Source organism: Ornithodoros turicata, unplaced genomic scaffold, assembly GCF_037126465.1.
Source record: "Ornithodoros turicata isolate Travis unplaced genomic scaffold, ASM3712646v1 Chromosome24, whole genome shotgun sequence".
Classification (NCBI taxonomy): Eukaryota; Metazoa; Arthropoda; class Arachnida; order Ixodida; family Argasidae; genus Ornithodoros; species Ornithodoros turicata.
Window position 1 is genome coordinate 1,361,488 of NW_026999345.1, and position 72,089 is coordinate 1,433,576.

A 72,089-nucleotide genomic window follows, 5' to 3' on the forward strand; every position below is an offset into this window, starting at 1 on the left:
CCATTCCACTGGGTAACAGACCGCCGCAACACGGTCCCGCTAAAGGCGACAGGCACATCGGGCCCTCTCTTATCCCTCCAGATAGCCGCAGTAGCCCCCTCCTGCACTCACGGTTGGGTCGCCGCAGGAGGGAGACCCCCACGTATAGCTGTGCGTGGCTTTCCCGTGTCTGGGGAAAGGGGGATCCTGGCGGTTGAGTGGACCCGGAGGTTGTTTAGGACCCTTCCGGGCCCCTCCGGGAAAGCAACACACCGCTTTGGCCCCTGCTTCCCATAGTCGGGTGGTCCTGGAAGGCCCGGCCAGGATTATTCAGCTAGTCGCCATCTCACCTTTCATTGCTTTTTCTTTCTCCACTCCCTTCACTATCTTCTTTTTCCTCTCTTCACCTTCTTTGGCGGCAAGGGTCAACCTTGGGCAGTTCTTTCAATCTCCGTTGATGCTGCACTTGGGTATAGTGCAGAAGGATGTGTTAGTGTGCAGAGCACGTTCCCTTGGTTGGGGTCGGTGGTGGCCGACACACCTACTGCACTGAATGGAAAACCAAAATATATGGATAACGAAAACTAAAAAAAACCTGATCGGCACCTGAAAAGGAGCCGCACCGAAAGGCTTACGCAGAATTTTCTTGACCATACCCCAGGTCCCTGGTTCCCCAAGTTTCTTGTCATTCAGTCAAATGAAGGCGGAAAATCACTGACAAAAATCTCCCCTTTTGCCGTGGCAAAGGAGCTGGAAAAAGTCATAGGAAAATCATATAAGGCAAAAAAACTGAACACTGGGGACATCCAGGTTGAAGTTCAGAACCAACGACAAAGCACTGCATTGCAAACATTGAAAAACATTGGGGATGTTGCTGTAACTGTTACCACACATCGTACACTGAACATGACGAAGGGCGTGATCTCGGAGGACGAGCTGATCGAATGTACAGAGGCTGAGATTCAAGAGGGTTTGAGTGAGCAAGGCGTAATATGCGCAAAACGAATCACGATCAGAAGGGACGGCAAGGAAATTGCCACAAAACACATTATTCTGTCCTTCAAACTGCACACGATACCCACTAACATAAAGGCAGGTTACCTGAGTTGTAATGTCAGACCCTACGTGCCAAATCCGAGGCGTTGTTTCAAATGCCAGCGTTTTGGGCACAGCTCACTTGCATGTCGCGGACATCTGACATGCCCAAAGTGCGCTGGCAAAGACCACACAGGAGAGTCTTGCAGTAATGAATACCGTTGTGCTAACTGCCAAGGTAACCATCCAGTATACTCAAGATCATGCCCACGCTGGAAAGATGAGAAAGAAGTAATCAGAATCAAAACAGAGCAGAATATTTCCTATAAAGCGGCTAGAACGCAACACGAATTTCAAAAGAAAGGCAGTTTCTCCGAAGTGGTGCGCAGGGGAGTGGCACCACAGAGGAAATCCGTGGAGACTCAAACCTGCTCGCAGGTTATTGAGCCTCCACCCCACGCTCCCCACGAGGAAGCTGGGGGCACTCAGGTGTCTCCAGCTGCGACGGAGGTCAGCCGTCCAACTGGCCAAAAAGAAGCAGCCACGGCTCTTTCTAAAGCCGATGGTCTGCAGTCGATTTGGGACGGAGGCGTGACAACCCCCACCCAAAAAAGCACTCAGAGCATGGAGGTTGATGATGACGACAGAATGTCGCAAAAGTCATCATCAAGCCTCCCTGAAATGCATCCAAGAGAAAAACGAGAAAAAGGCAGAGGAAGAGGAGTAAAGACAGGTGAACCACAGAAGCCACCCCCGCGAAGGGTCCAACCGCCTAAATGAAACAAGTGTTACTTAGTCGGCATAACCAAGTGCTGCGCTTCGTTTTCTTTCTTCTTGGAATAAGCGCGACTATGAACCACTTCCTCCAATGGAATTGTCGATGTTTGTTTTCAAACTTAGATGACGTAAATGATCTTTTCGATACCTATAATGCAGCATGCTTTTGTCTACAGGAAACTTATTTGAATACTACCTCTCCAACTCCTTTACGTAGACACAACATATTCCGAAAGGATCGAAATGACACGAATCGTTCATCTGGAGGTGTGCCGATTGTCACACGAGCGTCTATTCCAGCCAAGGTAGTTAACCTCAACACACAGTTGGAGGCTGTAGCAGTGCAGGTGTGCCTGGACAGAGTAATCACTGTCTGCTCCGTTTATCTACCTCCAACAGCATCCATCACGCAAAACGACATAGAAGATCTATGTAGCCAACTTCAAAATCCTTTCATTCTGTTAGGCGATTTTAACGCGCACAACCCACTCTGGGGTAGTACAAGGACCGACTGTCGGGGAAAGATGATAGAAAAGGTCTTGCTATCATATTCCATCTGTCTTTTGAATACAGGGTCACCTACGTACGTACATTCCGCTACACAATCTTTCTCGGCGTTAGATCTGTCTTTATGTAGTCCATCTCTTTTTGGAGTTTTAGAGTGGTCAGTAAAAGAAAATCCAATGGGAAGTGATCATTTTCCAGTGGTATTGAAGTATCTGCCTCAAGTAGGTATCCTGATGTGTCCCCCTAGATGGAAACTGGAACAAGCCGACTGGAAGACTTTTTCTGAGAAATGCGACCTGTCTTTAATCCCTGTTGATAGGATGACAACTGACGAAGCAAACGATGTCATAACTAATGTCATCCTTGACGCAGCAACACAATGCATTCCTGAAACTTCTGGTCGCTTGCCTAAGCGACCAAAGCCCTGGTGGAACAAGGAGTGTGAAGAAACACGAAAATCTCAAAATCGTGCGTGGGGTAGATTTCGAAGATACCCCACCAGTGAAAACCTTGTTCTCTTTAAAAAGGCGAGAGCCAAAGCAAGGTGGACGCGCAAGCAAGGCAAGCGGTCCTCTTGGCAGAGCTTCGTTTCATCCCTGCCTTCCAATTTTCCTTCTTATTTGGGATCGCCTTCATAAGATCAGAGGTGTACACATGAACCGCGCTACCCCTCTTTTAGTAGTGAATGGTCAGCCATGTGAAAGCCTACAGGAACAAGCCGACGTTCTCGGTGAGCATTTTGAAAGCGTTTCCTCTTCCTGCAACTACACCAGTGAGTTCCTTAAATTAAAGAGTAGTGCAGAGAAGAGGAAAATTCCAATGCATTCTGGAGACAATCTTATGTATAATCAACCTTTCACGAAAATAGAGCTTCATCGTTCCTTAAAGTGTACAAAAGCAACTTCACCAGGCCCAGACAGGGTGATGTATTCTATGTTGAGTCATCTGTCTGATGCATCTAAAGAGGTTTTACTCAAGTTTTTTAACCAAGTTTGGACCCAGTGTGCATTACCCTCAGCCTGGAAAATTTCAACTGTAATTCCTCTGTTAAAACCCGGAAAGGAACCTTCAAGCCCGTCCAGTTACCGACCAATCGCTCTCACGAGCTGCATTGGCAAAACGTTTGAGCGTATGGTCAATGCTCGACTCGTCCATTTCCTAGAGGAAAATAAGTGCCTTTCAGAACTACAGTGTGGTTTTCGCGTTGGACGTTCCACAACAGACCACCTCGTTCGAGTGGAAACAATGATTCGTGAAGCGTTCGTCCGAAGACAACACTGCCTGTCAGTATTTTTTTATCTTGAAAGGGCATATGACACCACTTGGCGGTATGGCATTCTACAAGATCTATACTCTTTCGGAATCAGGGGGCGCCTTCTTAGGTGTATAACAAACTTCCTTCAAAGCAGGACACCGAGTACGGCTTGGAATGATACTATCCCGTCCTTTCATCCAAGAAAACGGGGTGCCACAGGGATCTGTCCTTAGCGTCACTCTGTTTCTCGTGAAAATCAACTCAGTAGCTAGCATAATTCCACCTTCCATGTCTTATTCATTGTACGTGGATGACATTCAGATTTCCTTCTCTTCCACGAATCTAGCAACATGTGAGCGACAGGTGCAGCTAGCTTTAAATAAACTTACCAAATGGTCTCTCGAGAATGGGTTCAAGTTCTCACATGACAAAACCGTATGTGTTCACTTCTCGAGGGTCAGAGGGCTGTTTCCTTCACCTACTCTTAAGCTGAACGGACAGGACCTTGCTGTTAGGGGTGAACACAAATTTCTTGAGGTCATCTTTGATAGCAAGCTCACTTTCTTACCCCACATCAAGAGCCTTAAAACAAAATGCATGAAGTCACTTAACCAGTTGAAGGTAGGTTGTGGGCTAGTTGAGCTGATAAAAAATAAAAATAGGCAGCAAATAAAATAAAAAGATAGAAATAGAGTGGAGAGAAACAATTTATTCGAAAATCAACGATGCCGCGGCGAAGAAACGGCTCCGGGGTGACCAGCGCCCGCCATGTTGGTAGTTGGCACCCAGCAGTTGCAGAGATCGACGACAGGTGGCCACTTAGTTGCAAGGCATCACACCAGATGGCGCCACCATCATAGCTCTAGACGAGAAAGACCGAACAAGATACTAGCGGCAGGTAAAAATGGCAGCGCTGCTAAACAAGTCTAGGCATGCGAGAGAAAAGGCCCACAAATCTTGGGGAGCAGATCGTGACACCCTGCACAGGGTTTATGTGTCCACAGTGCTGTCTAGAATGGACTATGGATGTGTTGTTTTTGGGTCTGCGCGGAAATCTGTCCTGAAGATTTTAGACCCAGTACATCATCAGGGACTGCGTTTGATAACGGGTGCTTTCCGCACGTCGCCAGTGGAAAGCCTCTATGTCGAGAGCAACGAATGGTCACTCGAAAGAAGGAGGTTTTACTTATCTGTTTCGTACTCCTTGAGGGTAAGAGGTTATCCCAATAACCCAGTTATTACCTGCATTGGAGGCACGCGCTTCAAACAGCTGTTTCTTAATAAGCCCAGCGTTGTTCCCCCATTTAGCATGCGTGTTCTTCAGGGATGTGAGGATTACAGTTTCCCATATAATGATTTCACCATAGTAGAGGCTAGTCCTCGGGTCCCGCCGTGGCAATCACCTCCATGTTTCAATAGCTCCCTGGCTATGTTTAAGAAACAGAACACACCACCTGTTGTGCTCCAGCAGGAGTTCGAGTCCCTTAAAGAAAGTCTTGGGCAACACAGAGCTTTTTACACTGACGGTTCCAAAACACGCACCTCAGTCTCATGCGCAATGGTAACCAATGGACTCACACAGTCATATCGTCTACCTCACATGCTCTCAGTTTTTAATGCCGAAGTATACGGAATAATCCTCGCACTGAACTACATCTTAGAAAGTCACACCAAGTCGTCAGTCATTTACACAGATTCTCTGAGCTCTTTTCAAGCAATAGGCAACATAGTGATGTCCCAAAACCTCCTTGTGCAGAAGGCACAGTGCCTTGCTGGTAAAGTAATTAAAAAGGGTATCTCTTTAACATTCTGCTGGGTACCCAGTCATGTGGGTATACCCGGGAATGAACTTGCTGATGCGGCTGCTACAGGTGCTCTTTCATCTGAGGTGAATCCATTTGCTGTACCGTCCCAAGACCTCCGACCTACACTTATGAGGGCCATCAATAGCAGATGGCAGCAGCACTGGGATACACTCACACCAACAAACTCCACCTGGTTAAGCCCACCATTGTAAAACCGACACAGATTTTTAACAGTCGTCTTCGTGAAGTTGTTTCTGCCAGGTTGAGAATTGGGCACACTCATTTGACCCACAGTCACCTCCTCTGTAACGAAGAGGCTCCACATTGCACTCGATGCGACGAGATAAAGTCTGTCCTCCACATGCTTATTACATGTCCATCACATGAAACATACAGACTTCACTATTTCCATGAGCTCTACACATACCACACACCTCTACATCCATCCCTTTTGCTGGGGGATGAGGCTCTTCTGCCATTTGAACGGGTGTTTAGTTTCTTTGAAGACGTTGGTGTTTTAAACGCATTGTAGTTTTAGCTTCATGTCCTTTTATTCTCTGACTGTACAGTTTTATCTTAGCTGAATCGCTATACTTCTAACAGTACTTTCCTTATCATTGTCTTGGCGCATTATGGCCTTCGTTGCTTATGCGCCAAGAAAACATGAATCATCATCATATCCCTCCAGACCAGCCTCGCAGTCGCTAGATGACAGGGTGAAGCCACTCAACCCCCGCTTTACGGCAAGGGTCATCACCTCCCCTTGCCTGGCCTCCATGCTGATGGATAACAGGGGGAAGCCGCTCGCCCCCAGCCCATGGTGAGAGGTTATTTTTATTTGTTATTTTTTAATATATTCCTTCTTAAAGGGAAGAAGTACCCAACTCTCCAACCCCTACATCCGTGCCCCGGGACAGCAGCACCTGCTTCAGCCATGGCCATGGACCACGGTCGTCATTCGGCCAAAGATACGATAGGATTGCACGCCACCTTGCAAAGCAATTAGACACATGAAGGAGAGGTCACTCTTTGTGAGTCCCAGACTCAATAAGTTCTCGGCGCTTTCCGCTGACCGTATCCCCTTGTATGATAGTGTGACGCTGGATACTGTCGTGGTCGCTTGGGGGTTTAAGTTCTGGGCTTGTTGAAGGACGTCCGGCCTATTATACTTAAGGACTTTATGGACATGGGCCAGGGCAAGCGCGATGCCTGTCCCGAGCAGCTGGATGTCCAACACTTGCACCTCTTCTCCTTTCCCGATCACTAAGTCGGGCTTTAAAATGCCCTCGGGAACTTTAAGTAGAGGTTCTTTCTTGACCTCCCAGCCCTTCCCCTGCAGGCGTCGCGCCACATAATCAGCGATGTTGTTATGACGTTTGCATCGGGAACCATGCGTTCGATGGCACTGCTGCAGTATGTGGGCCAGGGTTTCATTGCTATCACACCCTGCCCGACATCGACGCTCGCCTTCACGTCCTCTACGCGACCTGGTAAGACAGGGTAAGGCGTTGATTCGAACCTTTATCTCGTCAACGAATTGGTGGCCCTGCATAACGTGAGTACCCCCCCAGGAGCCACTTGTGTGCCGAAGAGACGAGGGCAGCCTCTTCTAGAGGGCGTCCATCATTAGTACGGTAGAGTTGACGAGCCCAGAACTTGTCAGTCGCTTCTTTAGTGCGGAGGGGTCTCGTTCCGTGCAGGGAGCAGGCCGCAGGGCGGCTCAAAGTATCCTGGAACAGCGGTGTTTTCGTGGCCTCTTTGAGCACCGGGTGAGTTGAGGACTCCATCTTCCGAAACCGCTTTAGCTGGAGAGCCGGGATAGAGGTCCATAATGAGGGGACGCCCAGGCCACCTCGCTTCACTGAAGTATGTAAGTAAGCTATCGGAACATCATGTGGCAGGTGTAGCCACTTCCTCACCGCCGCTCTAGTTAGACCATCAATCGTTTTTAAGGTGTTCACGTTCCATCTTCCAAGAACGAGACGGTCATATAATCTTGGAAGTACATAGTAGCGGAGGGCTACTAGCCTTTGTTGGGGCTTCAAGGGGGCGGAAGACACCCGCTCGAGCCACTGCTTGATATCGTCGGTTGTTGGTTTCGCTCTCCCACTGGGCTTGAAGGTGATGCCCAAATATTTACACAAATATTGTGGTCCTGCCGTTGGCAACTCGGTACCGTTTACCACGAACTTCAAGTTTTCTTGAACTCGCACTTGTTTTTGGCGACCGGAAGCCACCAGAGAGACCGTTACCGACTTCCCGACAATAATCTCCAGGCCTCTCACCCGTAGGAATTGAGTGATAGAATCCAGGCGTTCTTGGAGACCCGCTGGGGAGGACGCCATGAGGACAACGTCGTCTGCAAACGCCATGACGTCTAGGTTAACGTCACCTATTGGAAAGCCAATACGGGGATTCACTTGCCGTAGATATTCGTTCAGCATTAGATTAAAGAGAACAGGGCATAAGGGATTCCCCTGTCTCACTCCAGTTGCAGGATGCACGAGCATCGTCGACCCTTGCAGTGTCAGGGGAGTGGGTACATCCTTATATAGGTCGTGCAGGTACTGGACGAACTCGTCGGCCAAGCCTGCAATTCGAGCACCTCTGATGATAGCTTAGTGGTGGTGGTGGTGGTGGTGGGTGGTGATAGGGCTTGCATTTGTCGGCCTCACGTATGTGGGCAACGTCACGACTGACGCCCTGGGGGAATGTGCGTCCTGGGCCGACTTCTAAGGGAACTGTGCCGACATATGTCTGAAAGCGTCTGAAGAAAACCCAGGAAAAACCCCAGACAGCACAGCCGGGACACTAGTGGGACTTAGTGGGACACTTTGTCGAATGCTTTGGAGAGACCAATAGTAGCCAGATGCAGCGAGTTGTATTTCCTTCTGGCCTCGGCCAATGCTGTACTTAGAAGAAGAATGTTTTCTCCGCATCCATCTACGGGCACAAAGGCCCTCTGTCGGTAGTTGAATTCGGTAATTGCCAGCAGGCGTTGAGCAAGAATCCGGTGAAATAATCTGAGGATTACAGAAGTAAAGATTATAGGTCGGAAATCTGTGGGGTCCGTGGCATCCGTCTTCTTCGGTACAAAGACCGTGCGGTCGTTGCGAAGCGTTCTTGGTACTTGTCGTGTTAACATTAAGAGATTCATCAGTACTCTGAGGATAACGATGGGCACTTTTCGTAAATTTCGGAGGAAAAGTTATCCGGACCAGCAGCAGATCTGAGAGATGGCAGGAAGTTCTTTACTTCTTGACTGGTTATGACGTAAAAAGGATTGGTACGGTGGGGAGTCGGATTCTCAACCTCTTCTATTGGTGGTGGTGGCTGGGTAGTCATAAGTCTCTCCAGATCCCCAGTGAGCCCGCCACATCCTGGACTGCAGGCGAACCGTAACCATCCAGGATGCGACGGACGCAGTCACTTTTGCGATGCTTGAAGTGGAATCGCGTTTGGGAATATCTAATCTTCTTCCTTTTCCGCCTGGTCAGCACTCTTGCGGATTGTGCGCCATGAGTATGCGAACCATGCCTACGGCTGGCGACAGGATCTTCCACGACGAACACATCGCGAATATAGTTGTTAAGTGCGGAGGCGATTTCGGCACCCTCCACGGCTTGTCTACCAATATCGAAGAGCCTGGGCCCCTGGAAGTATTCTGGTGGAGTCTTGATCGTAAGGGAGCGAATTTCACGGAGAATCACTTCGCTTCGAGAAGGTGGATGAGGTACGGGAACCGGGGGAAGATCTGGAAAATTTTGGACGTCTTCCATTACAGCTTGAAGTCGCAGTTCCTGGACCAAGTCCCTATAGCGCTGGTCCTTGCGGTGAGACTTTATTGCCTCGATGGATCTCTCCCGAAATAGTTTTTGCAACTCAATGTTTATGAATCGAGGGTTCTCGTTTCCCCGAAGGATGACTTCAGCCGCTGCCAACCTGTATTCCTCTTCATTGGAACATATAGGTTTGGCGCGTTCCGTGACTATAGCCTGGTTGTGTTCCTTGGGGTGTTGGACTCTTCGGTGTTGGCCCAAACCTATCTTGGTAAAAAAGCCACGATGACATAGATTACAGATCCAGGGAAGATCCGAGTCAGGGGGAGAAGGACTTGGTTGAGTAGAGCCAGTGGCTTCGTGGTCTTGTACCCAGTAAACCATCTACATCCCAGCGACGTCCATCTAACATCCTGAGCGTGACATTCGGATATCCCAGGGATGTTCGCACAGAGCCTATTGTCGTCTTTTGTACGTCCAATAGATCGCCATTTGTCGCGCTTTTTCCACATCAACGGGACGTCCCACTAACTCAACTAATGGACATTCGGACATTCAGAGGATATTGGCGCCACCAATTGCGATCCGTGCGCACGAACACCTATTTTGAAACATTTTGCGAGAGTTTTGGTGGTGGTGGTGGTGGTGGTGGTGGGGGTCGGCACCATTAACGGACCCGTAACTATAGAGAGTGGCCACCACATAACTATTTTGTTCCCTGTTTCCCCTCTGTGCCCGTTTCTGGTATTTCCCATAACGGACGCACAGCGCGGCGGTTTAAATAAAGCAAACAGAGGAATGGAAAACCTCACAGTCCAAAAAGCTTCGAATGGTACTAGCATTCCCTTTCCAAGAGAAAACAAATACTATATATTGCTTGTCGCGCGAACTTCCGCGTATTCGACGGTACTGTTCGCCTCCGAAACAAAACGGTGGGTGAGCTGTCTAAGTATAATTCGATTATATGCACAAAAACAACAGTCATGTGAGGAGTTGCGTGGTGTATTAACTCTGCAACGAGGTAACGCTTGTGTTTCTTACTCCTCTTGGTCTGAGACACTCAGTAGGTTCATCGGAAGTCAAATTTGAGAGTGCCACAGAATTCCGCATCTCTGCCTCTTTCGCAATAAGTGCTCAATGTAACATAGACCGTCAGTTTGGGAAGGAGCAAAATCCTGCAATCTTGCACAGGACCGCCCTTTGTTTCTGAGAAACGTCATTCAGCCCCTGTTTGCACGTACTTTTCGGTTCGTGATGCGAACACCTCAGAATATCCAAATCTCGATGTACCCAAGATATTCGCTTTGGGACGTACAGGGGCTGTACAGAATTGGATATACCCAACACCTAAAATATTTTGAGGCGACAGACTGGACGTCCATGTGACGTCCATGAAACATAGCTACAGTTGTGACATCTGCGACATAGTTTGGATCCAATCACGAATATCCCTGGGACGTACATAGGATGTCTCGACGTCTTAAACGTCTGCGACACATTTTGGACGTCTCCAGGATATTCGTGGTTTACTGGGTATAGTAAGAGGAGCTGACGACACAGAGGCACCACCGTCCGATGGAGGAACTTGATCCTGTTGAGAATCTTGTGGTTGATGCTTCTTTAACGACATATGAATAAGGAGGCCTTTCATGGAAGAGAAGGTTCTTGAGCAAGTCGGGCAATCGTGGGTGGCAATCCTTTCTTCTCCCTGGTTAGAGGCTGACTGGGCACCACAGCACGTGTTCACACTAGGAACCTGTGTCACTCGACGCAGGCTTCCTCTTTCTCTGCTTGTAGATTCCGTGCCTAGTGGTAATAACTACGCACAGGGTGGCAACCTGTGCAGAGTTGGGGTTGGCCAGAGCTCCGTCAGTTCCCTGCCCCGCCGAGGCGGTACCAGGGGTAACAGGTAGCACCACGAGAAGGTGGAGTTGGCCATTTCCGAGTGAGAGGCTATGTGTTGCGCATCACACGGCTTGCAGCAAGGAGATCGTACAACCGATACCATCCGCACGAGCCGGCAGCGCCCAATTCGCTGGGTAACAGATCGCCGCAACACGATCCCGCTAAAGCCAACAGGCACCTCAGGCTCCTTCCTTATTCCTCCACACCAGCCTCCTAGTCGCTAGATAACAGGGTGAAGCCATTCAACCCCAGCTGCAGGGCAGAAGTCGTCGCCTCCCTCTGCCGGGCCTCCAGGTTGCTGGATAACAGGGGGAAGCCACTCGCCTCCAGCCCAAGGTGAGAGTTTTTTTTATTATTAATTTTCTCTCAATAGGAGAGGTACTTCCCCAACCCCTACATCCGCGCGGTGGGGTCGCAGAGTCTTCTTCAGCCATGGGATGAAACCACGGACGTCATGCGGCCGAATATCCTGTAGGTCCGGGCTCCTCCTTGTAGTGCAATCACAGAAAGCATCTTTACATCGGATTTCTTCAGGCCCATGTCCAAGAGGTCGTTGGCGCTATCTCTAGCCCACAGGCCTTTGAACGACATTGTTAGACTGCTTACGAGCGGGTCATCTCCTCCCATTTCTTGATGGATAGCAGTGAGCAGGTCCGGTCTCGAATACTTAAGTATCTTGTGTCCATGCGCCGAAGGGAGGTCAATTCCCGTTCCTACTAACAGGGCGTCCAGCACTCGGATTACGTTATTTTTCAATGCAATGAGGTCCGGCTTAAGAAATCCGTCATGGACCTGGAACCTCTTCTCCCTTGTCACCGACCAGCCAACTTCCTTCAGTTTGGTCTCAACGAATCGTACCACGTTATCGTGTCTTTTTGTGCGAGCCCCATGCGTGCGATGGCACACCTGTAGGATGTGCGCTAGAGTCTCGTTGCTCTTACATCCTGCGCGGCAGTCCCTGGGGCCCTCTCGTCTCCTCTTAGAACGAGTCAGACAGGGTAGCGCATTGGCTCTGATCTTTATGGCGTCTATGAATTGGTGTCCCTGCATTATACGGGTTCCTTCTTGCAGCCATGAGTGTGCATAGGGGACATCGCTGGCCTCATGCAGTGCCCAGCCATCATTGGTGGCATAGAGGGAGTGGGCCTAAAATTTGTCCATTGCTTCAGCTGTTCTCATCCGACGACCTCCTCTCTGCATCGCCGCCTCGGTCTTCTTCACGGTGTCGGCTATAAATGGCGTCTGGAGCATGCTTCTCACCATAGGGCTATCTGATGTTTGAAGAGCCGCAATACTTTTCCTAATCATTAGAGGGATGCTCCACCTAAGTGAAGTTATGCCGAGGCCGCCTCGACGAACCGAGGCATGGAAAAAAGGCACTGGGACGTCATGAGGAAGATGAAGCCATTGACGTATCGCCGCTCGAATCAGCAAGTCCATCTTCTCTAGCATCTTAGTACTCCATCGTCCAAGCACCAGCCTGTGATAAAATCGGGGCATAAGATACCACCGTAGCAGAGCCAACTTCTGCTGGGGCTTTAAAGGCGCTTTCTTGATGTTTTTCAGGCCTGCTTCCAGTTCATGTGTTGTCGATAATACTCTTCCATCCCGACGAAACAGGATTCCCAGGTACTTCCATGTGTACATAGGCGTCGCAGTCGGTAGAGGGCTGCCTCCAATTGTGAAGATTCGTTCAGTATCCACCTTCAACCGCTTCTGGCGACCTGAGGCCACCAGCGATATCGTAGCTGATTTTTGAGTGTTTACTTTAAGGCCCCTCACAGCCATAAAACGATGGATTGCGTCCGGTCTCTCTTGTAAACCGCCTGGCGTCGAAGCCGCAAGAACAATGTCATCCGCAAATGCCATTAGGTTGAACGAACTTCCCTGCATATCGAAGCCAATGCCGTCATCAACCCTCTTGAGAAATTCATTGATGACCAAATTGAACAAGATGGGTGATAAAGGGTCACCCTGGCGGACGCCGGCAGTCGGCGTTACCACTCTAGTAGTGCTTCGTAGTTGGAGAAGTGTGGGAGCATCCTTGTCGAGTTCTCTTAAGTAACTCACGAAGGTACCGGACAGGCCGGATCTTCTGGCAGCTCTCAGAATGGTTTCTCTTAGGTTTTACCCCTACGGCTGCTGCTACAAGAGGCCGCCACACCTCCCGGTATTCGTGTCTTGCAGGCTAGGTTCCGGCCCCCATGAAGCTGGGTTACAACCACACGCCACGGAAGTTAGCCACAGGAACTGTGCCCGAACACCGGGTACCACCAGGGATTGCTGCCGTTGGCGACGTGAAAGGACACCAGTGATGAACACTAAAAGAAGCTATGACGTTTCCTATCTCCCGGCAGGGAGATGCTGCGAGGCACGTCACCTGACGGCCTTCAGACGGTTCCACCCCCTAACCGACTTCAGGCCAGTGTGGAAAAAGCAAACCAGAAATGGGTAGCCCAAGCATATACCCCGTACCCCTCAGCCTCCAAATGTGCTGGATTACAGGAGGGTAGCAATACCTCCCGGCCTCATCCGAGGGCCCCAAAGAGACCTCGACCAACCTTTCCCCGGTTTGCGGATAAATCCATAGGCACCGTTACGGGAGGCTGCCATAACATCGGACGAACCGAGACCTCCCAGTACTTGTGTTACGCAAACTAGGTCCCGGCTCCCAAGAAGCTGGGTTATGACCACGCGCCACAGAAGTTAGCCAAAGGGACTTTGCCCGGGCGCCGAGTACCATTGGGGAATAGCCACTCCGGTATATACTCTACCACGGCCTTTCGTCATCCTGGAGGCTTCCCCAGTGTGGGTCATCCCATAGGGTGCGCAGCATCGTGGGGCAGCTACCTCCCACTGCTAAATTCGCCTCCCAGAGCCCCTTTCGCCGGCCAGGGCGTAATGCCTCTGTGCGTTGCCCAGGTCCTACCACGAGGAGGCGGGGTTGGTTGGCCAGGACAGTCCGTTTCCGAAGCTCACCTAGAGCTCTGCCCTATAACGAGCCCTCGGACTCCTCCGAGGACCCAGGACCCAGATTATTACACCCAGAAAGCAGATTATTCTTATTTCCGCGTATCACTCGACTTCGAATGGATTCTATTTCAAACACACTGTGGGTATTATACTTGGTCATCCTTTGTGGCATTTAGCTATTTTTTTAATACATTCTCACTTACATGGGAAGTGATACCCGCAAAAGTAAAGAAAAGCTGCTGCAAAAATAAATGACAAAGCAGCAGAGTCTGCGTCATCAGGGACCTACATCTACTTCACCCGTGGGTGGCCACGGTGGTCATTCGCCCAAAGATTTTGTAGCTTCTAACTGATCATTGTAAGCTGATGATGGTGATGGTGCCGATGTCCTTCTTCTTCAGGCCAAGGTCCAGGAGAGTGTCGGCGCTGGCCTTAGACCAACCGCCTCGGAATGATAGAGTAATGCTTGAGACGATGGGTTCCGGTCCATCCACATTGCGCACCTGGTTACATAGGTCTGTCCTTCCATATTTCAGCACTTTGTGCGCATGTGCTAGTTCGAGGGGATGCCGGTCTCAACAACTTGGGCGTCAAGGACTGCCGTCTGTCCATCCCTCGCCGCAACTATATCTGGCTTTAGTATCCCCTCGGCAACCCTGACCTTCGCTCGATGTCAACGTGCCATCCTTCTTCCCGCAGTCTTTTAGCCACAAACTTTGTAACGTTGTCGTGGCGCCTGGTACGGGCCCCGTGGGTTATGTGGCACGTCTGTAAGATGTGTGCCAGGGTTTCGTCGCTCTAGCAGCCGGCACGACATCTTCTTTCGGTCACAACCCCACGGCCCGAGCGCGTACGGCAGGGGAGGGCGTTAATGCGAACTTTGATGACATCGATGTATTGGCGTCCCCTGGAGTATGCGGGTGTGCTCACCGATCCTGGAATGGGCATACGGCATAAGGGGGCGTCGGCGAGGGCCTTTCCGTTGTTAGAGCCGTAGAGCCTCGCACTCCAAAACTTCTTGATTGCTGCTGGCGATCTTAGAAGTCGGCCTTCGTAAGTTAAGGCAGCCTCTGCCCTCAGCCTGGTATCGGTCATCACCCTGGACTCCATGGCCTCGCGCACAACCGGATGCGTGGACTCCCGGGGGCAGATCTGTCTTGCCCTTTGCATAGCGGGAACGTTGACCCGGAGCGATGGGATGCCGAGGCCGCCGCATGACACTGGTGCGTGGAAGTAGGCCACCGGGGTGTCATGCGGTAGTCCGATCCAGCGACGCACGGCACTCCTGACGTTGACGTCGATCCTGTCGAGAAGCTGGCGGGTCCGGTGGCCAAGGACCAGGCGGTGGTACAACCTGGGTATTAGATAATAACGAAGCACTACTAAGCGCTGCTGTGGTTTCAAAAGGGCACGCTGAGTCCTCTTGAGGAATTCATCAATATCCTGCGCTGGTGGCTTGGGACGCCCAGATAGATGAAACTGCACTCCAAGATATCTCCACGAGAACTCAGGGCCAGCGGCCGGAATCTGGCGGCCGGCGACTGTGAATGTCGATGACAATGTCGATGTCAATCCGGGACTTCTTCTCTCGACCGGAGTAGGTACAGGCGATGGTGAAGGATTTCTGGTGATTCACTTCGGGTCCTCTTGCACGCAGGAAGGCTGCCGCTTCGTCGAGACGATGTTGTAGACCAATGGCTGTTCAGGTGACAAGCACTAAATCATCGGCAAACGTCATTGAGTCCAGGGTAGCTGTTCCGACGTTGAAACCCGTACGCTCGCCACCTTTCTTTAAGAGCCCATCCAGTACTAAGTTAAAAAGGATGCGCGACAGGGTGTCGCCCTGTCGCACTCCGGTCGTGGGTTGCACCAGGCGCTGAGATGACCCTATTCGGAGCAAGGTGGGAGCATCCTGATATAGATTCTTGAGATAGGTGACAATGTCAGTAGATAGTCCAGCTTCCAGCGCAGCCGCAAAAATAGCCTCCCTAGAGGCCTTATCGAAAGCCTTTGCCAAGTCCATGATGGCTAAGTATAGTGGTCTTCCTTTAGTTTTCGCTTCAGCCATAATGAAAGCAGATTATTCTTACATCCGCCTATCGCTCGACTTCGAATGGATTGTATTTCAAACGCATGGTGGGTATTATACTTGGTCATCCTTTGTGGCATTTCGCTAGTGAAATTGTTTATTGAGAACCAATAAGAAAATTCCTCCACTCACGCAGGAGTCGCGTTACAACTGAGAGCCCTGGGATACAACTCTAGCTATTTGGTTACACTGGTAACTACTTATACATTTTTAGCTAAGTTCGCGACAACCCGAGGCTGGAACCTTTCCGAGTATCCAGGCAGCTTCGTCTTGCATCCTTGATGTTGCTTCATCTGATGGCTTGCTTCTCTTACTTGCTTCATCTTGAAAAGCTCGCGACGGAGTAGCTGAAGTTGCGGGCCGCTGACCTACTTGCACTTGAGGGCCACTGACCTACTTGCGCTGCGACGAAGTATCATGCTTCAGAGATGCCATGTAGCCCGTCGCGACCATCTCCATGCCAGAAGCGTGCCTTGAAGCGCCTTCACCGAAGTTGTATTGATGTCCTTCTTGGACAGCCCCAGGCTGTAGAGGTCTTCAGCAGAGCTTCTCGACCAGACACCACGATAGTTAAGGGTGACTGATGTAAAAGCCACCCTCCTTGCCGAACCAGCTCAAAGGATCTCACGGATCTCCGGAGTGTCATATTTCTGGGATTTCCGTCGATGTTCCCCATCTAAGGAACGGCCACATCCCACGGCTTGGGCGTCTACGACTACAATTGCATCATCTTTTATGGCAACGATATCTGGTTTCGCCAGCCCTTTAGACGTCCGCAGGATCTTCTCCCTCTGTACGAACCATCCTTTCTGTCTAAGGCGAGCTGCGACGAAGATGGCAATCTTATCATGACGTCGCGTTCTCATCCCACTAGTGGCGCCACAGTGTTGAACGACGTGGGTTAAAGTTTCCACTGCTCGGCATCCAACAGCACAGGTCTTTGCCTCCATCGGGCGTCCTCTTGACCTTCGGGCAGCTGTGGGTAGAGCATTAATTCTGGCTTTCACGACATCCACAAAGTCGCGGCCCGTGAAGAGGCCCGTCCCTCCGGCCATCCACGAGTGGGCCCACGGGACACCACCACATTCCCGCAAACCAGCGCCATCTAGGGTGGAGTAAAGGATTCTTGCCCAGTGGGCCCAATCGTCCTGGGAGGTGGAGATCAAGACCCCGTCAATAGTTGATGCACTCCTTGCCCATTCCAAGTCTGCGTGGTATCCAGGAGTTTCAGTAGCTGCGACGCATGCAGGAGAAGTTGACGACACCATTCTTGACAATCGTTGAAATCGCAGTCTCGGTATAGAAGTACGCAATGATGGCACTCCCAACCCCCCATCACGTGTGGAGGCATAGTAGAATGATATTGGACAGTCTAGTGGGAGATGGAGCCAACGGCGCAAGGCCCCCCGCAGAATGGCATCCGCGTCCTTTAGCAGTCGTAGGGTGACCTTGCCCAGTACTAAACGATGCTGCACCCGAGCCAGTACCACAGACTTCAATAGTACAAGTCGCTGTTGAGGTTTCAACGGGGCCTTAGAGACTTAGAGAGAAAGCAGATTATTCTTACTTCCGCCTATCACTCGACTTTGAATGGATTGTATTTCAAACACATGGTGGGTATTATACTTGGTCATCCTTTGTGGCATTTAGCTATGTCTGTCTGGCGCGAAGTGCCCCCACTCGCAGTACAGACCACCGGGAGACACCCCTGCCATTCTTCGCACACTTGATGGCTCGGCAGTGCTCGCCCTACATAGCCGAGACCCCCCAACAGAGATAAACCCTGAGAGAGGCCCCAGCTGGCCGAGATACGTGCCTGGCTCCGGCCCACCACCGGCTAACGCCCTCGCACCACACCACTCGACGGATAGCGCCAGGGGTTGCCAAAGCCCCCCGCACCCCTCAGCTTCCATACTGGATTACAGGAGGACACCACCCCTCCTAGCCTCCTTGAGGGCCCCTGTGGAACGGGGAAGGGGACGGAAAAACTTTCCCCTCACCACAAAGCGGTCCCGGTGAACTTAAACCCAGCAAAAGGAAACAGGGTTTTATCCCTTACGGCTGCTGCTACAAGAGGCCGCCACACCTCCCGGTATTCGTGTCTTGCAGGCTAGTTTCCGGCCCCCAAGAAGCTGGGTTACAACCACACGCCACGGAAGCTAGCCACAGGAACTGTGCCCGAACACCGGGTACCACCGGGGATTGCCGCCGTTAGCGACGTGAAAGGACACCAGTGATGAACACTACTAGGAAGCCATCACGTTTCCTGTCTCCCGGCTCTGGGAGTGCTGCGAGACCGTCGCCTGACGGCCCGTCTCATGAGTGTCAACCGACCATCTGGACATGCGGCCATTGTGGCAAAAGCAGTTCATGAACGGGTAGCACCGGAATATATCCCGTGCCCCTCAGCCTCCTAATACGCTGGATTACAGGAGGGTAGCAATACCTCCCGGCATCTGAGGGCCCAACGTGACCTCGGTGAACATTTCCTTGGTTTGATGGCGAACTAATAGGCACCGTTACAGGAGGCTGCCATAGCATCGGACGAACCGAGACCTCCCAGTACTCGTGTCTCGCAAGACTAGGTTCCTGCCCCCTCGAAGCTGGGTTACAACCACGCGCCACTGAAGTTAGCCACAGGAACTGTGTCCGGACGCCGAGTACCGTTGGGAAATGGCCGCCCAGTACTGCTCTACCACTACCTCTTGCCCTCCAGTCAGCTTCGCCAGCCTCAATCGGTCGATATAGTGCGCAGCACTTCTGGGGTCAGCTAATCCCCACCGACGAGATTTGCTCCCTCAGTTGCCCCTTTAGCCGCCAATGGCGTTGCCCGGGTCCTACCACGAGGAGGCGGGGTTGAGGAGCCAGGTCAGGCCGTTTCCGACAGCTCCGAGGAGCATCTGACCTATAACGAGCCCTTGGATTCCTCCGAGGACCCGAGGACCCGCAGAGGAAAGCAGATTATTCTTACTTCCGCCTATCACTCGACTTCGAATGGATTGTATTTCAAACACATGGTGGGTATTATACATGGTCGTCCTTTGTGGCATTTAGCTACCGAAATATGATTATTCTCACTTCCGCCTATCACTCGACTTCGAATGGATTGTATTTCAAACACATGGTGGGTATTATACATGGTCGTCCTTTGTGGCATTTAGCTACCGAAATATGATTATTCTTACTTCCGCCTATCACTCGACTTTGAATGGATTGTATTTCAAACACATGGTGGGTATTATACATGTTCGTCCTTTGTGGCATTTAGCTACCGAAATATGATTATTCTTACTTCCGCCTATCACTCGATTTCGAATGGATTGTATTTCAAACACATGGTGGGTATTATACATGGTCGTCCTTTGTGGCATTTAGCTACCGAAATATGATTATTCTTACTTCCGCCTATCACTCGACTTTGAATGGATTGTATTTCAAACACATGGTGGGTATTATACATGGTCGTCCTTTGTGGCATTTAGCTACCGAAATATGATTATTCTTACTTCCGCCTATCACTCGACTTTGAATGGATTGTATTTCAAACACATGGTGGCTATTATACATGGTCGTCCTTTGTGGCATTTAGCTACCGAAATATGATTATTCTTACTTCCGCCTATCACTCGACTTCGAATGGATTGTATTTCAAACACATGGTGGGTATTATACATGGTCGTCCTTTGTGGCATTTAGCTACCGAAATATGATTATTCTTACTTCCGCCTATCACTCGACTTCGAATGGATTGTATTTCAAACACATGGTGGGTATTATACTTGGTCATCCTCTGTGGCATTTAGCTACCGAAATATGATTATTCTTACTTCCGCCTATCACTCGACTTCGAATGGATTGTATTTCAAACACATGGTGGGTATTATACATGGTCGTCCTTTGTGGCATTTAGCTACCGAAATATGATTATTCTTACTTCCGCCTATCACTCGACTTCGAATGGATTGTATTTCAAACACATGGTGGGTATTATACTTGGTCATCCTCTGTGGCATTTAGCTACCGAAATATGATTATTCTTACTTCCGCCTATCACTCGACTTCGAATGGATTGTATTTCAAACACATGGTGGGTATTATACATGGTCGTCCTTTGTGGCATTTAGCTACCGAAATATGATTATTCTTACTTCCGCCTATAACTCGACTTTGAATGGATTGTATTTCAAACACATGGTGGGTATTATACTTGGTCGTCCTTTGTGGCATTTAGCTACCGAAATATGATTATTCTTACTCCCGCCTATCACTCGACTTCGAATGGATTGCATTTCAAACAGATGGTGGGTATTATACTTGGTCGTCCTTTGTGGCATTTAGCTACCGAAATATGATTATTCTTACTTCCGCCTATCACTCGACTTCGAATGGATTGTATTTCAAACACATGGTGGGTATTATACTTGGTCGTCCTTTGTGGCATTTAGCTACCGAAATATGATTATTCTTACTTCCGCCTATCACTCGACTTCGAATGGATTGTATTTCAAACACATGGTGGGTATTATACATGGTCGTCCTTTGTGGCATTTAGCTACCGAAATATGATTATTCTTACTTCCGCCTATAACTCGACTTTGAATGGATTGTATTTCAAACACATGGTGGGTATTACACTTGGTCGTCCTTTGTGGCATTTAGCTACCGAAATATGATTATTCTTACTTCCGCCTATCACTCGACTTCGAATGGATTGTATTTCAAACACATGGTGGGTATTATACTTGGTCGTCCTTGTGGCATTTAGCTACCGAAATATGATTATTCTTACTTCCGCCTATCACTCGACTTCGAATGGATTGTATTTCAAACACATGGTGGGTATTATACTTGGTCGTCCTTGTGGCATTTAGCTACCGAAATATGATTATTCTTACTTCCGCCTATCACTCGACTTCGAATGGATTGTATTTCAAACACATGGTGGGTATTATACATGGTCGTCCTTTGTGGCATTTAGCTACCGAAATATGATTATTCTTACTTCCGCCTATCACTCGACTTCGAATGGATTGTATTTCAAACACATGGTGGGTATTATACATGGTCGTCCTTTGTGGCATTTAGCTACCGAAATATGATTATTCTTACTTGCGCCTATCACTCGACTTTGAATGGATTGTATTTCAAGCACATGGTTGGTATTATACATGGTCGTCCTTTGTGGCATTTAGCTACCGAAATATGATTATTCTTACTTCCGCCTATCACTCGACTTTGAATGGATTGTATTTCAAACACATGGTGGGTATTATACTTGGTCGTCCTTGTGGCATTTAGCTACCGAAATATGATTATTCTTACTTCCGCCTATCACTCGACTTTGAATGGATTGTATTTCAAACACATGGTGGGTATTATACTTGGTCGTCCTTGTGGCATTTAGCTACCGAAATATGATTATTCTTACTTCCGCCTATCACTCGACTTCGAATGGATTGTATTTCAAACACATGGTGGGTATTATACATGGTCGTCCTTTGTGGCATTTAGCTACCGAAATATGATTATTCTTACTTCCGCCTATCACTCGACTTCGAATGGATTGTATTTCAAACACATGGTGGGTATTATACATGGTCGTCCTTTGTGGCATTTAGCTACCGAAATATGATTATTCTTACTTGCGCCTATCACTCGACTTTGAATGGATTGTATTTCAAGCACATGGTTGGTATTATACATGGTCGTCCTTTGTGGCATTTAGCTACCGAAATATGATTATTCTTACTTCCGCCTATCACTCGACTTTGAATGGATTGTATTTCAAACACATGGTGGGTATTATACTTGGTCATCCTCTGTGGCATTTAGCTACCGAAATATGATTATTCTTACTTCCGCCTATCACTCGACTTCGAATGGATCGCATTTCAAACACATGGTGGGTATTATACTTGGTCATCCTTTGTGGCATTTAGCTACCGAAATATGATTATTCTTACTTCCGCCTATCACTCGACTTCGAATGGATTGTATTTCAAACACATGGTGGGTATTATACTTGGTCATCCTCTGTGGCATTTAGCTACCGAAATATGATTATTCTTACTCCCGCCTATCACTCGACTTCGAATGGATTGCATTTCAAACACATGGTGGGTATTGTACTTGGTCATCCTTTGTGGCATTTAGCTACCGAAATATGATTATTCTTACTTCCGCCTATCACTCGACTTCGAATGGATTGTATTTCAAACACATGGTGGGTATTATACTTGGTCGTCCTTTGTGGCATTTAGCTACCGAAATATGATTATTCTTACTTCCGCCTATCACTCGACTTCGAATGGATTGTATTTCAAACACATGGTGGGTATTATACATGGTCGTCCTTTGTGGCATTTAGCTACCGAAATATGATTATTCTTACTTCCGCCTATCACTCGACTTTGAATGGATTGTATTTCAAACACATGGTGGGTATTATACATGGTCGTCCTTTGTGGCATTTAGCTACCGAAATATGATTATTCTTACTTCCGCCTATCACTCGACTTTGAATGGATTGTATTTCAAACACATGGTGGGTGTTATACATGGTCGTCCTTTGTGGCATTTAGCTACCGAAATATGATTATTCTTACTTCCGCCTATCACTCGACTTCGAATGGATTGTATTTCAAACACATGGTGGGTATTATACATGGTCGTCCTTTGTGGCATTTAGCTACCGAAATATGATTATTCTTACTTCCGCCTATAACTCGACTTTGAATGGATTGTATTTCAAACACATGATGGGTGTTAAACATGGTCGTCCTTGTGGCATTTAGCTACCGAAATATGATTATTCTTACTTCCGCCTATCACTCGACTTCGAATGGATTGTATTTCAAACACATGGTGGGTATTATACATGGTCGTCCTTTGTGGCATTTAGCTACCGAAATATGATTATTCTTACTTCCGCCTATCACTCGACTTTGAATGGATTGTATTTCAAACACATGGTGGGTATTATACATGGTCGTCCTTTGTGGCATTTAGCTACCGAAATATGATTATTCTTACTTCCGCCTATCACTCGACTTCGAATGGATTGTATTTCAAACACATGGTGGGTATTATACATGGTCGTCCTTTGTGGCATTTAGCTACCGAAATATGATTATTCTTACTTCCGCCTATCACTCGACTTTGAATGGATTGTATTTCAAACACATGGTGGGTATTATACATGGTCGTCCTTTGTGGCATTTAGCTACCGAAATATGATTATTCTTACTTCCGCCTATCACTCGACTTTGAATGGATTGTATTTCAAACACATGGTGGGTGTTATACATGGTCGTCCTTTGTGGCATTTAGCTACCGAAATATGATTATTCTTACTTCCGCCTATCACTCGACTTCGAATGGATTGTATTTCAAACACATGGTGGGTATTATACATGGTCGTCCTTTGTGGCATTTAGCTACCGAAATATGATTATTCTTACTTCCGCCTATAACTCGACTTTGAATGGATTGTATTTCAAACACATGATGGGTGTTAAACATGGTCGTCCTTGTGGCATTTAGCTACCGAAATATGATTATTCTTACTTCCGCCTATCACTCGACTTCGAATGGATTGTATTTCAAACACATGGTGGGTATTATACTTGGTCGTCCTTTGTGGCATTTAGCTACCGAAATATGATTATTCTTACTTCCGCCTATCACTCGACTTCGAATGGATTGTATTTCAAACACATGGTGGGTATTATACATGGTCGTCCTTTGTGGCATTTAGCTACCGAAATATGATTATTCTTACTTCCGCCTATCACTCGACTTTGAATGGATTGTATTTCAAACACATGGTGGGTATTATACATGGTCGTCCTTTGTGGCATTTAGCTACCGAAATATGATTATTCTTACTTCCGCCTATCACTCGACTTCGAATGGATTGTATTTCAAACACATGGTGGGTATTATACATGGTCGTCCTTTGTGGCATTTAGCTACCGAAATATGATTATTCTTACTTCCGCCTATCACTCGACTTTGAATGGATTGTATTTCAAACACATGGTGGGTATTATACATGGTCGTCCTTTGTGGCATTTAGCTACCGAAATATGATTATTCTTACTTCCGCCTATCACTCGACTTTGAATGGATTGTATTTCAAACACATGGTGGGTGTTATACATGGTCGTCCTTTGTGGCATTTAGCTACCGAAATATGATTATTCTTACTTCCGCCTATCACTCGACTTCGAATGGATTGTATTTCAAACACATGGTGGGTATTATACATGGTCGTCCTTTGTGGCATTTAGCTACCGAAATATGATTATTCTTACTTCCGCCTATAACTCGACTTTGAATGGATTGTATTTCAAACACATGATGGGTGTTAAACATGGTCGTCCTTGTGGCATTTAGCTACCGAAATATGATTATTCTTACTTCCGCCTATCACTCGACTTCGAATGGATTGTATTTCAAACACATGGTGGGTATTATACTTGGTCGTCCTTGTGGCATTTAGCTACCGAAATATGATTATTCTTACTTCCGCCTATCACTCGAGCGCTGAAGGATAGGGATGGTAGTGGATAAAGCCTGAACTCCGAGACCTCCCTCGGATACTGGGGCGTAGAAGAAGCCCAACGGGGTGTCATGAGGGAGCTTCAGCCATCCCCGGACAGCGCTCCGTACGTCAGTATCTAAACGACGCAAGGTCTTAACTGTAAACCTGCCCAGCACTAGCTTGTGGTAGATCCTTGGTAGTAGATAGTATCTTAAAAATACCAGTCGCTGTTGCGGCTTTAAGGGCGCTTTCCTGATTTTTAGGACTCCATCTTTAAGTTCTTGGAGGAGAGGTGTCTTCCTGAGTTCAGGGTCTACGGAGACACCCAGGTATCTGAACACGAACGTTGGGCCCCCTGCAGGCAATATCTCTCCCTCTATCTTGAACTTCTTGGTGGTGTCAACTTTAACTTTCTTCTCTCTTCCCGATGGTACCATGGAAATCGTAAAAGACTTTTGAATGTTGAAGCAGAGCCCGCGTTGAGTTAAGTATGTGTTTGTCTCTTCCAACCGCTGCTGCAAACCTGTCGGCGTTGAAGCGGCCACAACCAAATCATCGGCAAAGGCCATGGCATCGAGGCTACGTTCCCCGATACCAAAGCCAATGCCGGAATCCATCTTCTTCAGGAGACCGTTAATAACTAAGTTAAACAAAATTGGGGAAAGGGGGTCGCCTTGTCTCACTCCTGTTGTTGGGTTCACTAGTTTCTTCGGGGTTCCAAAGGTCATAAGGGTTGGGGCATCCTTGTATAAATTATAATAATTTTTCGGCACAGCCGTCTTTGGGGAGGAAGGCTCGTTGTCGGTAATCTAGATCCAAGAATGACGTTAACCGTCGAGCCATGATGCGGTGAAACAAGCGTAGCACAACAGGAGCAACCGTTATAGGGCGAAAATCGCCGGGAGAACTTGCATGAGGCTTTTTCGGGATGAAGATAGTGCGGGCGCTGCGTAGTGATGCGGGAACTTTGCCTTGGAGAATGATCAGGTTAAAGACGATCCGTAGAACCACAAGGGGGACAGCTCTTAAACACCATGCAGAAAACCCGTCAGGACCTGGAGCAGATGCCATGGGGGGATAGTTGTTCTTAATATCTTGACCTGTGATTAAGTAGAAGGGCTCTGTGATCGGGAGAGTTGTGTCTGGAACTGCGTTGCTGTCTTCCTGTAGGGTTCTCAGAGATGGTCGTGTCATGATGTCTTCCCAGGCAGCCAGGAACGCCGCCTCATCCTCTACTGCAGCTTTCACGTAACCGTCGAGGATAAGGCGTGCACACACTGGCTGCCTTTTCCGATACAGCTGTTGTGTTTTGAAGTACTGGATCTTCTTTCTTTTCCTGTTACTAAGCTCTTGACGCCTGGAGCTTGATCGCCGTCGCTGTACCACACGGGGGCGGGTATCATCCACCTCAGGGGAGAAGAATACGTCCCTAATATAACTGCTCAAGTCGAGTTGGACGTCCAGACCAAGAGCCGCCTGTCTCGCAATATCGAACAGGCGTGTGGCTTGAAAGGTTTCAGGTGGAGTTCGGCTTGCTATTTTCTCCAATTCTCTTCGAATTGGCACCATCTTGGACAGTCTGCCACGCCCAGTGTTGTCTTCCAGGACGGGACGGGAGGATGGAGCAGGTTGTAGGGGTCCGCCGATTCATCAGGCAGCAGCGGACTTGGCCCCGTATCCCCTGGCACGTAAGCTTCTTCATCGGTCGGAATCTCTGGGACCTCTGAAACCCGCATAGCTTATTGTTTCAGCCGCAGAATTAGTTGACGATAAGTCCCTTGCTTCCTGTGGGATTTTATGGATTCCAGGGAACGCCTAGGGAAGCGTTCATGGAAGGCCACATTCATTCATCTTGGTGGTGGAACCGCCAACAACAGGCGTACCTCCGCCCTCGCCAGGATATACTCCTCCTCCGTGCTCCACCGAGGACGACTCTCTATCAACGTCGATCTCGGCCTGGTAGGCCACCGGATGGCGGGCCTTTCTGTGCAGCCCCAAACCGCTCTTGGTTCTGAAGACCGCTCCACACTCCTGGCAGCGAAAGCCCTCCCGGGAAGGACCTAAGCTCGAGCTTGATGGATGTTGAGTCGAGGCACACAAAGTTACAGAAGCGCCCCTCTGCTCAGTCGACGATGGACCAGCCCCAGTCAGTAACTGGGTTGAGCTGCGATCTATTCTGACGAACCATTTCAGGAAGGGTATGCTTCTTCAATCAAGCATGAATACGTAAGCCTTTCATAGTAGAGAATTGTGCACCACATGAACATAGAGGAACAGACACATCTTCGCAGCGTTGGTCAGGGCATGTAGAGTCCACTTCACGGGAGCTGGCACTGGGAGCCGGCACCACTCGGCGTCGGCTTCCACTGATTTCATTTGAAAGCAGATTATTCTTACATCATCCTATCACTCGACTTTGAATGGATTGTATTTCGAACACGTGGTGGGTATTATACTTGGTCGTCCTTTGTGGCATTTAGCTGTGTCTGTGTGGCGTGGAGTGCCTCCACTCGCAGTACAGGACCACCGGGAGACACCCCTTGCCATACTCTTTCGCACACTTGATGGCTCGGCAGTGCTCGCCGTACATAGCCGAGACCCCCCAACAGAGATAGACTCTGAGAGGGGCCCCAGCTGGCCGAGATACGTGCTTGGCTTCAGCCCACCACTGGCTAACGCCCTCGCACCACACCACTCGACGGATAGCGCCGGGGGTTGCCAAAGCCCCCCGCACCCCTCACCTTCCAGGCTGGATTACAGAAGGACGCCACCCCTCCTAGCCTCCCTGAGGGCCCTTGTGGAACGGGGAAGGGGACGGAAAAACTTTCCCTTCACCACAAAGCGGTCCCGGTGGACTTAAACCCAGCAAAAGGAAACAGGGTTTTACCCCTTACGGCTGCTGCTACAAGAGGCCGCCACACCTCCCGGTTTTCGTGTCTAGCAGGCTATGTTCCGGCCCCCAAGAAGCTAGGTTACAACCACTCTCCACGGAAGTTAGCCATAGGACCTGTGCCCGAACACCAGGTACCACCAGGGATTGCCGCCGTTGGCGACGTGACAGGGCACCAGTGACGGACCTCACGAGCCATCACGTTTCCTATCTCCCGGCATGGGAGTGCTGCGGGACCGTCGCCTGACCGTCCGCGTCAAGGGTCGGATCCACCGACTTTCTGGACGTGAGGACATTGTGGCAAAAGTAGACCATGAGCGGGTAGCACCTGGATATACCTCATGCCCCTCAGCCTCCACATATGCTGGATTACAGGAGGGTAGCAATACCTCCCGGCATCAACCGAGGGCCCAAACGTGACCCCGGCCAACGCTTCGGTGGTTTGTTGGCGAACCAATAGGCTCCGTTATAGGAGGCTGCCATAAACATTCGGACGAACAGAGACCTCCCAGTACTTGTGTCACGCAGACTAGGCCCCCCCCCCACACACACACTGGGTTACAACCACACGCCACTGAAGTTAGCCACAGGGACTGTCTCCGGACGCCGAGTACCATTGGGGAATGGCCGCTCCGGTATTGCTCTACCTCTACCTCAGTCCTCCAGCAGGCTTCACCAGTCTGGTTTCATCATATTCGTGCGCAGCACTTGTGGGGTCAGCTACCTCCCACCGACGAGATTTGCTCCCTCAGTTGCCCCTTTAGCCGCCAAAGGCCAAGCCAAAGACGTTGCCCGGGTTCTACCACGATGAGGCGGGGTTGAGGAGCCAGGTCAGGCCGTTTCCGACACTCCGAGGAGCCTCTGACCTATGACGAGCCCTCGGATTCCTCCGAGGACCCGAGGACCCAGAGGAAAGCAGAGTATTCTTACTTCCGCCTATCACTCGACTTCGAATGGATTGTATTTGAAACACATGGTTGGTATTATACTTGGTCGTCCTTTGTGGCATTTAGCTATGTCTGTGTGGCGTGGAGTGCCCCCACTCGCAGTACAGGACCACCGGGAGACACCCCTTGCCATACTCTTTCGCACACTTGATGACTCGGCAGTGCTCGCCGTGTATAGCTGAGACCCCCAACAGAGATAGACTCTGAGAGAGGTCCCAGCTGGCCGAGATACGTGCCTGGCTTCAGCCCACCACCGGCTAACACCTTCGCACCACACCACTCGACGGATAGCGCCGGGGGTTGGCAAAGCCCCCCGCACCCCTCAGCTTCCAGGCTGGATTACAGAAGGACGCCACCCCTCCTAGCCTCCCTGAGGGCCCTTCTGGAACGGGGAAGGGGACGGAAAAACTTTCCCTTCACCACAAAGGGGTCCCGGTGAACTTAAACCCAGCAAAAGGAAACAGGGTTTTACCCCTTACAGCCGCTGCTACAAGAGGCCGCCACACCTTCCGGTATTCGTGTCTTGCAGGCTAGGTTCCGGCCCCCAAGAAGCTGGGTTACAACCACTCTCCACGGAAGTTAGCCATAGGAACTGTGCCCGAACACCAGGTACCACCAAGGATTGCCGCCGTTGGCGACGTGAAAGGACACCAGTGACGGACCTCAGGAGCCATCACGTTTCATATCTCCCGGCATGGGAGTGCTGCGAGACCGTCGCCTGACGGTCCGCGTCAAGGTTCGGATCCATCGACTTTCTAGACGTGAGGACATTGTGGCAAAAGTAGACCATGAGCGGGTAGCACCAGGATATACCTCGTGCCCCTCAGCCTCCAAATATGCTGGATTACAGGAGGCTAGCAATACCTCCCGGCATCATCCGAGGGCCCCAACGTGACCTTGGCCAACGCGTCGCCGGTTTGTTGGCGAACCAATAGGCACCGTTACAGGAGGCTGCCATAAGCATTCGGACGAACCGAGACCTCCCAGTACTTGTGTCACGCAGACTAGGTCCCGGCCCCCTAAACACTGGGTTACATCCACACGCCACTGATGTTAGCCACAGGGACTGTCTCCGGACGCCGAGTACCATTGGGGAATGGGCGCTCCGGTATTGCTCTACCACTACCTCAGTCCCCCAGCAGGCTTCACCATGAGTAAAATGTTGCAGCCAAAGAGAGGACTAAGACACAACGGTAGAAACACACAACAGCGGAACTGCAGACTCTCAACTAAAGGATTTATCGACAATACGTCAGTTAAAAGGCGCAAGAAAGTAGGACACAGATAGTGATAAAGGTGAGGATAAACATGTTCCAACAAAAGTTAGTCTCCTGCAAGATAGTCAATCTCGACTGGTAAGAGGGACAAAGAAGTTTGAGTAACACACTTATCTCCCAGTGAGGAGATTAGGGAGGCCTCCACAATCTCTCGAACATTCTTTTCTTTGAAGCGAGCACAAATGGTTGTAGTTTCGAACAGTGGTTTACATTTGCAAGTGCGACAGTGCACCGCAAGGTGCCCAGAAAGGGTGGAGGCATCAACCTTGCATCTGTATTCTAGAAGCCGAGTATTAACACAACGACCACTTTGGCCAACGTATGCTCTCCCGCATGCGAGGGGAATTTTGTATACAACAGGCTGCATACATGGGACCAAGTTCTGTCTATGTTTGATTTTACAACCAGCCTTAGAGGGGTTATTGATTTTTCTGCACAAAGACCTAAGCTTAACAGGTGGAGAGAGGACGACCGGAACGCTATACCTACTTGCTACATGTTTAAGGTTGTGCGATAGGGTATGCAAATACGGGATATTCACAGGTCTTCCATTAGGTCGCTCTCTGCTATGCTTTTCGGTCCCTTTTAATTTCCGTAGCAGGCTCTCGGCTATGCTGGACAGCAAACACACAGGGTAACCTCCTTCTACCAACTGTTTTATCTGGGCACAAAAACTATCCTGCATCTTGTGTTCGCATGACTTCCTTAAAGCCTCCCCCAGCTTGGCGGAAGCAATCCCACGTTTTACAATTTTTGAATGCGAAGAGCAAAAGGGCAAAACGCCCTTTACAGACCTGGGGTTATAGGACCAACAAACATGGGAAGTGCCCCGCTCAAGTCTCAAGTCGAGAAATTGCAACATGTCTTCCTGCGGGAGTTCGTACGTAAATCTGAGACCTTGTGCGTTTTCGCGAAACAATTGAAGAAAAACCTGTTCACAGGGAACTAAGGATGAGCCTTGATCTTTTCTATAGCACAGAAGAAAATCGTCTACATATCTGAAAATGTAGAGAGTACAAGTGCCGACGAGAGCGTTATAAATTCTCGTATCACATGCCGAAAGGTAAATGTCGCATAGTAAGGGTGAAACCGACGATCCTATAGGGGTGACACCTTTTTGCACAAAGAAGCTATCACTTTCACTATATAGTGGACGAGAGATAAACATGAAGGAGTTCCATGAAGGTGGTCACACTCAACCCAGTGTCATTCCGGAAGCAGATGGGGTTGCTCCAATTAGAGACTGAACTTCTTGCAACAGGCAATCCTGGAGCACCGAGTAGGACAGTTCCTCCACATCAATTGAGAAGAACTCGAAATTGGTAAAGTTAATGTCCTGCACGCACTGGATAATCTGTGTAGAGTTCTGGACGAGAACAGGATCCGAAAGGGGCAGACGTTTAAGGTTGGTACGTGAAGGTTGTGAATTCTGCACAGAAAATGCTGTCCATGCAATTAAGGACATTACTCTCAAGAGATCTGCTGCTAATGCCCTTAGAGATGTGACTACCTTCTTCAGTGCTGCAAATAACAAGCTAGTTACTTCTGATAAAGAAGGTAGCTTTGTTATCATACCTGAAGCAATGTTCAAAGCTAAGAGCTTGCAAGTCCTTGACAAGAATTTTCGACCTGCCCAATCGAAAGAATGCGGTGCTGCAAAACAAAAAATCATTAATATCTGCGAAGAAAAGGAACTCCATCAACTGAAGAAGGCAATCAAGGCAAGCCCTGCGATGTTCTTAGACGTATTCTACACGGCGAAAACACACAAAGTTGACGTACCGTTCCGTGCTATTGTGTCGGAAAGGCACACGGGGCAAAAAAACGTATCTACCTTCCTACTGAACAACCTGCCCCTTTCGGATCCTTTTCTCGTCCAGAACTCTACAGAGATTATCCAGTGCGTGCAGGACATTAACTTTACCAATTTCGAGCTCAATTGATGTGGAGGAACTGTTCTACTCGGTGCCCCAGGATTGCCTGTTGCAAGAAGTTCAGTCTCTAATTGAAAGGAGCAAGCCCATCTGCTTCCAGAATGACACAGGGTTGAGTGTGACCACCTTCATGGAACTTCTTAATGTTTATCTCTCGTCCACTATAATCAGTGAAAGTGATAGCTTCCTTGTGCAAAAAGGTGGCACCCCTATAGGATCGTCGGTTTCACCCTCACTATGCGACATTTGCCTTTCGGCATGTGATACGAGAATTTATAACGCTCTCGTCGGCACTTGTACTTTCTACATTTTCAGATATGTAGACGATTTTCTTCTCTGCTATAGAAAAGATGAACGCTCATCCTTAGTTCCCTGTGAACAGTTTTTTCTTCAATTGTTTCGCCAAAACGCACAAGGTCTCAGATTTACGTACGAACTCCCGCAGGAAGACATGTTGCAATTTCGCGACTTGAGACTTGAGCGGGGCACTTCCCATGTTTGTTGGTCCTATAACCCCAGGTCTGTAAAGGGCGTTTTGCCCTTTTGCTCTTCGCATTCAAAAATTGTAAAACGTGGGATTGCTTCCGCCAAGCTGGGGGAGTCTTTAAGGAAGTCATGCGAACACAAGATGCAGGAGAGTTTTTGTGCCCAGATAAAACAGTTGGTAGAAGGAGGTTACCGTGTGTGTTTGCTGTCTAGCATAGCCGAGAGCCTGCTACGGAAAGTAAAAGGGACCGAAAAGCATAGCAGAGAGCGACCTAATGGAAGACCTGTGAATATCCCGTATTTGCATACCCTATCGCACAACCTTAAACATGTAGCAAGTAGGTATGGCGTTCCTGTCGTCCTCTCTGCACCTGTTAAGCTTAGGTCTTTGCGCAGAAAAATCAATAACCCCTCTCAGGCTGGTTGTAAAATCAAACATAGACAGAACTCGGTCCCATGTATGCAGCATGTTGTATACAAAATTCCCCTCACATGCGGGAGAGCATACGTTGGCCAAAGTGGTCGTTGTGTTAATACTCGGCTTCTAGAACACAGATGCAAGGTTGACGCCTCCACCTCTTGACGAGCCATGACGAGCCCTCGGATTCCTCCGAGGACCCGAGGACCCAGAGGAAAGCAGAGTTTTCTTACTTCCGCCTATCACTCGACTTCGAATGGATTGTATTTCAAACACATGGTGGGTATTATACTTGGTCGTCCTTTGTGGCATTTAGCTACCGAAAGCAGATTATTCTTACTGCCGCGTATCACTCGTCTTTGAATGGAATATAATTCAAACACATGGTGGGTATTATACTTGGTCGCCCTCTGTGGCATTTAGCTACCGAAAGCAGATTATTCTTGCTTCCGCTTATCACTCGTCTTTGAATGGATTGTATTTCAAACACATGGTGGGTATTATACTTGGTCGTCCTTTGCGGCATATAGCTACCGAAATAGGATTATTCTTACTGCCGCGTATCACTCGTGTTTGAATGGATTATAATTCAAACACATGGTGGGTATTATACTTGGTCGTCCTTTGTGGCATTTAGCTACTGAAAGCAGATTATTCTTAGTGCCGCGTATCACTCGTCTTTGAATGGATTGTATTTCAAACACCTGGTGGGTATTATGCTTGGTCGTCCTTTGTGGCATTTAGCTAGTGGAATTGTTTATTGATCAACCGACAAACAAAATTTCTCCACTCTCGCAGGAGTCGCGATATTTAGTGGCCCTAAGATACAGCCCAGCCAATTACATCTATAGCTGCTCATACATTTTTAGCTGCAGACCGGAGTGACAGGAGAGGTTACTCATACATTTTTAGCTAAAATTCTTGTTTATATCTTCTTCTCAATAACTTCAGCCTAGCGGGACAGGATAACTTCTTCAGCTGGAGACTTGAATGATGCGTCTTCTTATTTCTTCTTCTATCTGTGAATATCCTTGGAAGTAGACGCAATCCAGAAGCAGGGCAGCCCCGGGACTGCGTAGCTGTCGCTCAAATCAGACTTCAATATGCGAAGTGGCCCGCCGCGACCAACGCCACGCTGCCAATGTGCCTTGGAGAGCTTTTACTGGAGCTATAGTAGTATCCCCTCTCGTCAGTCCAAGACGGATAAGGTCTTTTGCGGAGTCCTTAGACCATATACCACGGTAGCTAATGGCGGCAGAAGTGAAAGCTATCGTCCTCGACGTGCCGGCCCGTAGAAGCTCGCAGATTTCCGGCACGTTATATTTATGAGATTTCCGCCGATGTCCGCCATCTAACGGTCGACCACACCCAACAATCTGAACATCCGCCACCACAATGGTCTCATCGTTCATTGCCACAATATCGGGCTTGACTAAGCCTGCAGAGGTTCTTAAAATCTTTTCTCGCTGTACGAACCAGCCTTGCTGCCTCAATCGTGATGCAATAAACACAGCCACTTTGTCATGTCGGCGGGTCCTCATGCCACTAGTGGCCCCGCAGTGCTGCACGATATGAGTTAACGTTTCAGCCGCACGACAACCAATAGGACAGGTTTTAGGTGCTAGGGGTCGGCCTCTTGCTCTTCTTGAGCCAGTGGGTAATGCGTTAATCCTCACTTTTAAAGCGTCCACGAAGTCTCTGCCTGTAAAAAGTCCAGTTCCATTGGTGACCCACGAGTGTGCCCATGGGGCACCCCCACTTTCCTGAAGTCCCGCGCCATCAAGTGTGGCATATAGCATTCTCGCCCAGTAGGCCCAACAATCCTGGGCAGTTGATATCAAGGTCCCCTTCATGGTCGCTGCGTCCGGTGCCCATGCTATTTCGGCACGATGCTTCGGAGTTTGTGCTGCAGCCATACAAGCAGAGGATGAGGAATGCATCATCCTTGAGAAACGATGGTAACGGAGCCTTGGTATGGTAGTGCGGAGTGAGGGTATCCCTAGACCCCCATCGTGAGTAGAAGCATAGTAGAAAGCCACTGGACAATCTAGAGGGAGACGAAGCCAGCGTCGCAAGGCTCCCCGGACAATGGCGTCTGCATCCTTTATGAGTCGTAATGTGACCCTGCCTTGCACTAAACCATATTGTATTCGGGCCAGAACCACAGATTTAAACAGAACTAACCGTTGTTGCGGTTTTAGTGGGGCCTTTGATAATTTTTCTACATTTTCTCGGAGCTCTTTTAAGACTAGTGGGCGGCCTCTTCCCTTTGGTGTGAAGGGAATGCCCAGATACTTCCATATGTCTGTCGAAGAGAGACTTGGGATCATAATATTGGCGATAGTGAAATCCAAAGGGACCACTTTAGTTTTCTTCTCACGTCCCGATGATGCAATTGACAACGTCATACATTTTGCCGGGTTAAACAAGAGACCCGAGTGTTTCAAATACGCCTCGGCTCTATCAAGCAGTTCTTGTAAGCCGGCTGGTGTAGAAGCCGCAAGCACTAAGTCATCCGCAAACGATATAGCGTTGACCGTTGCGTCTCCGAGTCTATATCCAATGTGTGCAGGCAGTGCTCTCAATAATCCATCCATCACACAATTGAATAGCAGAGGACTCAAGGGATCTCCTTGTCTGACCCCTTGAGAAATAGTAAGCGTCCTCTTGAATCCGCCCGCAGAGATAGTCACCTTCGACCCTGTGTAAAGTCGCTCTACATATGCCACCAACGGGGTCGGAAGGCCCAAGCGTCGACCTGCAGCTAGGACTGCACCAAAGGTGACTGAATCAAACGCTTTACGCAGATCTAATATTGCAAGATGGAGCGCCTGACTACAGCGCTTGCTTTCCTCAAGCATTGCTGACAGTATGCCAATGTTTTCGGAACACCCATCTACCTGTCGGAATCCTCTTTGCCTCTCGTCGAAACATAATGTCGTGGAGAGTCTTCTTGCCAAGAGACGGTGAAACACTCTTACAAAGAAAGAGGGTACAGCAATCGGTCTAAATTCATCAGGAAATGTGGGATCCATCTCCTTAGCGATGAAGGTGACCCTCGACTCTTTGAGGTAGGCCGGAAGGTCCATGAGTAACAGGAATATATTGAAGATGACACTTAACAACTTCACGTGGAGTTTCTTTAGATCTTGTAGCGTGACTCCGTCTGGGCCAGGAGCAGAGTAAGATCTTGGTATAGATGATTTTACTTCATCTTCCATTATAGGATGGAGTAAATTCCTGTGAGGCTCCATTGCTGTCGATGGGTGGGCCAAATTTGATCCTTCTGGTTCAGTTAGATCGATAGGAGTCGATGACATTATTGTTTCCCAGTAATCCAAAAACAATACTGGGTCTCCTACCTCACAGGGAGAGGCACCATCTAAAATGTGCCTTGCGCATTGACCCCAGGAGCGCCGATATAAATCTTGCATTTTGGCATAATCCGCCCGGCATTTCTTTCTCTTGCTAGTGGCTTGAGACGCTGCTGGCCTTTTTCGAATTGGTTGCCTAGGTCTAGAGCCAGGGCAAAGTTGATGCAGCAAAGCTGTGAGACGGGGCAGAACACCCATCCCTTCACAAGCATCCAAAGCAATGCCAACTAATGTAGTGCTATGTGGGCCACGGCCTAGTCTTGCAACCTGTCGTCTCACGCATTCAATAATATTCTGCCTATATCGGATTTCTGGTAATGGGGCAATTTCATCCAACATTGCGGCTAATTCCGACGTCTCAGTGGATAATTGAGAGAGGCGAGATGACTCATCTTGCACTTGTACATCCTCCACAGTCGGTCGTGTACTATCCGGAGGACCCACCGACGTCACAGCAGTGTCTGTCAAATTGTCCACAGCTAGAGGATTTATTATATCCAAGTCTTGAGAACGAGGTGTTATACTCAACACACTGCCCGGTGAGTTCATCATGTCCTCAGAAGATGTCGATGTTCCAGATGGTGATCCTAATTGGACCACTAGGGCGTTCAATGCAGCCGCCACCCTGATCTTGTGGTCGTCGAACCTTCGGCGACCCTTGATAGACTCGAGCGATCTTTCGGGAAAAAATCTTAGGAGTGCTTGGTTAACGAACCGAACTCCTTCATGTATCAAGGCCCCCTCTCTATACGCCAGCCGTTCTTTCTCTTCTTCCGATCATCTAAGCCGTTGACGATAACATTGATATTATTGTCAGCCTCAGTCAGGTGAGCCCCTCTTAAATGCTGGCCCAATCCGATACGAGTTCGAAAGGCCCTCACGCAGTCGGGCACCGGACAATGAATAGCATCCTCTTGCAATTGTTGCGGTTGCTGTGCTCGCTCATCATTATTCCTACGAGCCTCTGGAGGCGATGCAGTCGGATGTATCCAGCGTTGATGAGTTGATAAACCATGCCTTGTAGTGAACTGACGCCCATGCATGGGACACTCCCATAAAGCTTCAACAGGGACAGCCGCAGGGGCATCTCGATGAGACAGTCGCTGGTGTTGTGCCAGCCCTCGATGAGTTCGAAAAGACCGGGCACAGGTGGGACAAATGTGATCCAGTTCAGGCTGCATTCTTCAAGGTGCCCCAAAACTGTTGGGCACCCGCTTGCCGCGGCAGCGGGATTAATAAGTTAATGTGAAAAACGTGCCAACAGTATAATCACGCACACTGCACGGTGGCGTCGATAACTTCTCTCCTCCTAGCACCAGAGCCTGCGTTAGTCTCTTGACACTGCTCGCAACGCGCGCTTCGCCAAGGTCCAGGGGGCACCACGTGGAGGTCGCAGGTTGGATTTGGGCCCCCGTTACATTATTCTTACTTCCGCCTATCACTCGTCTTTGAATGGATTGTCATTTCAAACACATGGTGGGTATTATACTTGGTCGTCCTATATGGCATTTAGCTATTTCTTTTAATACATTCTGTCTTAACAAGGGAAGACATACCCCAAAAGTAGCCTGCCAAAAATAATGTACAATGAGGGGCAGGAACACCGCGTGCCTAAGGGGCCCACACCTCCTTCACCGGTGGGGGACCACCGCGGTCATCCGCCCGAAGACCTTGTAGCATCTTACGCTTCCTTGTAATGCCATTATGGAAATCATGGTGATATCTCTTCTGTTAAGGCCCATCTCTACCAGGGTGTCGGCACTAGCGCGGGCCCAGATCCCTCGAAATGATAGAGTTATGCTTGAGACCTCGGGGTCTGGGCCGTCGCCGCGCACATGATTGATGATCTCCGGCCTGTTGTATTTTAAGACTCTATGTCCGTGTGCGAGCTCAAGCGCGATGCCCGTGCCCACCACTTGGGCATCGACTACTAACGTTCGATCTGTTTTCTTCGCTATGATGTCTGGCTTGAGCGTTCGCTCGGCCACTCGGATCACGGGCTCTATTGTCGTTTGCCAGCCCACTTCCTGGAGTCTCTTATTCACGTAGCGGACGATGTTGTCGTGCCGTCGGGTCCTAGGTCCATGCGTCCGGTGGCAGGTCTGGAGAATGTGGGCGAGGGTTTCCTGGGATTGGCATCCCACTCAGCATAAATAGGTCTAGAATGGTCTGCAATATTTCCACAGGAGTCTTCATTAGTTCTTGGGGTGTCAGCTCATCTGGGCCAGGCGCGCTTCGTGCTTTAAAAGAGCGAGCTGTATTTCCTGCGCTGATACGGGCCCAAACGGGTCAATGGTTCGGGGAGCCGACGAACAGGCAGCAGACAACACACGAGGGACATCTTCCTCCATGACTCCCTTCCAGCTTTCTCGGAGGGCCTGCGGGTCAGAGACGTCGGCCTCATTAGGGCCGTCTAAAATACGTCGTATGCATTCAGATTGGCGCTTCTTCTACATCTCTTGCGTGGCGGCGTACTCTTGGCGCTTCCGTTTTCTGCAGCTCGGATGAGAGCGCCGGTTACGTGGTGGGGGTCTTCCATTTCGTTGTACCGGGCGGGAATCCCTGAAGAAAACTTCCCGTATATAATCATTCAGGAGAACATCAAAAGGGTGCCCCTCGATCGCCAGCCTCGCAATGTCCCATAGTCTGAAGCCCTGGGAGCCTTCTGGTGAAGATCTTTCGAGTCGATCCCGCAGGGTCCCCACGAATGTCTCACGAGTAGTCGCCCCGACGTTAGAATCTTCTTGATTCCCAAGAATGACATCCGGGTTAAGGGGTCTCCATCAGCACTTGCATGAGGGAGTTCCAGGACTGGTTCATTCCGTAGTTCTTGCAGCAAAGCTTTGTATCCAGTCTGCTTCCTATGGCATTTGATGCTCTCTAAGGAGCGTTCCGGGAAAAGATGACCAAGTTCTTGATTGATAAATCTCACGCCTTCTCTCTGAAGGCGCACTTCCTGCCTTGCCAGACGTCTAGATTCCTCCAAGGTCCATCTCGGTTTGACGTGTTCACTCCTAATCTCGGCGTTCCATTGCTCGGGATGGGCAGCCCTCTTGTGCAAACCCAAACCAATTGCGGAGGCAAAGCTCCGTGCACAAAGAGGACACGCATGGGGCAGCACTTCCTCCACTGGTTGCTAAACGATGTTATCAGCACTATCCAACACTGGCGTATGACCTGTACAGGTCATGTGAACACTGCGGCCACGCTTGGTCGAAAAGTCTCTCCCACAGTAGCACTTGAACATGTTGTAAGTTGCGACTGCACTGGAACAGGTGGGTTCTGGTCGAGAGCTCCAGCAGCTCAGCTGAAGCTTGAGAATAAAGGGAAAATCGCCAAGCTCAACACAATTTTCCCTCGGCCACTCAAGAGCGAGCCGGGGGGGGGGGGTGTACCGCAGGGCCCCGTTAGCCTCACCCAAAGGGTGAGCCCAGCCCCTACCACGTGGAGGTGGGGTTGCGGATACACAAGGGGTAGGTATGCGGACAGAACAAACTGACAGCTCGCCTAGCCCCAGGGGCCCGCCAGATTATTCTTACATCCGGCTATCACTCGACTTCGAATGGATTGTATTTCAAACACATGGTGGGTATGATACTTGGTCGTCCTTTGTGGCATTTAGCTATGAAGATTGTTTATCGGGCAACACACAAAAAACAACATTTCTCCACTCTCGTAGGAGTCACGTAACAAATGGGACCTCCGTATACAATAATAGTTAGTTTACATGCTAGGCTAATTATATAACCCTAGCTATGGCACTCGAATCTGCGGATACGTAACAAATATATCTACTTATACAATAATAGCTGAGCCATATATCTTCTGAGATGTTGCTATTCGGACTTCTCTGGAATTGACAGATCTTGTTCTTCAGATTTCTCCCAGGGGCCCCCAGGTTGTGGCTCGTCTTGACCACCTCCATGTAGCCAGGGTTCCTTGCACCGTCTTGATGGACGCTGTGGTGATATCTCTCTTCGATAGTCCCAGACGACGAAGATCCTTCATGGAGTCGTCTGACCAAATACCACGGTAATTCAATCTAGCTGAGGGTGAATGTAAGCTGCTGTGTGGGAGCTGATGTTGATAGAGATCCTGCTTGAAGAACCTCGCGCATCTCGGTCGTATTGTACTTTTGGGCCTTGCGCTGGTGTTCTCCATTTAGGGGTCGAGCGCACCCCACTACCTGCACTAATGGCGACCAATCTATAGTACTTTATGGCTATGATATCTGGCATCACTAATACCTTGGAGGTCCCTAAAATTCTCTCCCTTTGGACAAACCATCCATAGTGCCTCAAACGAGATGCGATATGTATCGCCACTTTGTCGTGACGCCGCGTCCGCATGCCACTGGTCGCCCCACAATGTTGGACAATGTGGGTGATTGTCTCCACTGCGCGACAACCAATCGCACATTTCTTCTCGGCAAGCGGACCACCTCTAGATCTTCTTGCGGCGGTTGGCAGTGCATTTATCCTTGGCTTAACAGCATCGACAAGGTCACGACCCGTGAATAGCCGCGTTCCATTTCCTACCCACGTGTGAACGAAAGGCACTCTACCACATTCACACAGACCATCACCATCGAGTGTGGCATATAGGGCTCGAGCCCAATAACTCCAATAGTCCTGAGGCGATGAAAGTAGGACTCCATTAAGGGTTGCCGTCTTTTTGGCCCATTCTAGGTCAGCCAAAAATCCTGGGGTTCTTGTAGCCGCTACACAAGCGGGAAGCCAGGATGAGGCCATCTTGGAGAGACGTAGCCAGCGCAATCGTGGTATTGCCACTCTGAGTGCAGGTATACCAAGTCCACTATCTCGTGTAGATGCATAGAAGAACGCCATGGGGCAGTCGAGAGGAATATGCAACCAGCGCCGCAAGGCGCTCCGCACAACAGCATGTGCTCCCTTTAGAATCCTCAGGTTGGCCTTGCAAATACGAGGCGGTGTTGAAATCGTGCGAGGACCACAGATTTTAAGATAAGTTGTCACTGTTGTGGCTGCAGAGGGGCTCTTGACAGTTTGTCAACATGGACACGAAGTTCACTTAAGACAAGAGGCCGGCCCCTTCCTTCTGGCGTGAAGGGGATGCCTAGGTAATTCCATACCGCTGCTGTTGTTAATGCTTGTATTGGGTTGGTGTCAATGGTGAATTCAAGGGGCGTCACCTTCGTTTTCTTGTATCACCCAGAAGCCACGATAGAGAGCGTGGCACACTTTTCAGGGTTAAACGACATACCCCGTGGTTCAAGGTAAGATGCTGCCACATCAAGAAGCTCCTGCAGTCCGTCTTTGGTGGAGGCCATCAAAACAAGATCATCTGCAAACGAGATGGCATTCACGGTGACATCACCCACTCTGGCCCCTACGTGATCCGGTAAAGTGCGAAGGAGTCCGTCCACTACACAGTTGAAAAGTAGGGGGTCTCCTTGTCTGACACCTTGTGTCACCGTTACGTCTCTCGTAAAGCATCCCGCCGGCAATATCACAGTCGAACCCGTATAGAGGCGTCTAGAAACCCAGCTTGCGACCGGCAGCCATAATTGCACCAAAGGTGACCATGTCAAATGCTTTTCGTATATCTAGAATCGCCAAGTATAGTGAGCGGCTGGAACGCTTACTTTCAGCCAGCAAAGCTGACAGCACTCCAACGTTGTCTGAACATCCATCGACGGGCCGGAATCCCCGTTGTCTCTCGTCAAACGACAAGGTTGTAGAGAGTCTCTTAGCTAGGATCCTATGAAACACTGTGATGAAGAAGGATGGTACTGCAATTGGACGGAATTCTCCTGGTAACTGAGGGTTTGAGGTCTTGGCCAGAAAGGTGACTCGTGATTATTTCAAGTACGGTGGAACATTGGAGAGGAGAAGAAATATGTTGAAGATCACACTCAGAAGCCTTAACGGGATCTTCTTAAAATCTTGTAACCGGACCCCATCCGGGCCAGGAGCTGACATAGATCTTGGTAAGGATAGTTTGATCTCCTCCTCGGAGACGGGTTGAACCACGGTCCAATGAACCTCAAGTGGTAACGGCCTCTCAACTTGATTGTCTTCCTCAGGCTCATCCATATTCACTGGTGTACACGTCATAATCGCTTCCCAGAAATTAAGGAAGGCTACCGGATCTCCAACTTCTGTGGGCGTAGCGCCATCCAGGATTTCCCTCGCACATCGACCCCAGGAACGTTGACACAGGTCCTGAACCTTTGCGAATTCGGCACGACGTTGCCGTTTCTTGCTACGTGGCTGGCATTGCCGTGTTCCTTTCCTAGAGGGTCTCCAAGGTCTGGAGTTTGGACAAAGTCCGTGTAAGAATGTTGCTAAGCGAGGAAGGATTCCCCTCCCTTCACATGCATCCAACGCTATGCCTGCAAGTGTAGTTTGTTGGGAAGTACAATTCAGCCTTTGAACTTGACCCCGTATACAGGGTGTCCCAGAAAACGTGTCACTGAATTATAATAAAAAAATTACGCCACCTAGAATCATGCGGTCAACAGCATTTGTTCTGATTAGGTTTTTGCCACCTTTTAATGTGAATATCATGCACTTCAAGTTTAATTATGTAAATATGTGTGAACTGAACTGGGAAATGTGCCAAGTAAAGGTCACTTTTTTACCCCACCAATATGAAGAGCGTGCCGGATTCACTCAAATTCATGATAATTCACAGTGATATGCACGAGCTATCCCATCGGGAAAAATAGCCGAATATCATGCTTTTCGGAGCACCGGACCACAGCGCACGATGACTTTTTGAGCACAATCGCTCTCAGTGCGACGAAAGGAGGTTCCGAAGCCAGCCCACAGAGTGATAGTAGAAAAAGTAACAGTTCCTGAAATTGGGAGAGGGAACGCATTATCCCAGCGAAAGTCGGACGTGATAAGCCGTGCCTGTTTTATCTCTTTCTGCGATGTCGGGGAGGGCTGGGTTTCCAACCTCCTTTCGTCGGACTGACAAAGATTGCGCTGAAAAATTCATCGTGCGCTATTCTGTGCGACCTCCGTAGAGCATGATGTTCGGCTATTTTTTTCCGATGGGATAGCCCCTGAATATCTTTGTCAATTATCATTAATGTGACTAAATTAGACACGGTCTTCACATTGGTGGGGTAAAAAAGTCAGATTTACTAGGGAAATTTCCGACTTAAGCTCGCAAAAATTTACATAATTAAACTTAGGTTACACGACATTCACATGAGGAGGTGGCAAAAACCCAGTAAGAACAAATGCCATTGACCGCATGACTCTAGCTGGTGTAGTTTTTTTATCATAATTCAATGACACGTTTTCTGGGACACCCTGTATAATGCATGAGTTCTTCTCTATATCTTGCTTCCGCCATTGGTGCAGCCTCCTCCAGTATCGCTGCTAATTCCAGAGTATCAGTTGATAAAACGTCTGGATCAGGTGAGCCCATGTCCGGAGGGTAGGAACCTTGATGTTCCAAGAGTGTATCCACTGTAGATGATGAATCTGAACGTCGCCTAATAGGCATCCTAGTCACAGTGGGGGTAGCTGACGAATCCGAGGAGTCGTCTGATGCTGGCGAGTTTCCCGAAGTCTGATCGTGCATCGCTAGGGCGCTCAAGGCAGCAGCAACTCGTGCCTTGTGATCCTGGAACCTCCTTCGACCCTTGATCGCCTCGAGCGTTCTTTGAGGAAAGTATTCCAATAAGGCTTCATTTAGGAAACGAACACCCTGTCGGGTAAGCACTGCCTCTCTGTAAGCAAAACGTTCCCGTTCTTCCTCCGACCAACGCGGCCGATTACGGACTGTATTAATGTTATCATCAGCATTACTTGGATGGGCCCTACGAAGATGCTGGCCCAATCGCATACGGGTTCCGAAAGCCCTCATACAGTGTACCACTGGACAGAGAAACGTCTCGTTTGCGGAGTAAGAACGCGGAGACACAACGTAGGCTTGTTCCACAAGGTGTTCTCGCTCGACAACGTGAGGTTGCTCATCCTGGTGATTTTCAGTAGATGGCCTGGCTGGGCGCATCCATCTTTGATGTGTAAGCAGACCGTGTCTTGTAGTAAATCTGCGGTGACATTCTTGACACTCGACATTTGTGTCAGTTGATCTTGACTGAGGTACTCTGTGTTGATGGGAGAGACGCTCGTGCTGGCGGAGCCCTCTGAGGGTCCGAATGGCCCGATTACATATAGAGCACACGTAATCCATAGGAGGGTGCATAATTGATGCCCCAAATTCCTGGACACCCACTTGCCGCGGCAGCAGGGTTAATAAAATTAGAGTGAGTAACGTGCCAACAATATACAGGGTGTCCCATCGAAAGAGGGCCAGGTGCTAAAAAAACGGAGTGCTTTACACAAATGCAACCGACTGTACGTGCTTGGCAGTTGTGTGGTCTATCAAAAAAAAATTTCATCGCCCCTTGTCAATTAATTAGCGGTAATTAATTTTCCAACTTTTTAATCATCGGTTTTAGCTCTCAGATGAGGAGGTTGTAGTAGATGTCGAAAGAGACACAACTGAAGTGGTTCGCGGTCGTTATGGCTTGTGGTTTCGTTTTTTCCCGAGCTTAAAGGGACCGAAAAGTGAAAAATAACCCCCATATTTTTGCCCACTGTCGTGCACAACATGGTTGTTTGATAAGTCACAGAAAGCATTACTTCTCAATTCGGCATATTTTTTTACGTATAAATATTTTGAAGATTGCCGGTAAACGGACGGTGCTGCTAGCGAACGGCGAAAAAGAGCAACTTGGGTTTCAGGTCCAGGGTTCCCAGGGATTGGTCAACCCTTACCACGTGAGAGTTAATTTTGTAGAGAACGAAGTTGACGCACATTAATTTACAGCTAAACGCCATTTTAAAAATGACGCTCACTTTTATAGATTTTACGTTAATAAAGCATTCAGCTACTTCGCCGCTACGACCTACGATCCGCCACGCCATCTGCAAGGCCATCTGTGTTATCGCGTTTATTGTTTACGTCGTGGGTGGTCACGCTGGTCGCGCGTAGCAGAAAGTGTAAGTGAATGACATGTTCGTGGCTGTTGTGTCAATTATTCGAGAGACCTACATATGCCTGGTGTTGTTTTGGTGTTGAGGGATGCAAAAATCATGTTCGTTCACCATCGGCGGCGGGCGTTTTCTACCACAAGATTCAACAGGAGAGTGCGCGAAAACGAATGTGGTTCGGAACACTCGGTTATTAGATGTAGCAATCGTGTCGTGTGTGCTGAGCTCATTTTGCTGCCGATGACTACGAATATGCCGTAGAAGGCGAATTGCAAACACGTAACGAAGCACACTGATGCTCAGTAACCAGTGATTTTGGTTCACCGAGGTGACGAGTTCAACACAACGTCTTAGGTACGTACAGGCGTCACACATGTATAAATTATAATATAGCGATGACGTATTCCATTTAACTTATGTTCTCCTACTTGTCCCGTACTCAACATTGTCAACATCAACAAATTTAGTTTTAGGGGCCTTCCAGTGTTGAAGTGGCGCAAGACTGCTTCGTGTGTCTGTCATCCAGGCACTCAAGTTGACATGACAGAAATAGCTGAAAGCAGGTATGCAAAGTCCAGAGATGAAAGCACTAGATTTGTTACGTGTTGCAGACTTTGGGACATTTTTTTGGAGTCTTTGGACAGGTGCAGAACATTAGTATGACGTCAACAATAGGAAAAGAAACCGATGAGTACTACTATAGCTTGTTTGAAGGGTACAAGAATACTTCCTGTTGAGGTGTAGTTATGACTTCATGACTAAGGAACGCTAATTAATTTTCAAGTGATGCATCCTCTACACTTGAATGCCCAATGAAACAGCGAACGTTCATTGTCTTTGAAGCCCCACTACTGGAATTGTTCAATGTGTGTAAGAGCTGTAGTGAGCCATGCAAGGTTACCACATCATATTGGTCCTAAATTTGCAGAGTTCCCTATCTCGGACGCAGCTGTCATTTCTCTTTATTGCTCTTCCGATCCTACCTTCTCAGAGATTAGTGTGGTTCACCATACACTGCATGGGCACTGCCTCTCTACTCATGCTTTCGGTTTCTTGTTCTGTTGAATAAATCTTTACTTTAGTTTGCAGCCATCACGCAGTCTACTGTGTTTGCCCCTCATTTATATTTATGTGCTATAACGGTATAGCACATCAACATGCCAACAACCTACCAACAACTACCAAACAACCTTGCCTAGTCCTACTTTTCGAAGGAAACTACACCATGTGGTAACATCCACATATATAAAGTTTTAGTCGACGGAGATTTGCTGTTTTTGTACAACCTTCATTGTACATTTCTTTTGTCTCACATAGCATGCCTGAAGAAATGTTCTCATCTTCATCAAGATGACAGGTCATTGTTTGATCTGCAGCATTATTGTTCCTGTAATCTTTTCACCAACAGAGAACACAAAAGTGAACAAATGGTAAAATATGACAAGCGTGTTAACTTCAAAAGCAAAAGGTAAAACTGTTTATACGTCTCTTGTTTATTTTGTTGCAGGTTTTACAACTCTATCAAGTACATCAAACCATCAGAGGGCAGAAAGTCCTACTCTGTTTCCTAAATCCCTGGACAATAAAAAAGATATATATAGTTTGGGTTGTGACAAAACGTTGCTTCTGCTCTGATATTATATTTCAATCAAATGTTACAATGCATTTGTAGTGTACACTGAAGACAGTTTCAATTTGCAGGGCTGTCAAAAGTACTTTACAAAAGTACATCTCAATTACAGTGACAGAGAACTTATGCAATAAATTATTTAGCCATTTTGGAGTACTATGCACACCAATGGTGCATGGTTAACTTTGAACCCAGATCAAGGGTTAATAATAATTGAAGTCAGCCCTCAAGTCCTTGTTTACAAATGTTAGTTGGTGACGTGATAATGAATCAGTTACAAGTACTCCGTTTAGCAAAACAGAGTTAATTAAGTGTTAAACCCCAATCTTGGTTCAAATATTATTGACATTTGAAAACGTGGTCACTAAGAAGTATACTAAAATGTTATGAACATAGTTCAGCTGAATGACACTGATGAAAATTATCTTACTTACTCCTCACATATACAATTGAGACATGAGTATAATCTACAAATACATCTATGCCCACAGGTTACTTAACCCTCCAGAAACAAACTACAAATTATAATATGCTGTGACAGCAAAGAAAAAGCAATGAGAAAAACTTGCCGCAAGCACGAAATGAAAATATGCTGACATCAACATTTCTACAAGTCTGCGCACTGATGGGAAAGCATCCCTAATTGCATGCATGACGCAGATCGAGATCCAGTGGAGTACTTTCTATTGTATTTTCTCGGAGCACCCCATATCCTTGTGAATGGAAGACAGGTGGTATAACGGAATTTCCTGCAGAAATAAGGGTTTTCCGTCCAGTTTGCCGTTCAAGTAGCGCGTAAAGACCACATGGCGCCGTGTATGTTGCCACGCTCTTCGGTTTCTCGGATGTGTGTAAAAGACACTTGCAGTACTTCGGTGTCAAGGCACAGTATTTCGAAATATTCGTTAGTTCTAATACAATTGTCTGTCTGCCTCCCACACGCATTCTCTACCTCTCGGCAGCAAAAACCGTAGTATCCATCCGTAGTATCCGTCAGTTTGCGTTTCACATATGAACACCTGCACGACGAAAAAACAGCGCTTGTTTCGGCTTACACAAGTGCTTCTCCCTGATACATGGAAATTTCACAAAGCAGTGCATGTTCACGGCACGATGAGCTACTCCTGAGGACGAATGTGACTCCGATTAATCTTTGGACGAGGAATCTTCTGCTGCGAAGAACACACTTTCCACCACGCTAACGCACGAACAACAGTTCTGTGTGAGCGACAGTTATCGAATGCGAATTTCCAACGCACTCATGTTAAAGAGGCTCGACATTCTCGACGTAGAAAGGGGTCCCAAATGCACACTGCCATTTTCGTTTTCGCCAGATTAGTGCCCGGAAGTGCGCGTATTACATGTGTCCTCGACAGATGGCGCGGGGTCATGCAATTGTTGACAGACTGCTCGGTTTCCTACTAGGTCCCTGGACATGCAATTATGCAAAAATTCGATTTCAGAAAAACTACAGCGATTTCAGCGGACCTCTTTGATATTTGAACTTTTGAAGGTTCAAGCTTTTCGCTGAACATAGAGTTTCGATAGGTTTATATTCACTTTTCGGTCCCTTTAAAAGTCCGGCAATACGGCACCCGCGCGCGACGATTCCAGCGCCCTCCGGCGTACATTGACTTTGATATTAGCACTTGGAGACCATCCTTGGGCCACTTCACACAAGAGGAAGATATTTCACCTGTTTCACGGCACACCTATCAGAGTGCACTGCAATCGTCGCACGCGGGCGCCGAATTATGGGAAGCGCTCTGTGGTGCGCGCGGCTTCAGAAACCAATTTTTAAATCCGGGAAAAAACTAAACCACAAGCCATAGCAACATCGAACCACTTCAGTTGCGTCTTTTTCGACATGTACTACAACTTCCTCATTGACATCTGAGAGCTAAAACCGATAATTAAAAAGTTGGAAAATTAATTACCGCTAATTAATTGACAAGGGGCGATGAAAAATATATTTTTGGATAGACCACACAACAGCCAAGCACGTACAGTTGGTTCGTTCCATTTGTGTAGATCACTCTGTTTTTTCATTAGCCCCTGGCCCTTTTTCGGTGGGACACCCTGTATAGACACACACTATACGGTGCTGTCACAAAAATCTTCACCACCTACACCAGAGCCTGCGTCGGTCACTTGGTTAGCTCGCAGAGAACGCTCACTTCGCCAGGGTCCAGGGTGCACCACGGGGAGGCCACAGGTTGGATTTTGCCCCCCTGGGGGCTCGTCCGGGATTATTCTTACTTCCGCCTATCACTCGACTTCGAATGGATTGTATTTCGAACACATGGTGGGTATTATACTTGGTCGTCCTTTGTGGCACTTAGCTAGGATCTTTTATTGCAAGCAATAAATCTTTTTCTCTTTCACATGGGAGATTGACCAAGTACAAATGACCACTGGTGCCCCGCATAAAAGAAAAGAAACACTTTATTGAACCTAGGGACACCAGTAGACAGATATGTGACATCTGCTGTCTAACGAGCCCTACCCAGGAAGCCCTATCTCAGAAAGCGTACCGTACCCCTATCCATGCAGCCACGTTCATTCAGTGTTATTGGCTCATGGTAGATTTCTGCGCAGTCTGTTAACTCCCGGACCCTGTCGTTGAAGGCTACCGTATTATATTTCCGTCGCTTTTCCTCGCTGAATGCAGCAAGGGATCGGCAGTCCCCCCGGACTTGCACGTCGGTGATAACAGCTACTCCGCGCGCAAATATTATTAAGAAAGCAGATTATTCTTACTTCCGCCTATCACTCGACTTCGAATGGATTGTATTTCTAACACATGGTGGGTATTATACTTGGTCGTTCTTTGTGGCATTTAGCTACCGAAAGCAGATTATTTTTACTTCCGCTAATCACTCGACTTCGAATGGATTGTATTTCAAACACATGGTGGGTATTATACTTGGTCGTCCTTTGTGGCATTTAGCTATTGAAATGCTTTATTGTCTCAAAACACATTCCGCCACTAATGCAGGCGACAGCATCCTAAACCTGGGCCCAGGCTATACACTATATTAACAATTTCAATGCTACACACAATCAAACTCGCAATATCCACTAATAATGCATAAAGCATAGGAACAGAAATGCATACACAAACAAAAAAAAACAAAAAAAAATTGAAATCGCCGGCGAACACCGCAACGTGAATATAAATACAAGTAGAGATACAGTCAATACAGTACAATCAGATATAAGCCGACATGCATCACCCACCACGACACATTATTGTGACATATTTTGTCCTGCAGTGTATCAAAAGAGTTTTATAAATGATATTATAGAGCACACCTCACCCGCCGACACACACCTCACCGACCGACGCACACTACACACTGCACACTGATCCACCCACTCACGCTGGACACAGGTTCGCTGCTGACCTCACAGTAGCACTTTTAAAATTTCTCCATGCACGGACCGTGCCCTGCATTACTCGGACGGCCGCTATCTTAAGGTGTCCTTTGGTTAGCCCCAACCGAGTAAGGGATTGTGCCGATGCAGCCGACCAAAGTCCACGCAGACTGATCGTGGCCGATGTGAAGGTCACAGAAGCACCCGGATCCATATTGCTGGTGAGTATGGCGACCATCTCAGGCGTTCGGTAGATGGCCGCCTTATCCGTGTGCGCCGCATCCAGGGGGCGGCTACATCCAACTATCTGAGTGTCAACCACGGCAACTCTGTTATCCTTGTATGCGACGATATCTGGTTTTCGGAGGCCATGTGACGTATAGATGTGGCGTTCTCTTTGCACGAACCATCCTTTGGACCGAAGACATTTTGAGATCTATATGGAGGCACCGTCGTGCCGACGGTGACAGGCTGCGTTGGTAACCGGGCAATGTTGAACTGCGTGCGTAAGAGTCTCAGTCGCTGAACAACCATGGTGCCAGCCACGATCCTCGTTGGGGCGGCCTCTTGCCGCCCTAGACCTCGTGGGGATGGCATTGATTCGTAATTTAACGAGGTCGATAAAATCCCGACCAGTAAGCAGGTTTCTTCCATCAACCACCCAAGAGTGGACACTAGGGACAGCTGCCGCCTCACGAAGGCCTCTCCCGTCGAAGGCCTCATGCAGCCTTGCAGACCAAAATTTCTGCACCAAGAGTGATGTTGTCAAAGACCAGGATCCCCATGTCACCGCCCGACGGGCCCAGGATATGTCGGAACGCAGAGTAGGCGTTCGACTCGCTTCCACCGCTACCAGCCACTCCGAACGGCTCAACGTCTCCAACCTCGCCAGACGCAGACGGGGAATCTGGGTAATGAGTGCTGGAACCCCTAAGCCTCCATCAGAAGGGGCGGCGTGATAGTATGGCACAGGTACGTCTTGCGGGAGTCGCAGCCATCTTCTCACTGAAGCTCGGACTAATATGTCCAATTCCTGTAAGAGCCCCATGGAACATCCGCCCAGGATCAAGTAGTGGTGAAGTCTTGGAATAACCACGGTACGAAGAATTGCCATCCTTTGCTGAGGTTTTAGGGCAGCTTTGGTCAATTTAGCAAGCATGCTTCGCAGCTGGTCTTGGGGAGGAGGAGGTTTGGGACCCGTGGTGTCAAAGGTGACGCCCAAATACTTCCATAGAGTCACTGTGTGTGACGATGGTATAGGCTCCCCCTGAACAGTGAAAAGTGTGGGTTTTACAACCACTTTCTTATCCTTGCCAGAGGGTACCAGCGACAAGGTGCGACATTTAGCAATGTTAAATTTCAGGCCTCGCGGCCGGAGGTAGTCGTCTGCTATATTGAGTAGCTGTTGGAGACCAGTCTTGGACGACGCAAATAGCAGAAGGTCGTCCGCAAAGGCCATACAATTCACAGTCACATTGCCCAGTTGAGCCCCAAGGTATCCGGGCAGCGCATTGAGCAGGCCATCAAGTACAAAGTTAAATAAAGGAGGGCTAAGAGGGTCACCCTGGCGAACCCCTCTTGAAGGAGTAACCGTTTTTCTACAACCTCCCATAGCCAAAGTGGTTGTGGAGTGCTCATATAGCCTTTCAAGATAAGCAGTGAGCCTACCCGGCACCCCCGATCTTCTGGCAGCTCCAAGCACTGCCCCGAAGGAAACAGAATCAAATGCCTTCCGTAAATCCAAGGCCGCAGCATACACAGGCCGACAACGTCGTCGTGCTTCTACCAGGATCGCCTTCAGTGTAAACACATTCTCTGCACATCCATCAGCTTGGATAAAGGCTCTCTGGTGAGGATGGAAGGGGCATGCTCTCGTGATACGGGCTGCGAGGACACGATGATATGTGCGCAACAAGATAGAAGGTATAGCAATTGGCCGGTACTGGTCAGGACCTGTAGGCTCCATGGTCTTCGGCAAAAATACAGTGCGGGCCTCCTTGAGAAAGTTGGGGACATCTCCCACCAGCAGAAATATATTAAATACAATGGCCAAGATCCGTACATCGGTGGCCTTGAGGTCATCCTGGGAGATACCATCGGGACCCACTGCCGAAGAAGCCGTTGGAAGACGCCACTGAAGTTAGCCGAAGGGACTTCGTCCGGACACCGAGTACCATTGGGGAATGGTCGCTCCGGTCTGCTCTACCACTACCTCATGCCCTCTAGCAGGCTTCACCTGTCTGCTTTGGTCGTACTCGAAAGCAGATTATTCTTACTTCCGTCTATCACTCGACTTTGAATGGACTGTATTTCAAACACATGGTGGGTATTATACTTGGTCGTCCTTTGTGGCATTTAGCTAGGAAAACCTTTTATTGCACTCTTAAGTACTACCAGTACAAGGGAAGAGGAACCCTGAAAGAATCCACACAGATGGACAAAAAACCCAACTGTACCACCCAAAGCAGCGCGACACAACACCGCGGCAAAATAATGCGCGTCAGGTACCTGCGCGAGACGACAACGCGACATAATAACCGCGACACCGCGACACCGCGCGACATAACACAGAGTGGAATGCACAATTGAGGAACAGCATTCAATAAACACTCAATAACAAACAAGGCACTCAGTGCTCTCTACGGAATCTACACACAGCAGTCGTTCGATTGAAAATCCTAAAACACCGCAGACCACCTTGCAAACACCTCACAGTCATCAGCTTCAGATCTTGCCTCGACAACCCTAGGTCTAAGAGACCAACCGCACTGGTCTTCGCCCACACCCCACAGTAATTTAACGTCACGGACATCACTCTGGGAGGTTCTGCACGGTCGCCTTTCACTATGTCCAGCACAGGGGGCACATCATAGTCTCTCACTTTACTTGCATGTGCAAGTTCCAGGGGTAGTCCACACCCAACCACCTGCGCGTCTATCACCACAGTGGCTTGTTCCTTGTAAGAAACTCTAGAAAGGAGGTTCTTTCTGCTTGACTCTAGAAAGGAGGTTCTTCTTACTTCCGCCTATCACTCGACTTTGAATGGATTCTATATCAAACACGGTGGGTATGATACTTGGTCGTCCTTTGTGGCATTTAGTTACCGAAAGCAGATTATTCTTACTTCCGCCTATCACTCGACTTTGAATGGATTGTATTTCAAACACATGGTGGGTGTTATACTTGGTCGTCCTTTGTGACATTTAGGTATGTCTGTCAGGCATGGAGTGCCCCTACTCGCGGTACAGGTCCACCGAATGACACCCCCGCCTTCTTTCGCACACTTGTTGTTCTCGGCAGTACTCGCCTGACATAGCCGGGACCCCTCACAGGAGATAACTCCAAGAGAGGACCCAGCTCTTCCGAGAGACGTCCTGGGTCCTGGCCTGAGTCCGTACCAGCCCCATACACCACTCCACTCGATGGGTCGCACCGAGAGGTCGCCACACCTCCCAGTACCCCTCTGCCTCCAAAAGCTGGATTACAGGAGGCCGCTAAGCCTCCTAGCCTCCCTGAGGGCCCATGGATCGAGACATAGTAGGCTAATCTGTGCCTCTCCCCTGCGAGATCCTGATGAACTGCGACCCAGCACCCGTGACCGGGACAGGGTTTTACCCCCAAAGCTGCTGCCACAGGAGGCCGCCACACCTCCCGGTCATCGTGTCTTGCACCGTAGCCCCCGGCTCCCAAGAAGCTGGGTTACACGCACCCGCCACGGAACTTAGCCAATGGGGCGTTCGGATCAACACCGGTACCGCCGGGAACCCCACCGTTAGAGACGTGCAGGAACTCGAACAACAGACCCACGGACCATTGACGTTTCCTTACCCTCCATCGGCGGTGCTGTGGCCCCGTCACCTGACGGGGATTGTACAAGAAGGGTTTGGTCAGACACAGCACAACATTTCGGCCGCGGGGGAGCCACTCCCGCTTCGTAGATTCGCACCCCAGTTGCCCCTTTAGCCGCCAAAGGCGTTGCCCGGGTCCTACCACGTGGAGGCGGGGTTGGGGTGCCAGGACAGACCGTTTCCGATGCTCAACTAGAGCTCTGCCCTACGAGCCCTCTGACTCCTCAGAGGACCCGAGGACCCAGAGGAAAGCAGATTATTCTTACATCCGCCTATCACTCGACTTTGAATGGATTGTATTTCGAACACGTGGTGGGTATTATACTTGGTCGTCCTTTGTGGCATTTAGCTATCGAAAGCAGATTATTCTTACATCCGCCTATCACTCGACTTTGAATGGATTGTATTTCAAACGCATGGTGGGTATTATAGTTGGTCGTCCTTTGTGTCATTTAGCTACCGAAAGCAGATTATTCTTACTTCCGCCTATCACTCGACTTTGAATGGATTGTATTTCGAACACGTGGTGGGTATTATACTTGGTCGTCCTTTGTGGCATTTAGCTACCGAAAGCAGATTATTCTTACTTCCGCCTATCACTCATCGTCGAATTGATTGTATTTCAAACACATGGTATGTATTATACTTGGTCGTCCTTTGTGGCATTTAGCTATTAACTTTTTATTGCAGAAATATACAATAAATTATTTGCTTTTTTTTGGGAAAAGCTAAAAACCCTTACACTCGTCCGGTTGACCTGAAGAAAAACTTAAAACAGTACAGCGACCCAAGGCACACAAATAAGCACAGAAGGGCCAGACACCGAGGGGAGAGACCCAGGTCCTTTAATATTGTGCTGGCCCTTCTTTCCATACAACCACGTTCCGAGAAAGTTATGGGAACATGTAACACCCTCGAAGCTGCCGTTAGTTCAATAATCTTGCCGTCGAACCCAGAAATGGAGTACTTTAAAATTTTGTCACGTGAAAATACACTCAAGGGTCTGAATTCACCTCTTATTTGTACGTCCATTATGTATGCGATGCCATCTTTGCAAACAACTAAATCTGGCTTATATACGTTCTCCTGGATGAGTATCCTTGGTTCCTTTAACACAGTGGCACCAATACCAGCTAACCAATTCTGTAATTTATGTACAATAATATCATGACGCTTCATGCGTGCACCATGCGTTTTGGGACAGCTTTGTATTACATGTGCTATGGTCTCTGAATAATGGCATCCAGCACTACACCTGTTGATTTTAAAACGGGCTCGTGCACATCTCACCCGTGTTGGGAGGGCGTGAATACGATGTTTTATGAGATTCACCCACTCGGCCGCCGACAAAAAGGCTGGAGGGTCCCTGATCCAAAAGGCTGACGGGAACGACCACATCTCCTCCAGGCCTCGTCCATCAGTAGTGCCGAGTAGGTGGATTCTCCAGTAGTTTTGCTGAGCTAACTTCGATGTCAGATCATGACTGCCGACCTGTAAATGATGTATAATCCTATTACATACTTTTACAATAAAGAGAGATGCTGCAAGAGCCATCAGATAGGGGTCATCTGTTTTATTCTGGATGGCCTGAAGACGGGATAGCCGTATCCTCAGTAGACAATATTCTAAGCACGGAATGCCCAAACCACCATCAGCCATCTTCGTATACAGGAATGCATTGGGGGCATGGTGAGGCAGATGAATAAATTCCCTGACACATTTACGGACCAGCTGGTCATATTTCTGAATCATCGGGATGTTGATGTCGGAGACTGACCAATCATGGGTTAACCTAGGCAGGGAATAGTATAGCAGGATTACCATTTTCTGATGAGGTTTTAGCGGACTATTGCGCAGGGCCAAAATGTCTTCTCTTGCTGAATCTAGACAAGGGGAAACTCGCCCGAAGGAATCAACCCAAACACCTAGATATTTAAATCTTTCTGCAATTGTGAGCACCGGAATATGGTCACCTCCCACCAAATATTGATGTGCTGTTACCGCAACTAATTTTTGTTTGCCGGAAGGGGTAAGGGTTAGGGAGGCACATTTCCCAACATTGATTTCCAAACCATTCGTTCCGGCAAACAGCGTGAACTGATCGAGAAGACGCTGAAGGCCAACCGGGGTTTCGGCTAAGAGGATAACGTCATCAGCAAAAGCCAATGCGTTTAACCGTTGCCCTTGGATATCGGGCCCGATGTGTTCCGGAAGTGCAGCCAGAAAACTGTCAAGTATAAGGTTAAAAAATAGGGGAGAAAGGGGATCGCCCTGCCTCACTCCTTTAGCTGGCCTAACAGTCTTAGTGGAACTCGTAAACTCCAAGGTAACAGAACTGTTCTCATAAAAGTTTTGAATGTACTTCCTCACTAGCGGGTCAACACCACGTAGTTCTAAAGCCTTAAAGATGGCGGAAAAAGGAACCCAGTCAAATGCCCGTCTAAGGTCTACTGATACAAGAGCCAGGCTACGACATCTTTTTCTGGCTTCCTTCAACATTGTTCGGAGTAAGGTTAGGTTTTCAAAAGCGCCATCAGTGGGCCTAAAAGCTCTCTGAACCATGTGTAACTTAATAGAACTCCTGAGCTGATGGTCAATAATTTTATGGAAAACGCGGAGGGCAACTGGCGCAATTGTTATCGGGCGGAAGTCTTCCGGAATTGTACTTATCTTTGTTTTAGGAATAAAGATGGTCTTGTCTCCGGTTAGAAAGGGGGGGAGATGACCTATCCACAACAGCAAATTGTAAATGGCGGCAAGGTCTTCTGCCGGAACACTTTTTAGGGCATCACAGGTCGTACCATCCGGGCCAGGGGCAGACTTCATTCCCACCAAAGCTCTACGGACATCGTCGGTGGTGATGACTTCGAACTGTAGGATCTCGCCAGGGCTCCGAGTATCCAGGCCGGTGAAGTCGTCGGAAGCTGTGGCAAATATCCGAGACCAGAAGTTCAGGACCTCCTCAGGCTTGCCATTGCTTAGGTTATTCCCATCAAATATTTTCGAAGCCAGTTTCCGCTTGTTTCTGTGGAAAAGGTGTTGGGCATAGAGACGTCGTCGAAGAGTTCTTTTTGAAGGTCCCCGAAGCTGCTGGGTAGTATGGTGACGACGCTTCGGATCTTGGGGACGCTGCTGGGGACGCTGCTGGCGGCCATTGGGCTGTGAAGCCATTGTCTGGAACCAGCGATCTAAATTGGCAAAGGAGAAATCCCCCTGCAAAAATGTCTTGATAATGTTCTGTAAAGCAGGATTACGCCCGGGACCACGATTCTGGCAGTGCGACATCAGGGCGTCGAATATCCTTTCCTTTAGTCCTTGAGCTTCAATGTTAGGACGGATCTGGGATTGGTCTACCAAAGGATTTACTGCAGAACTATCATGATAGGGAGAGGTCATAGAGGAAGGCATAAGTCGGACATGTTCCTCAATATGGTGAATTAGCGAGAGATCGTTGTCAGTCAGATCACCATGATCATTCTCAACCCTCGGGGATTCTTGACCATCAACCATCTCTCCCACTGGTACGTTCTCCGTCTCATTTAGCACACTGGTCATTTGGAGAGAGGCTTGGTTCTGACCAGAAGATGAAGCAATATCGGGAGGGGGAGAAATGTTGGCCACGTATCTTTCCTGTGCCTCTTTCACTAATATTTTATAGTCCGGTTGCTTCCTTCTGTTTTTGATCTGCTCGACCGTGCGATTGGCCTCATATTTCTCTAGATCTATGTTAATAAATCGGACAGCGTGAACTTCAACCAAGTCTACCTCTTTTTCCGCCATCAATATAAGCTCTTCACGGGTCCACTGAACATTGGATCGAGCGGTGTTGGCTCTTTGATTGTAAAGGATAGGGTCGCACTTCCTAAGATGCAGTCCTAGGCCCTTTTTCTTAGAAGATTTTCCGCAATTAGGACATCCGGCCAATCCCTCAGAACCTGTCGCCTGACAGGCTGCCATGATAAGTAAGACACTCAGTACCTGAGGGAGCATTAGTATTTAAATAGTGGACCAAAGTCCCCAGCGAGTCCCGAGGGATGCCTCGGGGATACAATGGTCTGAAGATAAACAAGGAACAATGCGCCCTAGTCAAAAGGGGAAAACGCACCAGTGCACATTGTCAACACACAACATAATCTTACACTACAACATATAACACTAGGAAATATGCTACTACTACTAGCACACAGCTCGACGGTGGTCATAAGGAAGAGGTAAGATTGTAACCAACCTGTGAAGGAGCAGTATTAGTACCACGCCAGACAGCCCCGTCGAGCTGTGTGAAGGGAGGCAGCAGGTACAGGTCTTTATAAAGAGTTATTCCGGCTCCTGATTCGTTAATCCGACAGCCAATGAGCAAGAAGATCGCAGCGACCTCTAGGCACAGTAGCGCCACCACAGGGACCACCTCAAGCCCTCTTGCGGCAATTCCTTGAAGCTCTAATTAATCCGTGGCGAGCTCTCAGGTGTCTTTTCAACAGAATTGATCGACTGGGACATCCAAAGGGACGAGGAGTTAAAGGGTGCAGCCACTGGAGGTTTAGCCTACTGTAGCAATGTGGACTCCGCTATATTGGATGCGGGACATCGCATACGGGGATCTAACAAAACGTAGGGGGCACTAGCCCCAGTCCAGTATCACCCGTAGTCCTAGCAAACACGTCCAGCGCCGCAACACCGCATCCGTAGAACCGTCGCACTCCTCGACCTCCCGGTAGGCCCAGCAGCACCTGGTAGACTGGGCAAGAATCGTAGAGAGCAGGAACAGGGCAGCATCCAGGTCCCAGGCAGCGATCTGTGAGGGAGCAGTATTAGCACCACGCCAGACAGCCCCGTCGATCTGTGAAAGCAGATTATTCTTACTTCCGCCTATCACTCGACTTCGAATGGATTGTATTTCAAACACATGGTGGGTATTATACTTGGTCGTCCTTTGTGGCATTTGGCTATGTATGTCTGGCTCGGAGCGCCCCCTATCGCAGTACAGGACCACCGGGAGACACCCCTTGCCATCTTTCGCACACTTGATGACTCGGCAGTGCTCGCCGTACATAGCCGAGACCCCCCAACAGAGATAAACCCTGAGAGAGGCCCCAGCTGGCCGAGATACGTGCCTGGCTCCGGCCCACCACCGGCTAGCGCCCTCGCACCACACCACTCGACTGATAGCGCCGGGGGTTGCCAAAGCCCCCCGCACCCCTCTGCTTCCAGGCTGGATTACAGGAGGACGCCACCCCTCCTAGCCTCCCTGAGGGCCCCTGTGGAACGGGGAAGGGGACGGAAAAACTTTCCCCTCACCACAAAGCGGTCCCGGTGAACTTAAACCCAGCAAAAGGAAACAGGGTTTTACCCCTACGGCTGCTGCTACAAGAGGCCGCCACACCTCCCGGTATTCGTGTCTTGCAGGCTAGGTTCCGGCCCCCATGAAGCTGGGTTACAACCACATGCCACGGAAGTTAGCCACAGGAACTGTGCCCGAACTCCGGGTACCACCAGGGATTGCCGCCGTTGGCGACGTGAAAGGACACCAGTGATGAACACTAAAAGAACCCATCACGTTTCCTATCTCCCGGCAGGGAGATGCTGCGAGGCAGGTTGCCTGACGGCCTCCAGATGGTTCCACCCCCTATCCGACTTCAGGCCATTGTGGAAAGAGCAAACCAGAAATGGGTAGCACAAGGATATACCCCGTACTCCTCAGCCTCCAAATGTGCTGGATTATAGGAGGGTAGCAATACCTCCCGGCCTCATCCGAGGGCCCCAAAGAGACCTCGACCAACCTTTCCCCGGTTTGCGGATAAATTCATAGGCACCGTTACAGGAGGCTGCCATGACATCGGACGAACCGAGACCTCCCAGTACTTGTGTTACGCAGGCTAGGTCCCGGCTCCCAAGAAGCTGGGTTACGACCGCGCGCCACAGAAGTTAGCCAAAGGGACTTTGCCTGGGCGCCGAGTACCATTGGGGAATAGCCACTCCGGTATATACTGTACCACGGCCTTTCGTCATCCTGGAGGCTTCCCCAGTGTGGGTCATCCCATAGGGTGCGCAGCATCGTGGGGCAGCTACCTCCCACTGCTAAATTCGCCTCCCAGAGCCCCTTTAGCCGGCCAGGGCGTAATGCCTCTGTGCGTTGCCCAGGTCCTACCACGAGGAGGCGGGGTTGGTTGGCCAGGACAGTCCGTTTCCGAAGCTCACCTAGAGCTCTGCCCTATAACGAGCCCTCGGACTCCTCCGAGGACCCAGGACCCCTTTGTGGCATTTGTGGCATTTAGCTTTTTTTAAATAGATTCCCTCTTACCCAGGAAGAGGTACCTTACCCTACCCTAAATCCCCGTCCCCTACACAACACTAGCCCTCTTCAGCCATTGCTAACAACGGACGTGATGTGGCCGAACAGACGATAAGCCCTGACGCCCCCCTGCAAAGCTATAATAGAACTTATTACAATGTCATTTCTAGTTAACCCCATATCGAGGAGTCGCTGTGCGCTCTGGGCTGCCCAGATGCCTTTGTAGGACATAGTGACACTACTAAACGTAATCTCCTCTGTCGCCCCGGAGTCTTGGATCTGTCGACGAATCTCTTCACGGTCGTATTTCGATACTTTGTGTCCGTGGGCGAGGCCGAGGTCAATTCCAGAGCCCACGACCTGAGCATCTAGCACGGTGACATTGCTTCCCTTTCGTGCCACTATGTCGGGTTTGAGAAAGCCTTCGGGTACTTGATACTTGGGTTCGACTGACACAGACCAACCCCTCTGGGTCAGGCGACGGGTTATGTACTCCACGATGTTGTTATGCCGACGGCAGCGTGCCCGGTGCGTACGGTGACACTGTTGGAGAATGTGTGCGAGGGTCTCATGGCTGTTGCACCCAGCTCTGCATTGTCGCTCACCGTCTCTACTCCTTCGGGATCTCGTTAGGCAGGGCAGAGCGTTAATCCGCAGTTTAATAATATCAACGAACTGGTGTTCTTGTAAGAGTTTTGTGCCCTCCTGGACCCATCTGTGGGCATAGGGCACCTGAAAGGCCTCGTGGAGGGGGCGCCCGTCGTTTGTGGCATATAGTTTCCGCGCCCAATATTTTCCGACGGCTTCCTTGGTTCGAAGAGGTCTGGTCCCTTCGCAGGAGGATGCCTTCGTTATTATATCTTTGGCGAAGATGGACTTCATTGCCTCGATTACAACAGGATTGTCCGACAGCTCCATTCTTTTGAAACGATGCAGTTGAATTGCCGGAACCGCTGTACGGAGCGAGGGAATGCCAAGTCCGCCTCTTTTCGCCGAGGTGTGATAGTAAGCACAAGGAATGTCATGCGGCAAGTGGAGCCAGCCCCTTGCCGCGCTTCTCGTTTGGTTGTCTAACTTCTTAAGCAATGTAATACTCCAACGCCCTAAGATCAGCCGGTGGTAAAGTCTTGGGACAATGTAGTAGCGCAAAGCTACCATCTTTTGCTGGGGTTTTAGTGGTGCAGCGGATATTCTCTTGATCCATCCCGTTATGTCCTCGGTGGCGGGCATTGCACGGCCCTGCGGAGTGAACAAAATGCCTAAGTACTTCCAAATGCGGTTCGTACCGCCAGTAGGCAACTGAGATCCATTCAAGTGAAAGACGCATTCTTCGTCGACCTTTATTCTTTTCTGCTTCCCGGAAGCCACCAGGGAGATGGTGATGGATTTTCCTTGGTTTATGGAAAGGCCTCGATGTTGAAGAAAGTCCGAGAACGCAGAGAGGCGGTCTTGTAGGCCTCCGGGGTCGATGCAAACATCACGACGTCGTCTGCAAAGGCCATCATATCCAAGTTGGCGTCGCCTATCGTAAACCCTATATTGGGGTCGACCCGCCGGAGGAACTTGTCAAGCATTAAATTGAAGAGGACAGGGGAGAAGGGATCCCCTGTCGAACTCCTGTGGTGGGATGAACAACCTTCTCTTGTCCTTGGAAAGTTAGTATGGTCGGGACGTCGGCATATAGGTCGGAGAGGTAGGGGATAAATTCTTCGTCCAGACCGGCAGTCCTGGCTCCGTGGATGATGGCATTGGTCAACACCTTGTCGAAGGCTTTAGAGATGTCCAGAGTAGCCAAATAAAGAGACTTGCATCTCTTTCTGGCTTCGGCTAGAGCAGTGCTCAAAAGGAGGACGTTTTCGCCGCAGCCGTCGACGGGTAGAAAGGCGCGCTGACGATAATTGAAGTTGGCGAAACAAAGAATTCTTTTAGCTAAGATCCTGTGGTATAGTCGTAAAAGTACGGAGGTAACGGTGATAGGTCTGTAGTCTCCTGGGCTCGCTGCGTCGGGCTTCTTTCTAATGTATATTGTCCTCGCGTTTCGCAGGGTAGTTGGCACACGTTTCAGGATCAGCAGGAGATTGAGAAGTACGCGTAGAATGGTCGACGGCACCTTCCTTAAGTTCCTCGAAGTAAAATTATCGGGTCCTGCCGAAGAATGAATCGGAGGCAGGCAGTTCTTGATGTCTTGCGCCGTAATTATATACATGGGATTGACGGTCGGCTGCTGTGTCTGGTTGCCGATTAAGTTTCCAGAAGAGGTACTTGACGACATCACCTTCTCCAAGGAGTCTAGAAAGTCCGCCGCATCAAGGACTGCAGGCGAACCGTAACCATCCAAGATGCGGCGGACACAATCGCTCTGTCTTGATTTGAACAGGACCTGCGTCTGAGCGTAGAGGGCCTTTTTCCTCTTGCGGTTGCTAATAGGTCGGTCCCTTCTGCCTTGGTTTCTCATGGGACGGTTGTTCGATGTAGATGGCTTGTCTGCAACGAAGACATCTCGTAGATAGGCGTTTAAGGTCTCGGCGATGTCAACACCCAGTAGTGCTTGTCTTGCATATAAAACAATCTGGGGCCTTGAAAGGTATCCGGCGGAGCTCTGCTGACCAGATTCTGCAATTCTCGCAGGATTGCGATGTGCCTTGGAGACTCGCGCTCAGTCCGGGTTTGTACTTGGTTTGCGTTGGCTAGTGCTGAGGCTTCTAGAAGGAAGGGATTTGTGCCGGTTGGCGTTGGCTCTGACAGCTGGGGCTGCACAGGGGGACTGCTTGAGGCTGCGTCTGGGGTGTGATGACTGTTTCTCGCCTCCCGGATCTCATCAACCAGAGCCCTATATTGCCGATCTTTTCTGTGGGATTTGATCTCGTCAAGTGTACGCCCAGGAAAGAGCTTTTGCAGCTCTATATTAATATACCTGGGGGGATTATCACTCTCAGTGATAGTGACTTCGGCTGATGCCAAGCGGTAAGCCTCCTCAGCGCTCCAACGCGGTCTGGTTCTCTCAGTACTGGTACCTTTATTGTGTTCTGTAGGATGGGCCAGCCGCCTGTGCTGGCCTAGTCCATTCCTCGTACGGAAGGTGCGGGCAGAAATATCACATGGCCAGGGCAAAGTCTCTCTGTCGGAGTCCTCGACCAACTCATCATGCGGATAATTTGGCGTCGCTGCATTTGTAGAGTCCTGGTTGAGTAAGGTTTCAGGATTTCTCTGTGGATCATGCTTCTTTAAGGCCGTCTGGATTCTCAGTTCTTTTTGAGTCGAAAAGCTCTTACCACAAGAGCAAGAGAAGGCTTGGGGCATATCCGTTCCTTCGACAAGCCGTGATTGTGGTCGGGGGCACGTGTTCTCACTAGGACCGCCAGCCACTCGGCTCGAGCTTCCTCTTTTTTGCGTTTCGATACTTGCGCAGCCTCCGCGGAGCCTGGGGTGGGTCAGAGCTCCGTCAGTTCCCTGCCCCGCCAAGGCGGTACCAGGGGTAACAGGTAGCACCACGAGAAGGTGGAGTTGACCACTTCCGTGCGAGAGGCTATGTATTGCGCATCACACGGCTTGCAGCAGCGGGATCGTATGACTACAACCGTCAGCACGAGCCGGCAGCGCCCAATACACTGGGTGACAGATCGCCGTAACGCAATCCCGCTAAGGCCGACAGGCACCTCAGGGCCCTTCCTTATTCCTCCACACCAGCCCCCTAGTCGCTGGATGACAGGGTGAAGCCACTCATCCCCAGCTGTAACGCAGAGGTCGTCACCTCCCTCTGCCGGGCCTCCATGTTGCTGGATAACAGGGGGAAGCCACTCGCCCCCAGTCCATGGTGAGAGGTTACAGAAAGAGAGTCATAGTTACTCCCGCCGTTTACGCGTGGCATTTAGCGGCCGTGGCGTTTTCGTGGCATTTAGCTACCGAAAGCAGATTATTCTTACTTCCGCCTCTCACTCCACTTCGAATGGATTGTATTTCAAACACATGGTGGGTATTATACTTGGTCGTCCCTTGTGGCATTTAGCTATGTCTGTCTGGCGCGGAGTGCCCCCACCCGCAGTACAGGACCACCGGGAGACACCCCTTGCCATCTTTCGCACACTTGATGACTCGGCAGTGCTCGCCGACATAGCCGAGACCCCCCAACAGAGATAAACCCTGAGAGAGGCCCCAGCTGGCCGAGATACGTGCCTGGCTCCGGCCCACCACCGGCTAGAGCCCTCGGACCACACCACTTGACGGATAGCGCCGGGGGTTGCCAAAGCCCTCCGCACCCCCATGATTCCAGGCTGGATTACAGGAGGACGCCACCCCTCCTAGCCTCCCTGAGGGCCCCTGTGGAACAGGGAAGGGGACGGAAAAACTTTCCCTTACCACAAAGCGGTCCCGGTGAACTTAAACCCAGCAGAAGGAAACAGGGTTTTACCCCTACGGCTGCTGCCACAAGAGGTCGCCACACCTCCCGGTATTCGTGTCTTGCAGGCTAGGTTCCGGCCCCCAGGAAGCTGGGTTACAACCACGGAAGTTAGCCACAGGAACTGTGCGCGAACACCGGGTACCACCAGGGATTGCCGCCGTTGGCGACGTGAAAGGACACCAGTGATGAACACTAAAACCAACTGGAGCGGTGCTTAGTTGTTTTGCGGATGCCCTTGATTCTCTCAAGGGTACGCTGAGGGAAGGCATCAACGAGGCCCATGTTGATAAAGCGGGAGCCCGCCAGGGGGAGCTCGGCCTCTTTGAAGGCAAGAAGTTGCAGCTCCTCTTCACTCCAACGCGGGCGTGTCCTCGTGGTGTCGACAGCCAGATCCGCCTCCAGGGGGTGGGTGCGCCGCATGTGCTGCCCTAGACCGTTGGCCGTCCGAAAAACCCTAAGGCATCGTGGTACAAGACACTGGTGCTCCGTGGCTCCTGGGAGTCGCATGTCGTTCGACGCCCTGGCACTTGAAGAAGAAGGGGCATCCTCTGCTGCTGGTAGACTTCCTGATGAAGAGGGAAGCGCCAAATCCATTCCGGGGTGGCCCCCTTGCAACGAGGCACAACGTCGACCACAAATAGAACAAATGAAGAAGATCACTGAGTTAGTTCCGTGATCTGCACTTGGATCAAGCATAGTATTAGTAGGAGGGGACACCTGTCCCACTAGAGGCTGGTCAGGTTCAGCTCGAACCTACCTGCGGTGGGTAAGTCTTGTATGCTGCGCCAGACCGCGCTCAGTCCTGAAAGATCTCTCTCCTTGGGTGAGGGTGACCTCCTTTGTATAAGTAACAGAGCTAACCACAGCGGAGAGTGCGGAATCGTTTTAGTCTGAAACGCTATAAGGCGTGACAGCCTAATACGGGGGACAGAAAGTTCAAAGCAAGGTATCCCCCTGAGGAAATGGGGCCGTATAAGAAGGAGTTGGGGACATCGTGAGGAAGATGGAGAAAATGTCTCACAAGTGACCGGATGATGCGATCGCTGATTTGGAGCAAGATGACACTCGGCTCTGCGACCGTCGAATCGTACACCAACCTGGGTAGAAGATGGTAAAAGAGCATGACTAATTTCTGGTGAGGTTTCAGAGGACTCCTGCGGAGAGTCTCCAGTTGGCCAGAAATATCAGTGATCTGGGGCTTAACACGCCCAAAACTGTCAATCGAGACCCCGAGATAAACCAGCGGATCATTTACCGTAAGGGCCGACAGGGTATCAGCGCCAACCATGTAGGCGTTATCAGTTACCTTAACTAACTTCTGTCGCCCAGAAGGTAACAGGGTGAGGGTAAAAGACTTACTGGCATTTATCTCGAGGCCCCTAGCTCCCACAAACAGCGTGAAATGGTCAAGGAGGGATTGCAAACCAGCAGGAGACTCCGCTAGAGCTGCTACACGCCGACCGCCCAAGTCACAGCCTATCTGAGGGGGAAGATCAGCCAGGAAGGCGTCTCAGACCAAATTGAACAGTAGGGGCGATAATGCGTCCCCCTGCCGAACCCCGCGACGAGGGATGACCGTACCAGAAGCAGGCCCAACTTCAAGGCTGTCCGAACTTGAACTGTAATAGAATGTAATGTATTCAATAAGAACCGGATCAGCACCAGCGGAACGGAGAGCCTGGAGGATGACCGGGATGGGGATGCTGTCGAAGGCTCTCCTGAGGTCAATCGTAGCTGCCGACAGCCCCCGACACCTGCGCCTGGCAGTTTTAAGAAGATGCCTCAAGATGGAAATATTCTCGATGGTGCCATCCGTAGGCCTAAAGGCTCTCTGGTTCTCCTGTAGGGATAGAAAAGAACGTAGGCGTCAATCCAGCAATCTGTGAAAGATACTTACGAGAATCGATGTAATCGAAATCGGACGGAATTCGTTGGACATGTGACTGGCCTCCTTTTTAGGTAAAAAGTCCGTACGGGCCATAAGGAGGCAAGGAGGGAGGCGCCTCAGCCAAAAGCAAATTAAGGAATGCTGCCTAGGCATCAGAAGGGAACTTTTTCATTGTCTCGAGAGTGATACCATCGTAACCGGGGCAAGATGCATTACGCCTGAGACAATTAGACACCTCATCAGATGAAAAGGGTGTCAGCCCATGGGTACGCTCAGGGGCTCTGCCCTCCTCAAACAAGGCCACCTCCGGGCACTCAGTAAAGATCCCAGACCAAAATTTGAGAATGTCCTCAGGGTCCCCGGTGCTGCACTTCTCACCATCAAATAAGCGGGCGGCCAGTTTCTTCTTGTTCCGATTGAAGAGCCTTTGGTATTCTGCGTACCGCCGACGTCTTGCCCTCCGATTTGAGATGGGTACCTCCGGAAGACGAGCAGAGCCTGGACGAGCCCTAGAGGAGTGGACTGAAGAAAGACCTACTACCCAACAATCAAGATCAGCAAGCCCCAGGTGCCCCCGCAGGGCCCGGGATACAATTCTCTGTAATTCCTTAACCTCAGGGATTTCAGATGGCTGGTCACAAAAGGCCGACAACGAGATTTCCAGCATACGAAGACAGGATAAGGTAGGCGGTGTCTGAAACGGGGGGATGGTTAGGAGCTTCCTCCACAACCCTAGCAAGCTCTTGCGCCAACAGCTCCGTTTCCACCTCATCCAAAATAGTCTTGTAAGCGGTGGTTTTCCTTTTATAACGAATCTGTTCAACAGTGCAGGACGGGAAGCTCTCAGCTAGGGCTACGTTTATGAAGGTGGGGTTGCTCTCCCGGAGCTCAAGCTCCCTAGTGGCCAAAAGGACCAGTTCTTCTCTACTTCAGACATAGTTTGAGCGCTGGAGATTTACACGTTCATTCGCGAGATGGGGAGCACACTTCTTAAGATGAAGGGTCAGACCCCATTTTTTATAGACGTTACCACAGTTAGGACAACCTTCCATGGGCCTCGGGACCTGTCGCCTGACAGGATGAAAGCTTAATAGTCAAACTACTTCCCGAGGGTAAAAATTACTACAGGGACCAAAACTCTAGTATGCAAGATACCACAGAGTACAATGGTCGAACTACAATATAAATACAACACTCAGGAAAAAAAGGGCACTTGAGTAAAATACCCACCAAAAATACACAGCTCGACGGGAGAGAAGGGTAAGATAGAAACCATACCAACCTCTAAAAACAGGAAGATAAGTCCGTGCACTCCTATCGACCCCCGTCGAGCTGTGGGGGACACTGGCATGAGGAGAAGCGTATATAAGCCGATGAGACGCCCCGATTGGCCGAGAGCTGGTGTGTTATGGAAATAGGCTATTCTGAGCGCCCTCTGGTGTGATAGGCCGGTCGACGATATGCAGATTAATCACTGCATGCGCCTCCCCCGACTCCGCCCTCTACCGGGACCAAAGGACACCAGAAGGGGATGCCAATACTTAAAACCAGGTACACTGGATACACTGGGACTTGGGGAGATTATAATAGATAGGTAAGTAAGGACATCGTATAGTTCAAAAATAAAAAATAAAACGATGAAGCGGACTTGTCCCAGGAACCACGCTCCACTCCACGCTGAACACCACACGCCACAGAGTATTCTTACTCCCGCCTATCACTCGACTTCGAATGGATTGTATTTCAAACACATGGTGGGTATTATACTTGGTCGTCCTTTGTGGCGTTTAGCTACCGAAAGCAGATTATTCTTACTTCCGCCTATCCCTCGACTTTGAATGGATTGTATTTCAAACACATGGTGGGTATTATACTTGGTCGTCCTTTCTGGCATTTAGCTACCGAAAGCAGATTATTCTTACTCCCGCCTATCACTCGTCTTTGAATGGATTGTATTTCAAACACATAGTGGGTATTATACTTGGTCGTTCTTTGTGGCATTTAGCTTCCGAAAGCAGATTATTCTTAATTCTGTCTATCACTCGTCTTTGAATGGATTGTATTTCAAACACGTGGTGGGTATTATACATGGTCGTCCTTTCTGGCATTTAGCTACCGAAAGCAGATTATTCTTACTCCCGCCTATCACTCGTCTTTGAATGGATTGTATTTCAAACACATGGTGGGTATTATACTTGGTCGTCCTTTGTGGCATTTAGCTACCGAAAGCAGATTATTCCTACTCCCGCCTATCACTCGACTTTGAATGGATTGTATTTCAAACACGTGGTGGGTATTATACTTGGTCGTTCTTTGTGGCATTTAGCTTCCGAAAGCAGATTATTCTTACTTCCGCCTATCACTCGACTTTGAATGGATTGTATTTCAAACACATGGTGGGGATTATACTTGGTCGTCCTTTGTGGCATTTAGCTACCGAAAGCAGATTATTCTTACTCCCGCCTATCACTCGTCTTTGAATGGATTGTATTTCGAACACATAGTGGGTATTATACTTGGTCGTTCTTTGTGGCATTTAGCTTCCGAAAGCAGATTATTCTTACTTCTGTCTATCACTCGTCTTTGAATGGATTGTATTTCAAACACGTGGTGGGTATTATACATGGTCGTTCTTTGTGGCATTTAGCTTCCGAAAGCAGATTATTCTTACTTCTGTCTATCACTCGTCTTTGAATGGATTGTATTTCAAACACGTGGTGGGTATTATACATGGTCGTCCTTTCTGGCATTTAGCTAACGAAAGCAGAGTATTCTTACTTCCGCCTATCAGTGGACTTCGAATGGATTGTATTTGAAACACATGGTGGGTATTATATTTGGTCGTCCTTTGTGGCATTTCCCTCTCTAACAGGAGAGGCACTGCCCCCCTTCCCCTACAATCCACGCCACACGGCAGCAACGTCCTCTTCAGCTGTGGGATACCACCGACGTCATGTGGCCGAAGACCTTGTATGTCCTGACGCCTCCCTGTAACGCTATAACTGACATCATCTTTATATCAGTCTTTTTGAGACCCATGTCCAGAAGGACCTCAGCACTGTCTTTAGCCCATATACCTTTGAAGGATATCGTGATACTGCCTATCTGGAGGTTCCGCCGATTTGGGCGTCAAGTACCCTCACAGTGTTTCCCTTTCTGGCGATAATATCCGGCTTCAGGGTGCCATCGTGCACGGAAAACAACTTCTCCTTGGTTACCAACCACCCCGCTTCCGTAAGCTGCTTCTCCACGTACCGTACGACATTGTCGTGTCTTCTCGTGCGGGCTCCGTGCGTGCGGTGGCACACTTGAAGTATGTGGGCCAGCGTTTCGTCACTCCTGCATCCGGCACGGCACCCCCTAGGGCCTTCTCTTCCTCTCTTTGACCTGGTGAGGCACGGTAGCGCATTCACTCGAATTTTAATGGCATCAATAAATCGATGCCCCTGCATTATTCGAGTGCGCTCCTGAATCCATTGATGTGCATACGGGACCTCGCTCGCTTCACACAGAGCCTTCCCGTCGTTGGATGTATAGAGTGACTGGGCCCAGGACTTGTCTATGGCCTCTGGAGTCCGCAACTGTCTACCTCCTCGCCGCAATGCCTCCTCCGTCTTCCTCCTTATATCCGACATGAACGGAGTGCTCATGATGTCATCTATCACCGGATGCCCTGAGGTCCTCAGCGCCGCAACCCTCTTCTTCACCATCAAGGGTATGCTCCATCTTAGTGATGTAATTCCTAGACCTCCTCACCAAACAGAAGTATGGAAAAATGCTGTTGGTACATTGTGTGGTAGATGTAACCATTGCCTAACACCCGCCCGTACCAGGATATCCATCTTGTCCAAAAGTTTGGTGCTCCAGCGCCCAAGTACCAGACGATGAAAGAATCTCGGCATTAGATACCAACGCAATATTGAGACCTTTTGCTGGGTGTTCATCGGGGCTCCCTTAATCCTCTTAAGCCCTTCCTCTAGCTCATTCGTCGTCGACATCACCCGTCCATCCGGTCGGAATGTGATACCAAGGTACTTCCAGGTGTGCCGGGGGCCAAGTGCTGGCAGGTAATGGTCACCGATCTTGAAAGCAGGTTCCTCGTCTACCTTCATCCTCTTTTGACGCCCTGAAGCCACCAACGATATGGAAGCAGACTTCTCAACATTAATCTGTAGACCTCGGACTCTCATAAATTGATTTCAATGATCAAGTCTGTCTTGTAGGCCACCCGGCGTTGATGCCATCACCACGATGTCGTCAGCAAACGCCATTACATCGAGAGTGCTGTTGGCTACCCTAAATCCAATCCCATCGTTGATCTTCTTGAGGAATTCATTGATAACAAGATTAAACAATATAGGCGAGAGCGGATCTCCTTGACGCACGCCCGTTGTTGGTTTTACCAGCCTCTGCGTCCCGTTCATCTGTAATCATCTATCCTCTGTTATCGACGACCACAGCCCTGACCTCATTGCCATCACAGAAACGTGGCTGTCACAGAATATTAGAGATCACGAAATATTCGGTCAATCTTCCGCATATACTATTTATCGTACTGATCGTGTGTCAGGGAGGGGAGGCGGCGTACTTCTGGCCGTGAAGTCTAATCTGCTCTCGCATATGATTCATGTCGACAGTAACTTAGAGACGTGCTGGGTGTCACTACAATGCAGTCATCCACCTGTTCTTGTTGGTGTGTGTTACCGACCCCCCAAGGTAACCGCGAATTTGCCACCATCTTCCACAACAAAACCGCTTCGCTCATTAATCGTTTCCCACGTCACCACCTTCTCATACTCGGGGATTTCAACTATCCAAACATTGACTGGACGTCAAGTGAACCACACGGTACTAGCATCGATGATAAGAATTTGGTCGAACTGTGCCTTACCCTGAACTTAACACAGATGATCCTTTCCCCAACAAGGAATCCACCTTTTGCGCCTCACACTCTAGACCTTCTGCTGACGTCACAACCCGAAATTCTTAATAACCTGTCGATAGACGATGGCCTTTGCGATCACTGCATCATCACCGCTAGGATGACCATACCGAGAACCAATAGGTCAACCTCAGAGGTGACTTTGATGCGATGCGGAACGAACTACGCCACTTTTATGATAGATTCTCGGTGGAGTGTGTGAGTCGCACTGTAGAAGAAAACTGGTTTGCCTTCAAAACAAAGTTGCTCTCTCTAGTGGAAACTCATATACCTACCATGACTATACGTAATCGAGCCGATGCTCCTTGGTTCACTCGCACTTTACACTTGCTGCGAAAGAAAAAAACAACGCCTTTTTCATCAGGCTCGCATTCTGGGTAATCCCGTCCTGTGGAACAGCTACAGGGTGATCGCTCAGAAATACAGACGTTCCTTACGTAATGCAAGGGAAAAGTTCTACAATATCGAACTCCCCAAGATTATGTCAAATAACCCTAGAAAGTTCTGGAAAATCATAAACCCACGTTCTAATTCACAACTCCAATTGGTTGACTCTGAGGGACACCCAGTGCCAGAAGGCGACTTTGCGGATGTATTCTTCCGTCTTCTCTTCCGTCTTCACGCGTGACTGCACTAGAACTGCGCCCGCAGAACCCTCTACGCCCCCATATCCCACCATGGAGAGTATATGCGTGAGCCCGCATGGTATCGCTAAACTCATCGACTCTCTTAAGAATACCTCAT